This window comes from Parus major, chromosome 2 (genome assembly GCF_001522545.3).
Source record: "Parus major isolate Abel chromosome 2, Parus_major1.1, whole genome shotgun sequence".
Lineage (NCBI taxonomy): Eukaryota > Metazoa > Chordata > Aves > Passeriformes > Paridae > Parus > Parus major.
In genome coordinates, this window is record NC_031769.1 from 32,739,276 (window position 1) to 32,811,364 (window position 72,089).

Below are 72,089 nucleotides of genomic sequence, written 5' to 3' on the forward strand. Positions count from 1 at the left end.
CGGCTCGGGAGCCCTGGCCCAGCAGCCAGCCCTGTCGCCCGGCTGCCCTGGCGGCGGCGCTCGGCTCCTCCCGGCCCTTTGCAGTGTGTTGTCCCCCTTTGACAGAGGGCTCCGCCGCGGTTTACGGCGCGGTAAATGACTGCCCTTAGCAATGATTAACGCCGGGCAGAGAGATTTACTACTAATCCCGTTTTGGCCCACTCCTCTTTGTTTTGCTATAGCAAATCCATCGCCTTTGGCAACTAAAGATCACAAAGATGTGCAAAAGCTCTATATCTATCTATCTATATATACGTATACCTACATCTCTGTGTATAGATATGTATATATATATATTACTGTTGTGTATATACATTATATAACATTCAGTGTACATACACTATACAAATATATAATATCATAGCATGCTTTTTTGTTAGCTTGTTCTATTAGTCAGGAGACTGCCCTATGTTATTCTGAAATTCTGTGTTATCTGAGTTAGGCAGCATGAGAAATTTTTAGGTACGTATGAAGACAGCCTATGAAAACACAGCATGCAATTAAAACGAACTGATTTATAAAGCAAAGGAAGTTCCAATGCCTGAGGGTTGCTGGGTTTGCCATGGGTCATGCTCTGGAGTTGCCGTGGGTCATGTTCTGGAGTTGGGCTCAGAGGCACAGGGACAGCTGCCAGTGCTTTTCCTTGAGGCGCCTGTGTGCTGCTCATCTCACACTTTCTGGGGTCACACCAAGACACAGTCTTAGAGACACAGTCGCCGTCAGATCAGGACAACGGCCTGCATGTTCTCACAGCCCTTCAAGGGTATGGCAGTTCTGAGTAAATATTGCCTAATTCTGCTAGCAGTATCCAGGGGATACAGACAGACAGAATTGTGGGGCCGGGCTCTTGAGGATCAGGGTCTGGCCCAGCCGGGAGTGTTTGAGGCACCCACCTGGCATGTGTCCACATCAGCCATGACCCAAGGGAAACTGCAGCTGGAGTTTTCATTGCCCACTCTGCTTCTCACATTGACAGAAGTAGCTCAAGTAAAGGGAAAGGTTTTCCTATTTGTGCTAGGGACAACTGAAACTGAAAGTAATGCAAGGCAGGGTTTTCCTGAATTACGCAATACTGGACTTCCTTTAGAAAAATGGAAATACCAATGTTTTCTTTGTGTAAAAGATGCAAATAATTATTATGCTGACTCAGCCTAGGGTGTTATTTATGATGCTTGACTTGAAATACAGAAATGTCTTGTTTAGAAAGTATATTTTGTGTTGAATATAAGGAGTATTTGCCTTTTAATGAAGGCAAATATGAAGACCTTTTAAAGATCTTGCATTGGTACACCATGATTGTGTCCATGGAAATACTTGTACCTTTATTATAGATGATAATGATGATGACTATTTTAAATTCTATTAGAAAAATAATGATACGTAATTATTTTTTAAAAAGGAGGGAAATATTTTGAAAATATTACTACTAAGGCTTTGTGTTCTTCTACCATTGCAAAACAGCTGCTCTTTTCCACATTAACTCCTGAAGAACAGCTGTTCTGGAGGTTAGCCTGGTGTATCTGCTTGAGCTAATTCTGAGATCTCTGCATGCCCACAGTGATGAGATGCTTTTAGTGTAGGTGCAGTGTGCAGGTCAGCATGTGAGCAGTGCCCTGCTGTGCCAAGGCTCCTGATCATCCTGAGATTTCCCTTCCCAAGCTGTATGCCATACTGAGCAAAAGCTACTGAGGATGTGGGTCAAACTGAGCAATAAGAACAGTTTGACCCACTGTTCTTCAGGCGTAAGAACAAGCTTAGCATTGAATCAAACCATCAGTTGGCAAACATGAAGTGACCTTTTGGTGGATTGCCACCATTGAGCCAGGACTGGTGACATGACTGATCGAAGGCTGTTCTGTGCCATCCCTAAACAGGTGAGGAACAGAGGATACTAAAGGTGAAGGCTCTGTTCACAGAAATCTTATGTGCTGCTGCACATGGATCTCTTTCAGAATAGTTTTTCTAGACATAGGCAGGGCAGTCATCAGTTGAACACACCTAGCTAAGCAACCCTAGAACACCTTTCCTTGATGCTTCACTCCTTCCTTCCCCTGGCAGCTTATTGCCCCTGCCAGGGAACAGTGTTGCCTTTGGCCTGAGCCTGCAGATCAGGCACTTGCTTCATTGTGGTGTTCCCCTTCTCCTGGGGAATGAGAGATACTGCCAAGATTACCAATGCAGGAGCTGGGGCCTTTCTGACCATAAGGGGCTGAATCAGTCTTGTGGCCTCTCTTTAGTCAGTTTTTGCTAGGTATGTTTTGTAATTGCCGTCGTTTCAGCGGTGACTGCAACCTTCCCCGCTTGTTTATCATGCAATTTTGTAATTTCTCCATGTGAAAGAAGGAAGTAGTCCGCTGGCCGGTTGATTTAAAAAGAAAATGAAAACAAAACAACTAAAATCTCAAAAGAACAAAACCCATGCTGTGATAAATCACAAAGCAAAAAAAGTTGTGAACATTTACTCAGTAGCGTGGACTGCTGGGGCTGTTCCTTGCTTCCTGGGAGCAGGCAGGTAGTATAAGACAGGTGACAACTTCAGTGTATCATATCTCTGCAATGTGTCACACAGATCTTATTTCCATGTCTGTGATGTGCAGTATGCATAAGGTTTTAGTGAACAGAGAAGTAAAAGAGGTCTCGCTAATTTAGGATATTGTGTTTTTTTCTTTCTTCTCATTAAACATTTTGCATATTTTTATTATCAAAAAAAACCAAAAAAACAACCCAAAAACCAAACCCTCAGCTTTTTTGTTCTTCCAATAAAAATACAAAGAGAAAAGCACAGCTATGTATCCTACAGGAATTTTCCGACTTCTTGGCAAAATAAGTCTTGGAAAAGCAAATCATGCTTCATGTCTACAGGGAGCTACATGCACAAGTTTGCTGCGTAGTGTTTGGCTCTGGATCTTTGTTTCATTGCTTGCTAAACGTCTACACAGAACTTAAGCATTTTATAAGCATACTTCTTCCCCAGCTTGGAGGGGAAAAAAACACCAGAAGAATCCTTGATTAGTATGTTTACAAAACTTTCATGTTTTGTATATAGACATTGAAAGACAGAAAGGTGAAAATAAAAAGCTTGTCATGCCACTTCATTGGTGGCTGCAGGTGTGACCTCTCCACCCACAGAAAGCGGACTGCCATCATGATTTCCTTGTTGGCAGAAGCTCCAGCTGAATCACACGCTTGGTCAACAGCTCTCTGTGCTGTTAAAATCAAGCATCTGTGGGAGGGAAAGAAGAAGCAGAGAGACTGCAAAGACAGCTTGGAGTTGAAACCGCTTGAGGCAGCCCTGGCACAGACAAACCTTCATGGTGGGAGATGTTGCAGAAGGAGCAGGGTCTCCTGAGGAATCTGTCTACACTGCACATAGCACCGAAGTTGTGCCTGTGCAGCATCCAGCAGTTTGGGCACAGGTCAATGGCCTGATGTATGGGACTGTGCCTTTCAAGGTGACTGTCCAGAGGGATCCAAAACACTTGTATGAAGCTGGCACATGACCTGCAGTTGATGCACCCTCTTCTTGAGCAGGAGCTGAAAAGTAGGACACCTTGTGAGCATTCACAAAGACACTCAACATCTAAGTTTAGCTGTCTGAATCCTACTTGTCCAGACTTCTGTATGCCAGGTTGAACAGTGGGAGTTTTAATGGAACATAATCCAATGATGAAATCACAAATGGTTCCGCAGTTTGCTCAGTATTTATTCCTCCAGGGATTCTCTTTCAACTTGGAGAAATTCAAACCAGTATTTTTCTTCTTGAGGCCTAATTAGTGAAATGTTTTAACAGAACCCTTAAATGTCCTCAGGGCTGCTGGTTTCAGTTTCCTTTCTGATTTTGTTGGGCCTGTTCTTCACAGAGAAAGGAGAGCTGTCTCCCAGCCTTTGTGCTGTCCTTGACTTGCTCCCTGGTGCGCTAGCTCCTTCAGTACTTAGGGGACAGACAACCCATGTACTGTGTTCTTGTTTGTTTTCCTCTGCTTTGCTGAAAGTCTGCAGTTAAACAGGGTATGTCTCTGGATCGATGCTGTGCAGGTGTTGCTCAAGGTGTCCACAGTACAGCAGCACTGCACATTGCTCCACTGGTACCTCAGCATGACTTATGTCAAACTGTCTCCCAGTATGGTAAGTGAATTCATCAATAGATATGAACCTTGAAAAAGCTATTACAAAAAGCATCACTCAGTGGACCTGGTTCGAAAGGAAGTACTTGATCAGATTGATGGGAGTTTCTCTTTGCTCCAGCGTCTTCATGTGCCTGGTGTTACAGATTGTCACAGAGCTGAGGGGTAGGATGCACACCAGGGAGTTCCTTTTGTTTGAGAACAGGTAAACCAGCAATGATTTCATTATGGATCTTCTCTCTTGTTCACAAAAAGAGGAAGCAATTTACGCTCCATGCCTGCTCTTTTGTGGTGTGGAGGAATTCCTTTTTCCTGATATTGAAAGAATTTGTGGCTTGAGAAAATTACTTCTTCCTTTCCCTTTCTTCTCTACCAGAGATGTCTGGGAAGATGCACTCATAGCTAAAACTATGTTTCAAAGCCAGATGTTCTACTCCTATGATAAACCATCTATTTTACTGTGGAATTGACAATGAGTAATTTACCCTGACCTCTGTTTGTGTGCTGCCCACGCATTTTTCAAGTTCCTGCTCCTCCTTTCCCACAGGGAGGCCCTAGCTGCTCACCTACCTTGCTTCTTGCATACAGCAGCAGTCACCAGGTTGTAAGTTTTGCCTTCTGATAGTCTCATTGTTTTAATTGTGTAATGTATGATGTATGGATTTAAATTAGTCATAACTTTAGCTTCTGTTTTAATGACTTCAGTTGTCTTTCCAGAGGGGAAGGCTTTGTTTTCTCAAGAGCAGTGTGTCTTTTCCCAGAAGAAATTAATTTCTGCTAATGACATGTGAATAGGTGAGGTGGCAGTGGAGGTGTTGGGGAATGATTATGGGGAGAAGGGACATATCTGCAAGTCCCAGGCACTGAAGAACATCTTGATAATGCCAGAGCCTATGACGTGCCAGGCACTTGTGTATAAATAGTCACCTTGGCACGTAGTGTCATTGCGATCGTGCTTTGAGAACAGCTGAGTCTAACAGCCTTGTCTCTCATGCACAGTCCAAAGACACCCTCACATGTCTTCAGACATGTGAAATAATAAGACTGGTGTTTAATGGCTGAGGCACGAGTTGTTGTGCTCCCCAAGGATTTTGGACTACGTGGCATTTGCTGGATCTGTCTGGCCACTGGTTGCAGGTATGACTGTTTGGAGGTGGGGAGGCAGGAAGGCAAATCACTCATTCCAGATGAGATTTGAAAGCCCCTTGTCTCCCCCTCTCTGGGTAGATGAAGATGAATCACAGAATGTGCCAAGTTGGAAGATCTGTTTGACCCTCCAGCTGGGAAAAAGATGTCAACAGTAGGTATGTAATCCAGTGCTAAACCTTAGAGTAGAAATGCAAGATCCTCTCCCAGGTGAGGTCTTTTTTTGTGAGCTTCCCACACCTCAATCACAGGGGTTTAATGCAAATCATGGTAGGTTAGTGTTAATAGTCCAGGTCAGCTTGCAAAGAAAGCATCTTGATTTTCTCAGGAAAACTATCCATCAATATTTGCACTAAACCTTGTAACTAAGGCAGGATAACCATAAAGATAATTTGGAGTCCTGTGGACTGTCTTTAAAAAAACATAAGGCAGTCTTTAGGCTTCAGTCAGAAGTCAGTATCTTGTACTATGGCATATGTGCATAAGCAATGATTTTCTTTCAAAAAAGGATTCTTTCATTTTCTCCAGGATTTCCAGAGTCACAGATCCTTAGGACCAAGGCGAGTTGTACACATTAAATGTTTCTTCTTGGAGTAATAGGTTTGCTTGAAAAAATAAGTCTTTGGGACTTAAAGCATCTGAACAACACTGTAAATGCTAGTTAACACTCCAGAATTATTTTGACCACCTGAGCATCACTAGAGCTTCTGTCATTCCAACCTTGGGTGGTAATTGACTTGTCCTAGATATCTGAAATAGAGGTTTGTTAGCAGTGTGGAAAAATCATGAGTAGGATCATGTATCAAAGCTTAATTTCAAGGAGTGCTGTCTTTTCTCAGTAAGCGTGGCTAAGCTAGATAACTTTCCAGCCTTGAATAGCTTTATTCTCTCTTTAATGTAGATGAAATTCTGGATTTCAGTGGTCAGTTAATAACTGGCTTTTACAATTGCAAGAGTTGCGTTTTTTTAGTCTAGATGACTGAAACCTCTAACCATTCTCCATCCTGTTTTCCTGCAAGAACAATAATACAGACCCTGTCAAGGACAGTACTATCTTTACAGAGTGCTTTCTGAGTAAGTAAAACACTTGCTGTGCATAATGTGGTGCACAATTTGAAACTCAGGTATAAAAGGGAAATGCATCCTCAGTAATGGTTGTTTATATCTCCAGTGGCACTAAGTGACCTAATTGTGTCAGTTCTGCAGAAGAGTTACAGGGAGTGAGGAGTAGGCTTGATACCTGCAGTGGGACTTTTTTCAGTGGGCTTCCAGCTGCATGGGGGGTGTGGTAACTGGACCTTCTGCTTGGTCTGGGTTTGGTTTCATTGGGGTGCCGTGACTGCAGTTTCCTTCTGAGAGCTGCGCATATCCCTAGGCCAAAATGCCATTGTCCCTGCTGCATCACTGTGTTTCTACAAACCAGTAGAGCTGGAGAGGATCTGTTGGTGGTTATCAGAATCCTACCAGCTATGTGATGGACATTTAGTATGGATACACCTGTAGGACCACAAAGTCCATACGTAACGTGTAGGTTTCAAGTGGTTTAGTTAACCAGTGGTTAACTGGTGTGGTTATATGAATTGACACTTGTTTCTGTTTTAAGATTGGATTGTGGTGTTTTTTTGGCCTGAAGTAAATATATTTAAGGGAACTTGAAATAAGTGTTATTTAACACAAACCAGTTTCCTCTTGATCTACTGTTTTCCTGTAGGCTTGCCATACAGATCTGTGCATTCTGCTCACTTCGCAGCACCTGCTCTGAGAGTGTGAAATCTTTCTCCTACAGAAGGCAGAAGTTGTTCAGACCGCTTAGTGGTCTACTTGAATTCATTGTTGAAAGATATCACATGGATTTGGGCACTGTGAAAGCAGTGAGCTGTATTTGTCCTGCAAGCACTGTCTTCTACCTTTGCTTCTCTTATCTTATCTTGAACAATGTTCCAGGCTGACCAGCCATTTCTTTGACTTAGCTGTGATGGCAGAGCAGTCAAACCGAAGTGCTGCTTTTCTTCTCTCCTTCCCATTTTGGTGTATTTTCTGTGCCTCCTGCTGCTTTCTCACAACTTCATAAAGAAGTTTGTCACTTCACAGATGAGCTTCCTGTGCTGGGAGTTGGCCAAAAGCTGGTATCAGTCTTATAAAGTCAGGGTGCAGCAGTGGGGTGAAAGCAACCAAAATCACATCTTGTTGTTCAGTAGGCACAAAAATAAATGAGAAGTAGAAAATCCAAGTATATGGATGAATCACTGATTTTCAGCTTGCTTTTCTTACTGGTCAGTCTCAATTAAAGCCATTTTGTTTCTCAGAATTGCCTGCTTTAATAATAAATAACACTGTTTAGAAGCTATTTTCTTCCAAAATATTGTTTTCATGCCACTGGCACAGTCTAACATCTAGAAAGATAACAAAGCCTGTGGAACAAGTGAACTGCCCAGTCACATTCACTGTTAATACATTCTTAAATGGTTAATTTGATGATTGATAGACCCAGCCCACAATGTTTGCAATATGTGGATGCAGCTACACCAATGTGACAACAGTAAGATTTGGTGTCAGTGATGGGCCATCTGGTGCATTCTTCAGGGTAGGAGAGCCCAAAGAGTGAATTGCCATAGTGTGAAAGACTGGAGGTTTGATCCAGCTGCGCTGTTGTAATGGTTCATCATGGGCTTGATCAACTTAAAAGACACAGGGGACACAACAGTTTGAAGAGAGTTGATCCAAATGCTTTGTGGGCACACTGTATTGACTGCAGTATTTCCTATCTTAACCACTGTTTTGAGCTGCAGTTACACAGACTACTTAGGATCAATCTGTCTCAGGATGTTACTGCTTAGCTCTTCATTTTAATTTTTACTATATCTGTGCTGGGTCTTTCCCAGCCATCTCCCCAGACACATGTCATGAAACTGGGACTTCTAAATCTGTGGCTGCAACCAAAACTGTAACTTTTCCTTTACTTTCCTCTCTGAGCACAAGACCAAACACTAACACATCCTGGATTGGAGCAGGTAGCACATCAAAAAAAATAGATGTTCTGATAGCATAAGGAAATCTGCAGCAGGAAAAAAACCCGAGCTAAAACATGTAGTGCTAAGTAACAGCAATTCAAGCAGCAGACAAAAATTGTATCATAAATTAAAAGACTTCGAAATAGGCAAAAAAAAATGAGAAATTTCTGGCACATGAGATTCAAAGTGTTCCAGTGTGTGAGTGAGGAAGGGAAGGGTCAGGTGATGGCAGCCTCTGCATCTGAGAGAGAGAGAAGGAAGTGTAGCGATAAGACTGCATAGTATTTGCTGACTTTTGCTCTGCTTACTCAGCAGCAAAGATACAGCTTCCATCAACCCTTCTTGTCCTGTGTTAGGTGAAAAATAATTATTACAGACATGTCTTGAGAAAGATACTAGTTTTAAGGCAACTTAATTTGATTTAATGCAATGAAATATTTAATTCCTGAGAAAAACATGAATTTTGGAAAGAAAGCCGTATACATTCTCTGAACTTGCCTTTAGAAGCAGCATTTAATATTTTTATTAGGAATTTAATCTGTGTTCTGAAATGCTGAGACATTAATCTCTCTTTACAACCCCTACCTTGTTGATTTCTAAAAGTAACAGCTTTCTGATGTGTTGTTTGTAACTTGCATCATGTAAAAAATGCCCAGTGGTGGTTTATCTGTCTATGTTGGTGTATCTTGTCAGATCTGTGTATGGTTTATGAGTGCACAGTGTGCACATCCCCACTCATCACTTCTGCAACTGAACGGAACTGGCGCTTGCAAAGTTCACAGTGCAATCCAGTAAGTGGTTTACCCTGGACATTACTTGCTTCTTTCCCTTCTCAGTTTCAGTGCCACTGGTCTGCCTTTTCTGTGAAAGTATCAGCAAGAAGACTGGTGCCTGTCCACTGTTTTCCATGTTGAGTACAGCTGAAAAGATAGTTGAATTTGCCGGCTTGCCAAGGTTGCTGTTTCTTCTGAAATTGATTTCTTCTAGCTCAAGGGATCTGAAAAACTCTATGGAGCAAGCACACTTTCTGAAACTTTACCTTGAAGGTCACCAATGCTTCCTTCAAAGACTGCCTTATCTCTTTGTAAGCCTTCTGAAAATGTCCTAGCAACAAAACCTGTGATTATGTATGCCACAAAATATTTTTGTGTAGTTTAATCTACTTCTTATGCACCATAAGAATTGTAAAGAGTACCAAAGGCAGGCTCACATGGCAGACCAGCTTGACAGGCTGCCTGGAAAACACAGGAGCTGGAGCTGCAGGAAAGTTTTGAGTGGTCCCCTGGTTGTCTGCAGAAGCAGTGGCAAACACTAGCCCCTGAGTAATAAATAATTACCAAGACCAACTCTGACATGTACTGTTCTTTCAGTGACTTGACCCACAATTACTGTTCTGTAGTTATTGCCTAAAATCCAAAGATGCCAGTGTTAGCCTTACCAGTAGTTTCTATTATGAGAAAACCAAAGTAATTGTTTCTGATATCAGCAACGCACTGAAATTGCAGAATATCCATGAAGTCCTTTGGTTGTGCTTATGTCTGCAATTTGAACCTTAAAAACAAAAACCAAAACGAACAAAACCCCCTTCCCCCAAAAAACCCAACCCAACCAACAGCAAAAAGAGAATGGGGACACATCTGGCACTCTCTCCTACTCTGAACAGATTTCTTAGTACTTCTTCCTAGTTGATCTTTAGGTTTTTAGAGGTTTCAGAAAGGATTGGCATGTAAGTCATGCTGCTGTCCAGTAATATGGTATTAACTTGAAGCAGTTCAAAGCATGGTATAATACCACTGTAACTGGAAATCTGTGACCCACACCTGACACTAATCCTTATCATGTATTTATTTTGGAGGGTAGAGGGAAATTAGTATTTTTCATTAACTCTTTGATTCTCAAGTTCCTCTGAAACAAATGAAAATTTCTTATATACTATCTTTTTTTTTTTTTTTTCTTTTTTAATGATCCAGATTAATTCTTCTGGTAAAACAAATCTTAATAGTGAGGAAGATTGCAGGACAGGGGAGTGGCTGACTGGGGAGGAATGCTAATACAATGGTTAAGGAGAAGCTGTCTTACACCTTGTGGCCATAAACAGGTGTTTAGAAACCAAATGGAGTGAAATTCTGTAGGAAAAAGTAGTTAACTGAGCATCTGGGCAGCAGTGCCTGGGAATTTCAAGTGCAGCCACAAAGGCATGATATTTAGCAGTGCTTTTCTACATTGTATTGTGGTGGAAGGGAAGGTGTGTGAGTTCTGTCACTAGTTTGGAAAACTCTTCTTTAAAAAACAGTTTAGACAGTGCTTGTTTTTTGCTCAGCAGTGAAGTGATTCTGCTCCTACTCTGATACAGCACTGATACCTTTACCCTGTAAAGTAAGAAGGATTTGCTTAAGGGGTACTACATTTTGTTGACTTCAGTAAGCAGGCTGTGGACTCCTGACTGCTGATTAGAGTTTAGATGAACATGCTGATGTCTTTCATACTCTTTTCATTTCTGACCAACAGTCCCTTATAGTAATTTTCTGAGGGAGGGTGAGGCAAATAACCATCAGGATAGACAAAATGAGGAACATTCTCTGTGACCTGCACAGTTTCAGTCCTCACATGTGGTTCATGGACACTGAGGAGCAGAAGTGGTCTCACGACTCTGGTCGGTACAGTTGGCTTGACCCCAGGGGTTAAGGTGGAACGGGTGAAGTAGAAGGCATTAGCTTACACCGAATTTGAGTTATTCTGCATTGACTGAAAGTCCCTGATTGAGGAGCACCATTTGAATAAGACTTTTCCTATCAACAAGAGCAGTAATTCTGTGATAGCCATGTACCTGATTGCTGTAAATTCCAAGCTGTGTTAGGATGTGGTCAATTTGGCAACACAGAATAGTGTGTTTTTATAGGTTTAGGGGTTTTTTTAACTCTCCTGAGCTTCTCTTACTTATTTGTCATGTTCCTCCCCATTCCACCATCATCCCTGCATGTGTATTTTCCTTACAAATCCACACAGATCACTTGCCTTTCAGGAATATAGTGTGACCAGGTGCATATGGGCATGTTCTTTGACAGTGAACTCCATGTATGGTTGCAGCTGAACTTTCTACAGGCTGTAAATGAACATTATTATGACTTACTTTGAGTCTCAAGGTGAGCAAAACATAAAATGCAGGAAAGACTTGCAGGCTTTTAGAGATTCAATTTTTCTCTCTCTCTTGGTCATATTGAAGCCTTGAATGAAAGTATCACTTGATACTGATGGTGGGAACAACCTTGAAAGCACAGCTGAGGACTTTGCTTGTGACTGGGTAGTACTTTAAATCATCACCAAGGTCTAAAACTAAATCACACTTCCCCATTAAAGCCTGAAGGTGATAATTTAGTTATATGATTAGAAATAACCAAAGGTGGGTGGATGGATGGATGGATGGATGGGCTGACTACCAGCATATTTTCTTGAAACACTGACTACATGGAATGCATGAGCTCTCCCAGAGGAGATAAAGATATTGCGTAAGCCACTTCACAGTAATGAGTGAAATTGTAAAATTTCAGTGCGGCTAAATACAGCTGCTGGTGAGGCAGCCAGGAGGGCTTGCATTTGTTCATGCTGTTCTTAGATCAAATTGACATGGGTTTTGTCTGCACTGCTTGAATTTTTATTTTTCAGTTTGGGAACGCCTGGGAGAAATCACTTCCTCCTTTAGGAGCAGTCCATCTACATGATAAAAGGGTATTTCTCTAGTAATGTTAGATTATCTGTTCTAATTTAGATTTTAAAATAGAAACTAATCTCAAAAATATGAAATAAAATATAATACTTGATATTATTTATATGTTACCCTTAAGAAGAGCACTGCAGTTTATCTGCTTTCCCTAAGAACAGCACTACAGTACTCATGTTATTTCCTCCCTCTTCTTCCTGATTCTTTTTTAGGCACAGGAAGTATGGCAATTCATCCTATGTAATCTTTTTGCTTTTGAGTGGTTGTTGCTAGCAGTTGTGGAGCTGTTCCCTGGCAGTTTTGTTGGTTATGTAATTAAGAACCAGTAAAAAGATGTACTGCAAGAAGCAGTTCATATAGTAAGTATATGAAACAAATAAAAGAAAAAAGAAGTCTTTAGACTGAGAATGGATCAGAAGCAGAACAAAAACATACTCAAAGCAGTGTTGGGGGTGGAGGGAGGGTTTCCCAGTCTCAACAGAAGGTGTTTTATCAAAACTAAAGATTTACCACTGGCTTTTTTGATTCTGTTTCCCAGCACTTGTTCATTTCTCTGTCAGAGAAAATTTTGTTTAGAGTAAAAAGACCAAAATCCTTCTGTTTGTCTTCTGATGGCTGCTTTTCTCCATCACTGGTATTTTGGATAGTTTTTTCTCAAGAGAAAAAGATAACTTCTTAAGCAGAAGTTTCACTGGCTTCACTGTGCGTTCTGCTTCACTTGCTTCTCTATGTGTTAGAGAAGTCCCCAAACATATGTCTTGCTACCAGACAGAATTTTGCATTCAGTATATTTGCAAGTGGCTGCAGCATGACTGGGCAATCTCACTGAAATCAGTGAAAAAAGGCAGCTTTGCAGGGCTTGCGTTTCCATTATTGATTTTTTTAAAATATAAATTACTTGATGAAAATCTGATGTATTTTAAATACTTTAGGAAGCTTTTTGGTGTTGAAATATTAATTTTTTTGCCATGAAATATTTAAAATTGTGGTGGCTGTGTGGAGTTTAAACTGTTCTTGTTAACCTGCACCAACACATAACTCGGTCATTAGAAAAACAGATGACAAAACGAAACGTGCTATTTCAGCCTTGTCATTTGCAAACAGTGTTAGGAATGAGATATTTTGGGCTTGCATAATTTCTCACTTAAATCAGCTTATGCACAGCAGAGAAACACACTGCAGAATTTGATGGAATAAAGACACAGAACTGGAAAAAAATTTGAACTGCCACTTTGAAAAAAAACACAACACATTAAACCAGATCAGAATGGGGGGGTAAAATAACCTCAAACTATATAGGTTTACAACTATACTCAATTGGGAGAGATAGCAGAAAGAATCTTCTTCAAACAGCCCGAGCCAAACACAGTGGTTTTTTTTGTCTGTACTGAGCAGTGGGTTTTTTGTCTGTACTGTGAGGCTGCACCTCAAGTCCTGTGTCCAGTTCTGTGTCCCTCACTTGGAGAAGGATATCTTCAAGTTCTTCTTGGACAGAAAAGGGCAGCAGAGCTGGGGAAGGGTCTGGAGAGTGAGTCCTGCGAGGAGCAGCTGAGGGAGCTGTGGCTGTTCAGCCTGGAGAAGAGGAGGCTCAGGGGAGACCTTACTGCTCCCTACAGCTGGCTGAGAGGAGGAGGCTGTAGCTGGGTGGGGATCAGCCTGTTCTCCAGGCAACTGGTGACAGGAGAAGAGGACGTGGCCTCAAGCTGTGCCAGGGGAGGCTCAGGTTGGACTTCCGGAAGAATTTCTTCACTGAAAGGCTTGTTAAGTGTTGGAATGGAGCACCCAGGGTGGCAGTGGAGTCACCATGGAGATGTTCAGGGAACAACTGTATATGGGCCTTAGTGCCATGTTCTAGTGGACAAGGTAGTGGTCAGTCAAAGGTTGGACTTGACGATCTTGGAGGCTACCTAAATGATTATGCAATTCTATGAAAGATCTGTGATATGTGCTTACGCTCTCCTGTGAGGTAAAAACCATTTATCTCCCCAAAAGAAAAGTTCCTACTTTCTCATTAACAGCAGTTAGTACCAGTGAGTCAAATTTTTACCCTCACCTTGCAGAGATGCTTGACACTGCTGAGCCTGTGCAGCAAGCAGTGTTTGAGTGCTCTTCTATAACTTCAGCTCAGAACATACATACTAGTTAAGCATACATAAATGGAGTTAAAAAAACCCAACAAAACACGAAAATTTGAGTGTGTTTTTGATATTCCTATTTTGTCAGTACCATTCTAGCTATAGAAGTGAAATGATGGCCTTATCTTCATGGAGATGGGAACTATGTTGGAGTCTATACAAAACAATGACTGTATTGTATATATACAATGTATAGAGTGTATACTATACAAGGACACCCTTTAGGATGAAGTCTTATGTGTGGTCATTTTTATCTGGAAACAGAGTATCCTATTTTGATATGACTGACCCTATAGAAACTTGACAACAAAGTGTTTGTTTCAGAATAATTTCCTGGGCAAAGAAATGTATGTGTGCTTATCTTTGTGCCCTGTTTTATTAAAATGGGTGGAGTTTGTAATTTGAAACTGCTCCTAAGAGGCAGTGGGCAGGGGTGGGGTGTTCAACACTCCTTGGCTGGGCTTGACCTAAATATGTAGTTGTAACAAGAGCAGCTTCAAGCTCTCTTATCACTAAACAGGAGGTGGTGTGTATATAAGCTGGCAAGTAAAAAAAGCTGTCCTGCTCTTCCTGTGTGGGTACCTGTCCTGAGCAAACTGTCTGGTTTATTGGATTGGACTGCAGACACAGTTAAAAATGTACTGGGATTTTCAGTGTAAGAGTAGGTTTAAAATGTAAGTTAATGACAAGATGTTTCAATTTGGTGTAATTATACCTTTCCCTACATGGAGGTTTGAAAACAGGAGCACTGTGAAATTTAGCCTGAATTTTAGCTCTCCTGCAGGATCCAAGCAGTTTGTGTCTCCAGTTCGCTGAGTTTCAGGAAAATGTTTGAGATGGGCATTTGATTCTTTTGACTCAGATGTTTTAGAGTCTCTGGACCTCAGCTGCAGTGATGCAGACCTGTGCTTGGGCACCTGGGAGTGAGGCACAGGCAGCACTGCCTTGGCTGCATTTGTGTGCTGGGAATGCTGGCTGAGTGGAGATGTTGGAAGGTGGGTACAAGGATGAAACCCTGAGATGGCTCTTGGAACAGAGAAGAAAAGCACTGACTTCCAGAGATGAGCATGCATCACTGGACTGTCAAATATGACAAATATGCAGAGAAGGGGACTAGCCCAATGCTTCTAAAAAGGGATTATTTTTTAAAATTAATAAATTCTGAGATCCAGGTAATGCAAACATATTTTCTGCTATATATGGCACTAAGCCTGGCTTTTTCCACTATCTATTAAGAGCAAAAGTGGTACTGACCTTTAAATAATTACTAAATACCAATCTGATGTCTGTTCTGTTTTGGTTTTTTCAGGTTGATTTTTTTTACTACAAACCAGTGAAGATGACACCAAAACATGAAAAACAGGTAAGTCATATCTAAGCTTTAATAAAAAAGGATTCAAGTTTGGCAGCTGTGGATTGAATTTCATTAATGTTCACATGGATCAGGAAAGATTGGTTGTATTCTTCATACTTTTAGTTGCCAGGATACAGAATATTCTGGAATGATGCAGTGCCAGTTCCTTCTGTTAACGTCTGATAGAAGACTCAGATATTCATTCAGAGTAAGTGACTGTGCATAAGGGGCTCAGACAGGAGAGAAGGATTTTGATGGCGTCTTCTTTTTATCAATTTTAGATATTTTATAGGACTAATGGTTGGATCTGGGTCAGAACTCTGATTACCAGCTGCATGGACCACAAGAATCCCACTTACATGTTCTCCTCTGCTCAGTCCAATGAACATTAAAAGTTTCAATAAATTATTTTGTCTCAGCTCTTAGTCTCTTATCAACTTTACTGCACAGCATGTGTGGAGTGAATATGCCAACACCCACAACATGGAAAGTCTCATGTCCTTTGTGTCTGATCCTTTTACTAACAAGCAACCTGGTGGGATATGCTATTTTTCTTGGGAGCTTTGTGGAAAATTACTCTTCAGGGGTTATTGACTAATCAGATGTGTAATAGGACCACAAGCTCATCACCTGATACAATCCTGAGCATAGATATTTGAATTAAAATACAGCTGAAATGATTAATACAAATAATTAACCAATGTGAGATTGTTTTTTTATTCCTTTTTCCTGTGGTAGATTTTCCCCTCATATTAAAAATAGATATTTCCATGTCAGATTTCCTGTTTTCCTAGTAGGAAAATGTTAGCGATTTCCGAGAAAGGCACATTTTTTATAGTCAAATTCTATATAGTAAGGCTTCTGCTTTTTCTTGAGGAATCCATTGCATTGTGCAGAAATATATCCAACAAAAGAAAAGAGAGAAGGGGAAGAAAAAAGAAAGATTTCTTGTGTTTGCTTCAGCTGCCTTTATGGGTTGTTTTTCCTTTTGAGTCAGATCCAAAAGGACCATTTTCTTTTAACATGCTAGTATCTATGTGACCTCAGTGACAGCACCTTTTAGTCTGCTGTCAACACTCATGTTCTTTGCATAGATCTGTATCCATGAGGGAGTAGGTGTAATCCAGGTTTGGGTGTCACTTTGACCATTTTGTCATTTATGTGTGACTTTCTACTTGGACTGCTCCTGGCCTTGATGACAGGCTAGCAAAATACCACCAGTGCCCTGCTTCAACTGGCTGGTCTAGCCAAGAATTAAAAGGCACATCCAGACAGAGAAACTGCTCTGCAGTTCCTGCTTGTTAAGTAGTTATGACTACTTTTGGGGCAGATTTGAAGATTCTGAATATTTATGAAGATGTATAGGCCAGCGTGGCTGCTGGGATCCATATCAAAGTCATAGCTTCAGCAGTTTGGAAAGAAAATTATTTGCCTCTGAATTTAGCAGTTTCCAGAGAGAAGGAATAAATGGAGATGCCACATCTTTCAGTAGCTTTCTCTTGAGTATATACTGTTCCCAGTACAAGAGGCCTCCTTGCCTAAGCCTGGACATTTTTAACAGTCAGCAGCAAATTTTGGTTTTGAGAGAACTGTTGCTCTGAAGTGTTACAGGACACATTCTTGAATTCATTGATACAAATGCATGTATTGTGCCCCTCAATTAAAAAACCCCAACAACACAACCAAGGGAAAAACCCAAACAACAACAACAGAGACAAAAGCCCAAACTGAAAATACTTGTAATGTGACATAATAGCTAGATTTGCAGTTCTGGAAAAACCAAGCAGCACTTGGCAGGGCAGTAATACAACTTGTAGAGGATTTCAGCTGGCAAAAAAAAAGTCCCTGAAACCTTGATTGTCTTTGTACCAAGTCTCCCATGTTGTACAGCTGGATTGCAATACAGTTTTGTGACAAATGATTAAGTTAGTCTTCAAGTGGTGTGTGGGAGGGAGAGGTCAGCGTCACCTCCCCCAGGTGGACAGTGCATGACTTGAGAATAGACATGTCTATTTAAAGTGTCCTCATTTTTATAGCAAAATAGGGAGGGAGTGGAATGCATACAGAAGAGAAAGGCAGTTATTACCCAGTATTGCTGTAATCTGCTGATTGTTTGTGACCAATCAATGCAGGATGGACTGAGCATATGACAGCAATCTTGCAGAGGAGTATTCTGCCACCTAACTCTGCTTGGACAATAACATAGCCTGTGTGTGAATATTGGCCTTTACTCTAGGGATGCAAAAGCATAGGCATCTTTTCTGGCAGTGGATCATCACTTATACTGCGTGGTTAGCTCTGCTTTGATTAAAGCAGTGCTGCTTTGCCCAGTGGGATCTTGTGTTCTGGAGAAGACTTAAAGGCAAAAGGTCAAAAGAGAAGGAACAGTCTATATGTGCAATGCCACTGTTTCAGAGCAGAAAAATCTGTAATGGGAATGCACTTCCTGGATTCAAGAGATGAATAGGAGAAGTAACCCGAAATCTTGAGAAAGGCTGTACATTTTTATTTTTCATTTCTAGTTGCTTACTGTTTATCTTGCTTCATTCTAAGCTCGGTATTGTCTTTTTTTAGGTAAATAAGGGGGGGGAAAAGGGAACACCCAGTCTTCTGTTGAAATCCTAGTGTTTCAAATCAAAGCTGACAATGACTGTGTGTGAGGGCTGCATTTTGCTGAGGTGCTCTGCTGTTCTGCAGATCATTTTTCTTCTTGCCTCAGTTCTTTCCTGCTTAGACACTGCCTGCCACAGCATATACAGCAGGTCTGATTTCTTTGGTAGGTAGAGTCTGAAGGGTTTTAACTTCCTCCATGTTGAAACTCAGTGAATAGTTAATTACAAGTTAAAAGTGTACAGAAGTTTTCCAATGTAAATCTTGTGGTCTGGAATGATTTGCAGAGTAAGCCACAGCTGACAGACAGCATATCCAATAGCAACTTTAAGTCACAATACTTTGGTATTATAAAGGTTTGAAAGAGGTATACTTATTCAAAGACTGTTTTGATTCTGTACAAAGGAGAGGGTTATGGAAGGTTATTTGGAAATGGGGTAATGTGGGGAACTTGGACAAAAGGAAAGTCAACAAGAAGCTGATAGAGCAGTAGATGAGAGGAAGGAGACTGGGGTCAGGTTATAAGCAGGCTGCCTGAGGTTGTGACTCCTGTGCTGCAGTGGTTGAGGGGAGGAGGAGTGCAGTGTCCTGTTTAAGCTTCTTGGCATAATTTATCTTCTTCCACTTGCAGGACTGATGCATTTAGTGCTCAGCAAAGGAAAGAAAGTATGTTGAGAAGTGGTTGCAGCTTTGGAGAAGATTGGGACACAGGGAAATAGGAATTTCGAGAAGACAAAAACTTGTGATATAAAAAGATAGTACAGTGAGTCTGAAAGTCTACTTTACCTACTTACCTATGTATGGTAAATATTATAGACAGTGAGGCAGGTGGAGAAAAACAACCAAAAAAATTGTGTCCTCTCCTGTGTTCAGCACATTGCTGAATATCTTCTCTGGAGCAGAGATAACTTTCTCATATGTCTCACTAGTAATTTTGTAAAAGTAAAGGCATGATCCTCAGCTGGTTGAAATGATTAAAGCTCTGTTCATTTGTTCCCCTTGTGTCATGCTGTCATGGGGTTAAAAAGCTGCAGGGGAGACTTGGCCCTCTGATGCTCTTCAGTGAAGAAAGAAGCAGCAGAGGTGGCAGAAGCCTTTAAAATGTGCTTTCTTTGGCAAGCTGTTCATGATACTCACCAGAAGGGTAACCACCACTTATACAGGAAACACCCCTGGGACCAGTAGCTGGGCTAAGTGACATAAAACCAAAAGCTGTGTCCAGCCATCAGGTAACAGGCTCCCCATCTCTGAAGCAATAATACCTGGAAATCAGGGAGGAAAATGATTTAATCGAGACCTTGAATGTCTCACTGCTACGTACATAGTGGCATGGCTGTTCAGGAAAAAGTGTATCTTCACCTTTCACGGTTGTTATTGTTCTCCTGTCAGTCCTCTGGAGGTTTGCAGTGCTGGTACATGCAAGTGTGTGTTAGAGGAGATGACTTGGCTGAAGAGTAAAGCTTTTATTCTTGTATCTTTGGTTTGGGCATAGGAAGACCCATTTTGAGAGCTTTCTAGTTCAAGATTTCTTGATTTATGCAAATATGTACTAAAAAAAGCATGTTTTTTACCAGAGACGCTGTCATTCCTCCCACAGTCAATTCCTGTACCTGGAGATCTTGCGCAGTGCCTTCCTCTCAGGGGGACTATATCTACAGCTTAAAGTGATACACTTTTCCTTAAGTGGTTGGATTAGCTTTTGGGGTGAATAGCTTATTTAAGCAACTGGAGTAGGGTAGCCTGTGCATGTGCTCCAGAAGTAGCAGGTATTTAAGCACACTTCTGACCTTTGTATTTCAAATGAATGTTTTACATCCTAACATGAATATACAGATTTATCAGGATTTTGTGGTTTGGTTTGGTTTTGTTTTTTCTACAAGAAAATTTTGATCGTTAGCTGGGAGTATTGAGAAACATTTAATTCTTCAGTCTCTTCCAATTCACATTAGTGATGCCCAGTTACATTACAGTAACATCCACAGGCCCTCTCTCTTTTGGGATCCCTCTAGATTATTACATAGATACAATAAATTACAAGTAAGTAAGCTAGATATGATAGCTTCTACAACAAATACTCTATATGATTGTCCCCTCAAAATGGGGAATTTTGCTCTGTAGTGTAGCTGTGTTGCTTCCTTGGGCAGGTTGATGGGCAGATTGGAACAGAAATGCCCCAGTGCTGCATTTTCAGCTGTACTCTGTCAGTGTTGATTACAAATGTGGGAAAAGCCTAAAACACCTGCCTCATCCTCCTTTATGTGTGTGACTTTGAATGTTAGACTCTTAGTTTGTCACTACCAAGATCTCAGCTCCCATGTGTGAAACATGTATGAGTTTTGAGAGTGTTACTTCATCTGAAATACTCCTTTTCAGCTAGCGGTTTGGCAGGGACTTTCCCAGACATGTGGTGTAGCTCAGATGATTCATTGCTTTATGCTTCTCCATTTATAGGGTTGCAAAATTCAATAAAACAGCAGTTCATCTTTTAATCTGACTCAGTAGTTTGTGGAACAGCAGAACAATCAAGAGAGTCTTTAAGGCTGCCTTTGTCTTCTGAAATTAATTGCTTTTTATTATGCACTTACAGGAATTTGTAACTGTCTTGGTGCGAGACCCCAGGATACAGAAAGAAGACTCATGGCATTCCTACATAGACTACGAGATATTTATTCACGTAAGTATAAAAATATGAGAACAGATTCTTTGGGCTCTTATTGCCGTTTCTGTCCAAGCCAGGGTTGTCTTTGGGATAAAAATGGAATTTCTGGTTCTGGGATGCTGGAGGCTATTATTCTCTTTTAACAGCTGGGATGCAGTGGAACAGGTAAGGTGGGGTTTGCCGCTGGCCGTGTTGTAGGTCTGGCAGAGCTGGGGTTGAACCTAATGTGTTCACATGTGCATTCCACAATGTCTTACAACAGGCAATTCTTAGCTTTACTTATCAACTAGAGGACTGTTACGGTCAGTGATACCTTACCATTTTAAAAGAATGTTGATGTTCAGGTATTCATGGGAAAGCAACTTCCTTTTCAAGTTACTACCTGGATATTTGTGCTTTAAATTCTTCTCAGTTCTTTTTGCCACGTTACTTGGTTGATGCAATGTGGTTGTTTTCAGTGTACCTTGACATTCATATTATGCTAATTTAGTGGTGCTTGGATGTGTGAAGTAGTTGCATTTGGATTTGTGATTATAGTCCACCATACGTTAATGGGAATGCACTTGGCATTTTGGTGCTTTTGTGCCTCAAGTCTGTCCTGTACATAATTTTGTTTTATTGGTTGTTCTTTGGTGGATGACATATGGAAGGTGTTATCCTAATTTGCCAAATCTAGATCCAAGGATTTTAATTGCAGTGTAAAATAGAGGTATTTGAGAGCACCAAGTTACATGGTTAATGCTTGGTGTAAAACCAAAAGCATTTCCTTCCTGTGTGGAAGAGTTAAGCAGTTAGTGTATGACAGCAAGCAGTCAAATGATGACTTATTAAATGTCTGTGTGACAAGTACTTCTCTCCTGTGTGGCAATCAGAGTTGTGAAACTTAAATTTGCAATATGCTTCAAGTACTGCTTCCAAAGCAATTATATTTTTAATTTCTGGAAAATATAAATTGTGTAGATTTGGCAGGGTGGGTGCTGTATTAATGTTTCACAGACATCAGTGCCTCTGAATAGAAAGTGTATTAAGGCTTTCTCAGTGACTGCTGAGCTGGGGAGATGTTGTTTAGACCCTATGTGTCTTCATTCAAGTCCAGCCAGCAACTGAGCACCACACAATCTAATGCTCACATATCCTCTGCCCCACCAGCAGGATGGAGGGAAGAGAATTTGGGGGATGAAAGAGAAAACTCACGGGCTGAGATAAGAACAGTTTAATAATCGAGATGTAGTAATAAAATAATAATAATAACTAGTAATAACATAAATACTAATAAAGAAAAAAATAGATAAACTGTAGAAAGACAAGTGATGCAAATGAAAACATATGCTCAGCACCAAGTAACCAGTGCCCAGCCAGTCCCTCAGTGGCAGTCCCCAGCCAACCTCCACCCTAGTTTATTGCTGAGCATGATGCTGTATTGTATGGAATATCCCTTTGGTCAGTTTGGATCAGCTGTCCCAGCTGTGTTTCCCATGCACTCCCAGCCTGCTCACTGGTGGGGTGGGGTCGAGTGAGGAACAGAAAAGACCTTGGCTCTGTGCAAGCCAAGTTAGTGCTCAGCAGTAACTAAAACATCCCTGTGTTACCAGCACTGTTTTCAGCACAGATCCAAAACACAGCCCCAGCTACTGTGAAGAATATTACTTTTCCCCCAGCCAAACCCAAATATATGATCCATCATTGGGCATATCCGAAGCTATTAAGCATAAATCCAGCTTCCTGCCACCACAATCCCAGGGGTTTTGGAGACAAAGTCTGCCTGGTTTTTAGGACAGCTGAGTTCCCCTTCCACCCAGCTCTTAGAGCATTTATCTTCTTAAACTGTGTGATACCCTAGGTGTGCTCCTCTGTTCCAGAAGGCTGTCATCTTTGTGCTCTCTACAGTCTGCATCTTGTGGCTGTCTGGAGTTAGGGCTCCTGGCAGGCAGGGAGGGTGGGCTGGACTGTAGGCAGTTTTCTAATGGAGTCCCTGTCTGGTATGTGGGATTTCATCTAAATGTATGCTCCATGGGAAAATTTAGCAAAAATATTTAATTTTCATAGATTGTTTCTCTTTTGATGAATTGGCATTTTCCTAGTGAGGAATTGTCTTCTGTGGGAAAATTTCCAAATGCTGCTACTTGCAGAGAGCAGTCACATTGGTTTCTTTGGTTTGGCATAAATGGGACTGCACACTGGAAAAACTCTGTATAGCTGTTTGCAGGATTGCAACTATGCAAAAGATGAAGATCTTTTTCCCCTGCAAAGATTGGCATTATCTACTGAAACCTTTTTCTGAGGTCTATTTTTCCTGTTACTGTAAGTTGTACTGTAATCCAAATCTCTTGCTTTTAAAAAGAAAGCAATGAAAAATATTTCCCTGAGAAGCAGTAGAAACTGTCACCAGTCTTGCCTTGAGTTAAAGCACAGTCCTTAACATAAACTGAATTAATGTCAAGCTTTCCATTGGTATCTCGGGCATTAGTAAAACATCTTGGATGTGTTGTTAATACCATGCCTGCACTTTAGCTTAAGCTGATTTGCAAAGTAAATGTTTTTTATTTCCCAACAGACAAACAGTATATGCTTTACAAGGAAAACATCCTGTGTTAGACGACGCTATCGAGAATTTGTTTGGCTCCGGCAGAGGCTTCAGAGCAATGCAGTGCTTATGTGAGCAACTTTATATATGGCTATTTAATAATCAGTCAGGCATGGAGACAAGGACTGTTTCATTTTAATTCAGAGAACTGCAGAAATCAGATCTGGAAAGTATCCTGTGTTTCTTACACATTTATTCTGCAAAGTGCATTTTATGTGCTTTAAACCCAGCAGAATGTGGTTTGTACTTACAGCCTTTTTTTGGTGAGCCCCCCCCCCTCTAATTTGTAAGAGACTTGAACTATATTTTCTTCTGCTATGTACAGATAGCAGAAATAACAGTCTAGTGTAGGTGTTTGTACCTCCTCTTTGTCCTTCTTCAGTGTGCTTAGGTCTTGCAAGCACCATAAGAAATCTAGCAGACATGGATGCAGGCTTAACAACTCGACCAGAAAAATCAGATTAATTTATTTTCCCCTTTGAGGTGTGTGAGAAGCCCTTCAGTTTGTCAACCTTGTGTTCCTAAATCGATTTCTCAAACATAACCCATGATTTTCACATGCTTGAGGTTGGTATTTGCTTACTGCATTTTTCTCTGCTGTTTCACATTTGGTTTTAACTGTGAATTTTTTTTCCTGTTTATAAAGACAGCTACCTGAACTGCCATCCAGAACTCCCTTTTTCAATATGAACAATCCTAATCACGTGGACCATCGCCGTCAAGGTCTTCAAGAATTCCTGGAAAAGTGAGTACAGCCTATCCAGAGGTGTTGAGATTTTTATGAGGTCATCAATTCCTTGTTTAAAATAGCTCATCTCTGGTACTTGAGAGCCACCGTGTGGTCATCTGTACATGCTACACGTTTAGTTCTATTTTTTAACTTGCACTGTCATAATTCATACACGTGACTTCAGCTCTATTGATTACAAGGAGACTTCAACTGGAGCTTTTCCATTGTGTTTCATTGCACTGATTATAGATAATAAGCTTAGATTTAAATCACTTTGCAATTGCATACTTAGTTTGGGAGATCTTTCACTGTGATGTCTATTTGTAGCTTTCAATAAGGAGCTGGATATTCTTGTACAAAGAAGAAAACCACCCCCCTTTATGTTCATGGAAAATCAATGTTCCTGTGAGCCTGGGAAAATTCTCTAGTGAGATTTCCTGACACAGAGCTTTCCTATAATGCAAATTACTTTGTTGACCAGTCCCACTAACATAAGCAAGCTCTAGCAGTTGTGACTATTTTCAGTGTAGCTGCAATCTGTATAAAATCATTCATCAGGTTTAGCTAGACCCTGACCTGCATTACAAAGGAGTAGTGCATGAGTTTCAGTACTGCATCCCTCAGTCCCACTGCTGTGGCCACTTCACCTTCTGCAGTGGCTGAGCCCCTGTTGATGTAATTTTCTGGTTTTTCTCTGCCATTCTTGTTGTGCTCTGGCACTGCTGGTGTGAGAGCAGGCTGCTCACAGCTGCTGGGGCAGGAGCTGTGTGTACCTCTGCCGGCTGCCTTTAGCTGCTGCTCGGGGTAAGGGCATGGTGAAACACTGCAAGTACAGGCTATTCATCTTCTTTCCAGTCCATGTATTATATGCCTCCCTAACAGACAACAAATCATCGGTCCCGAGGTGTATTTGTTAGGCTTAGCAGCTGAAGGCAGGGACAGCTAACTGCTGCAGAAATAATATTCTGCATGCGGGTATATAGGATCTGTGGCCAAAAGGTCAGCCAATAAATACTGGCTGAAGGCATGTGAGACAGGGAAGAGAAAGCAGAAAAGGATTAGAGGGTATTTTTACGCCTCAGGAAAGAAAATCAGTGAAATGGAAGGGCTGTGCTCCTAGAAGCATGTCAGTGATAATATGAAGAGTGTGGTAGCTCAGGTTCCTGGCTCTGAGCAGTTCTGTCTTAGCTGTGCTGTCCCATGGAGTAGTGCATTTAAAAAAACACTGTCATTTTAAAATGGCAAAGAGGCCAGCCTGGTAACAAGGTATATCGACATCAGAAATGTTTACAACTGCTGTCTGCCCTTCAAAAGGCAAAAGAGAAAGGTAGATGATCTTAAGAGACATCCTCATGCTCCAATTTAGTGGATGACTGTAGCTTTAAATGAGTACTGTCAGCAGAAAATGACAGCACGTGGAGCATTTCACCATGCTGCTGTTAGTTCAGGAGTGGGAAAAGAAGCAACTCAATGGAAAGGTAACGATTTAAATGTTTGAACTTGAATGCAAGGAAAGTGTCAGCTTTCTCTCAGCCCTGGGGAGCAGTTGGAAGGAATTTTCAGAGGTTGTATTGAGATGCAGTGGCCTGGCACTTCACTATACCATTGCCCTCTGCTGGCTGGCCCTGCTGTGCTGCTGCTGCTGCTGCTGCTGCTGCTCCACACAGAAGGCATCTTCCTATTGGCTCAGCAATGCTGCCATGATGCTTTCCCCCCCCCATCCCCCCATTTTATGACTCTGAACCAAAGGTTATGATTCTTTTTCTGAAATTGAATTTGTGGAACTCCCTAACGACAGTTAGTACAATATATATAGACATGTGTATAACATATAGGTATAATATACTTAGGCATGTAAAATGCACACATATGTTCTGCATAAATGTATGTTCTATTTGTACAATATGCATATATGTACAATACACATATGTTACATACATATTGCATATAATACACACGCTTGACTTTAATGAAGCTCTGGGTCTGGATGTTGCATGTTCTGTGAGGTGGCAATGCCAGGTGGAGCAGTACCTTTCTGATACATTAGAAAGGGGCGACCCTAACCCAAAACTGCTAAGCTGAGGGCTCCATTCATCCCAGCAATGACAGCAGTCACTGTGCACAGTTCACAATCCTACTGGTGTTTCTTTGAGGCAGTGGGAAGAAATGAGATTCGAGCCTATATGGACCTGTCTGGGGAGAGGTTCGCAGGTAACATTTTTAAATGCCTGCCTGTGATGCTGGGATCCCAGGTGTTGTCAGGATCCAAGACACCTCTGAAAAGGGTGTTTAGATCTTCAGAAGTCTTGGTTTGTGCCTTGTGTCTGTATGACCAGATTGCTATAGAGCCTGCTTGTGCAGGAGCCACATGCCTGCGGAGCAGGATTGAGCAGCTGGAGGCTCTCTAGTGCTCATCTCCTGGCCCTGGGAACACTTCTATACTGCCTATATGTGGATGGCTACAGAGTTCTCTTGTCTGTCCTCACTTCCCACTCCAGGGTGAGTTAGCACAGGGCACAGTGTGTACTTAGAGCCTTTGTGGAGCCCCTCTGTGCTGAGCACAGTAGCGTAAGAATTAGGCCAACAGCTGGGAAGTTAAGCACTAGACTTTGGTGAAATCTGGGAACAGGTGTCCCATTTTGATTTGGTTTTACTGCACAAATGCAGGGTAAGATCTACTTGTCTTACAGGTTATTATCTCTGAGTGATGAAGAGCTGTAAAGCTCACTTCTTGTCTGGGCATAATTTAATATTTCAAGAGGCCATTTGCATTAACGGAAGTCAGCTAGCCCCTTTTCAATTATGAATTACTTTGTAAGAATAAGGAAAATTATGTGTTTTTCCTGCTAAGTATCCTCATCCTTTGAGGATGCCTGTAAATTCACAGGAAAAGTTTATTTTTAAACTAGAGGTCAAAATTAAAACACTACCTTATCATTTTAGTTTTTGTAAGATCCTCTGCATGTCTAACTTTGGGATTTAGATTACCCGCACAGAAGATGTATTGGGTTTGCTCATGAGAAAACTAATTAAAGCCATTTTAAATGAAGTTGAGTTCAATTGATGACTTTTTAAAAAATTGAATATAGTTGGATCCCAAAAAATTACGTGATTTAGGGAGAAGGATTACTCTTCAATCACTTTTCAAACATGCAGTTTATGATGGGGCGGAAGACACTGAGGGTTTTGAGAAAGGAAGTGCTTGGATCCACAGGGAACAGAGGGCATCCATAGTGTTGCTGTTGCAGAGGGCCATGCATTGGGCTTGATGTAGCAGTGAGCAAGCCACCCAAAATTCATCTGCCTAAGGAAGAGCCATTTTCTGAAGGTGTCTGGTGTTTTGTCCTTTTCCTCCCACCTCCTTGCCTTTTCCACTGCAGTCCCACAAGCTGCAGCTGGTGCAGGGCCAGAGGTCTCTTCTGGAGGTGTCTCCACTGGGTGCTGTCTCAGGGGTGTGGAAAGTGGGAGACTGGCTCCAAAAGGAATGGATGCCAGCTTGCTCCTGCCAGAGGCTCAGGCCAGGAGCATTGGCAGTTGTGGGGCAGGTGGAACCACCTTGGGCAAGATGCCTCTCTCCAATGGAGCCTTGCTGGTATTTCCTATCTGGTGAGGGAATAATGTGTAGCAGGCACATGTGGCTAAATCTCCTCCTAACCGCACGCATTATCACATACCCAACAGTTGCTTCACAGTTGCTTGATACCAGTAACATTTCCTCCCTTATAAAAGTGAAGGAGGAAAGACAGTCAGCTTTTTTTAAGAGGAAACTGGGTCTTTGTTTGGTGTGGGCTGGGGCTGAGGGGCTGGATGCTCAATAGAGGGCACCACAGCACAGGCTGTCATCCCCCGCCTCTCAGCTCCTTGGGTTTTTCCCTTGCTCTCCGTCATCTGATGTAAATGGGCAGAGTAAATTTGTCGAAAACAAAATCGGAGTGTTAACCTTCCACACACATTCAAGTGTGCATCTGTCATTGTATTAGGTTACAGTAGATACAGGAAATCTTTAGTTAGGATTAAGTTGTACTGTTCAGCCATATGTTGTTTTTCTCCAGCAGAACAGTGTATAATATACCTAATAAAATCATGTTGAAGAAAACCAGATTTTGGACCTTGTCCAAATAAGAAAAAACACATGTTTTTTCTTTTGTAAATATTTTTGCCATAACACAGGAAAAGATAAATATTCCTCCTATAGTTCCAGCATTTCCTCGAAAATGACATTATTTCTTCTGCTTGTGAAGTGATGTTTTTCAGTCCTGCTTCTTTAAAGGTCTAGAGATCACGAGCATTTACTGCAAGATTACAAACAAAGATGGTTGAGAATAAAAAAATTATTTTATTATCTCTAATTCTAATGTGTAGCCTTATCCTGCAGCCCCCTTAATCATGTAAGTAGTCATTATGCATGTGAGCAATCTGGCCAAGAGGAGTGAAATCTCTGACAAGTAATGACCACTGATGGGATCAAGACGTGCAGGGTTTAGCCTTTCGTTCTTCTTGCAGGCGTGCATAGAAGGTCTGTTGTTCTAAATATGCTCAGTCAGTTTATAGGAATTAATACCATGAGCCGTGACTCTTGCAGTAGCGCAAAGGCAGCGAGTGGTGATTTACATCACTGTAAGCACAGCCCTGCCTGGCACTGGCTGCAGGGAAAGTGTTGAAGAAGCACTGGGAGCGCTACCAGTTGTGTTGAGACCGCGCACGCGTCCAGCCTCCGCAAAGACATCCGAGTGTTAATGCTGTGACACTCCTCCCCTCCTCTTGCCTTTTTCATTTTTAGGTAGTGGTTTGTAATTTTCATTTTTTAAGTCCTTGAAGCCAAGTCTACTTTTTAAATGAACAGCCCTTCACACAGTCAGCCCCCAGGATAGCAAAAGCCCCAGAGAGCAACTGCTATACCAACACGTAATACTATTAGTACCATCTGGTGACAAATGTTGGGGTATTCCCTTGAAGAAAGAGTATTTTGAACAGGAAAGTGTAACACTTACGGGTAGTACAGAATTTATTGCTCATTTTGATTGCTTGAAGCATGCAATTAAAAAGCAGTCTAACCTGTTGGTTCAGAGGGGGCGGGAAAAGAAGCAGCTATTTTTTAATTAAGAGAGAACAGAAATTCTTCAAGGGTACAAGCAGTTAAAAGGTGTCTGTATATTTGCTTTCAGGGTGGTTTTAAATGACTTGCAAAATGCATTGAGTGTTTGGTCTCAATGTGAACACACATATATATACATATATATATATGAGTGTGGGTGTGATTAGCTCCATGAACATCTTTTCGTTGCTGTGCCTTGGTTTCTCTTCACTCCCTTCACCTCCAGATGGCACTATGAAGCAGAAAAGAAAATTACTGTGAAATAATGAGTCCAATGTAAAGTAAAATTGGAAATTGAATTATAGCTGCAGAAAAAGGACAGTAGCCTTGAGGTCCTGATCAGTCTGTACTCTTATCACTTTTGTTTGCTGTTCCATGTGTTAGGTTACTGCCGAGTTAATAACAGTGCTTTAGCAGTTCAAGGCTTAGCAGAATTGTACTGGACATGAAATAAAGCTAAAATGAATTTGTGTCCAATATCATTGACATTAGTGCTCATTACTTCTCTGGTGTAATGCCTCAAACCATCTAAAATCAATTTTAAAGATTACCCGTTATTTTATAAAGAAAATAAAATACATTTCAAACAGCAACAGAGCTGTAAGTGTAGTGTAATCTCATGAACAGTTAGTTACTCGTGTTTTCACTGGTTGGCAGGAAACTTTTGAAGGTACAGCAAGAGGAAAAACTGTGAAACTAAATGCCATTCACAGAATTTAATGACTTGGCTTTTTGCTGTGTTACTTGGCATTAGACACGCAAATGTTAGAATTGCAGAAATGTGCATCCCCTCACTGTGCCTGGGAAAAACAGTAACTGTAGTTACTCTACAGGAAACTCCAGCACATTATTTTTCTTTTCTTTTTCTTTTTTTTTTTTTTTTTTTTTTAAGAGAAGTAGAAGGAGAATATTTACTCTCACAATTCCATAAACTATAAAAGTGGATTTATTGTTTGGAATGATACCTCTGCTTTTTGTTGCAATGTTTGTCTTTGTTTGGAATGTGGGTTTATCAAGATTCAAGGCTGAAATCCTCTTCTAGTGGCTGCTGAATAATGGCTTTTCAAACTGTAATCATGAAGCTGTTGCTGTCAAGGTGTGTGGACCTGTAAATTCTGTTTTGAATCATTTTTACACAGCCTTTGCTGGATTTTAGACTACAAAGAAGTTTTTCTGTCTACTAATGCATTACGCACTTTGGTTTTACAGATGTCTATTTGCTGTTAAAATTGCGAGAATTCGGATTGGATTTAAAAGGCTTTCTCTGTGTATGAAAGTGTGCTTATTTTGAACTTGAGCAAAATCTGGTCTTTCTGAGACTCCATTTCACCCACACCCAGTAGATCATTAGGGTCATTGGAGACATTTCCTCATTGGAAGGTGTCAGAGTTGGAGTTGTTCGGTTGAGACTGCGTGTTCACCTAGGCAAGTGAAATGTGCATGCACACAAGTAACTCGTGGTTTCATGTAGGCATCTCCTGCTACTTACTTTAATTTGACAGATTTTTATGGGCTTGAATGAAGCCAGAAATCCTTTCGTGTGTTTATTAAATGTTATTGTAACGTTGGCCGCTTTAGAGAACAGTTTTCAGAATGTATTTGTGTTTAAAACGTTATGGTCCAAACACACCATTAATCTTATTCAAGAGAAGGAACTAATCAGTTACACTTTTCATTTTAGTCAGAGTACCTTTAAAATGCAATATTTCTTTCTGCTCTTAGTAGTTCTTACATTAATGTCATCTCTTGTTTCCTGCTGCACAGCAATGACTTTTTTTGGTAAAAACTGTAGCCTAAACGGGTGTAAATAGGTAAATATTGACTCTGAGTAGCTTGGAGTTGTTTAAAGATATTTTAATAATTTTCTCTGGAGCACTCTTTGGTGTAGTAATAGCCTCTGATGTCTTTATTACATGAGTAAAACGAGACACACAAATTGAAGAAGTTTCTTGTTAATCATTCTAGGATTTGTATAGTAAAAAACTCCCTTTTAAAGAATTCCCATTTAAAGAAATGTTGAAGAAAAGTTGCATATCTTTTCTTCAGAAATAGTGATGATGATCCACAATTCTCAGGCCTTGAAAAAGTCTCTCTACAACTTTCTGTGTTACTGAAATGTATTGTATTTTGTTTACTGTCATATGTTTCAAGTAAATACTCTGTGCTAAATTTATTTGGAGACTTAATTTAAAATACGTATGAACCAAACTTTAAAACTGATTTTTGAAAATTTAAGAGTCCCTGAAAACTATCTGCAAATAAATTAAAACCAATGTTCAGTATTAGCATTTTTGTTCTAGCTTAAATACTTCTGACAGTGTAAATAATTTTGGCTCGGGTTGGCTCAGTTGTTGACAGGTATTCCAAGGTCCTGATGTTGCACATGTATGAAGTCTGTTTTGCCTACACACTGTTTCTCTATGCCACCAAACAAATCGGTGACTTGTAATTTTTATAAAAGTTTGTCTATTTAAAAAAAAAGAGAGAGACCAAATTTTTTTAAGAGTATATGCCTCCAACTGCCTAAAAATCATTAATTGATCCATGTGGTAATAGCAGATGGTTAAATGGAAGAAATGTCCTTGAAGTTATTCTAATAGCAGATGTGCCTAACTATTAGCTTCATGTTTTTACTCACCTAAAATTCCAAATAATGCAATAAGAAAGTAACACGCACCTAATCATTTATTACGTTCATTGCCTTCTGTTACTGATTTAGGATTCATCTGAAAACTTTAAAAGCAGGACATCATTTAGAATTTGTTCTGGGAAAACACTTTAGAATATATCTGTGTGTGTCTGTGTGTGTGTGTGCAGGTTAAATATAAACATTTGCCTTTTTTTTTGCTTTTCCAGGGTGCTACAAGATGCATTATTGCTCTCAGATAGTAGGCTTCACCTCTTCTTACAGACTCAGCTAAGCCCAGAAGATATGGAGGCCTGTGTGTCTGGACAGACCAAATACTCTGTTGCTGATGCGATTCTCAGTTTTGCCTCTCTGAACAGACGTTTTCCTATAGAAGATGAAGAGAGAAAAAAAGAAAAAAATGATGCAGACTCTGATTCAGAGAGGTGATTTCTGTATATCCTTACTTTCTGAGATTATATATCCATACATACACACGCACATGCTTCACTTTTTTGTTGATGTAATACTAAGATAATGAAAAAATTAATTGACTGAGATTTTATTGAGCTGTGACAGCTCATCATAGAAGTCTTCACACACACCTCCACACTGAATTAATGAATGCAGTAGAAATTCAATTATCTGCATTCTGATTATGTGAATTTCATTTAGTCAGACTTGAATTATTCGCGTTTAAATTATCTTGCTAAAAAAATATCCAACTGCACTCCAAATGGCTAATTAAAAGTCCAAATTTCCTGTCTCTCTTTGTGACTGGAGATAATTAAAGTTCTCCTCTGTTACTCAGGCTTTGAGTGTGTTGTGAAAACCAATTTCCTCCTTTTATTTTTTTTTTCTCTCCCCCCCTCTCCCCTTTTCTGCAGTTCATCCTCCGGGCTCGGACCTAGTGATGACAGCATTTCATGTGGATGTAAAGCAAGCCCAGCTTCTGAAGAATCATGAAAAACCATTCCTGTATTGCTACCTTAAGGACAGTACAGAGCAATTTCTGCTTTGTTTACTGGTTATGTGTACCACACAAACAGGGCTGTCTGGTAACGTGTACCTCAAAGACCCATCATTAATGCAAACGTACGTCCTTACAGAATACTCAAAACAGATGCTGAGACTATCTTTCTGGTGATTTTTTTGGTTTTTTTAATGTATCTTGGTGTAGGTCTACATTGCTACCTATTTATGTTTTTGTGACTATTAAAATCTCAGTATTGGGTGAGTCATGCTCTTCTGACATATGTGGCAGTTAAAATAATTCCCTCAGTGAGTGCATGTCTCGGATTTGAAAAATAAAGATAATTTAATTCTTCATCTTATAAGTTGCTATATCATATCAAACATATTCAAAGCATCTTTTAGTCATTTGCATCAGAGAAGTTTCATCTTTAGAAGTCATTTGACATTGGTGATGAAATTACACACCCCACCAAGGTACTCACTTTTTAAAGTAGCTCAGCAACATCAGCAAAACAACTTTCGTACAAACTATATTCTGCTGACAATTTGAGATATAAATACATCTTACTCTGGTCCTTCTGTAATGTTTATGGAAAGACTGGTTTTATCATGCGTAAGTACTGAAGGCAAAAATTCTTGAGCATGGTTGCTTAGAAGTTTAGAAATATAAATAAAAATTACATCATTTCTAGGCTTGCTGGAGATTCTCAGCTCCCAGGGTATTATGGATACTCATTCCTGGAGAAAATCACAGATGAGGTCCATCAAAACCAGTAGCTGAATTTTGCATCGACCTCGCTAGGGCCGGGATTTCACCCAACATGTTTAACTATAAGCATTTATATTTGAAGGTGCTGGTAGAGGTGTTCAGCAGCTGAAATGGGGAGTATCTCCCTCTGAGAGGATGATAATCACGTAGCTGTTAACATCCTGCATGGATGTGGCTCTCTCCACTCTCTCTGAATAACAGGAGCCACCGATTTCATTGTGGCTGTAGTTACCACGCTGGAATATTGACTTTTTCACAAACAAAAGGCAGGCTTGAACACAACTTCTTAACCACCAACACTTATTTTGATTAAATGTCAGTTTTGCTCTTTATTGTTCACAGCAGCTGCGTAGTGTCTTGTCCCAGATCCTGTCAAAGGAATATGTTTCACTGTGGTGTTGTATTTATATTTGACATTTAACTGCTATTAAAAAGAGCTAGGGGGTCTGATCACCCTAGCAAAGCTCCCATTAACTTCAGTGCGGTAGTTACTGGCCTAGAAATGGATATAAATACATGCCTTTCTTTTTTTTTTTTCTTTTTTTCTTCCTTTTTAAAGAAAACTGTGGTTACTTTCAAAGGAGCATTTTAAACATGTGAATTACAGAAACAACAGATTATTAAATACACAGCTAGTAAGGGGTAGCATAAACATGTGTGGGCATGCTTTTTTAAAGCATCCAGCTGGGAATCTGTGTAATTTTAGAAACAGGTTTTAATAGCTTGAGAATAACATCTCTTAGGTAACTGCTTTAAGCCACTGTATTTTGTTGATGGTAGCACTTTGTAAGATAAATAACCTGGGTTTCTTTTTTGTTAGGTCTTACTGAATTGCACAAATGTATCTATTCACCGTTTCAGCTTGTATGTGACTTAGCAGTAAAGCTATTTTTAATGTAAAAGTGATAATGTTTAATTAAAGCAACAAGTTATCACTAAAAGTAGCTTAAAAATAGCTGTTACTGCCAGTCAGAGATTTTGATTACTTGGATATTTTTTTCCTATATTTTTTTAAGATCGACACATTAAAAAAAAAAAAAGTTTAGCAAATTTATTTAAAAGGTGGGAAGGATTAAAAACTGGAATAATGCTGGGAAGGATATTACCATTTTTATTTAAGACAGTGTAGGTTTTTGTTTTTTTTTTTTTTGAAAGATTGAGCTAAACTCTTGAAGCACTTTACAGTTCTGGCTTACTAACACATCCTCAGTACCTGACAAAATCTACAGAAACACAAGGTTTGTAGAGCGTTTGTGGCTGATTTTAATTCTGGTAGCTTATCAGTATGCCAGTGAGTGTTTTCCAAATGAAGATGTTTCTGAAATAAATATTTGTTTTCTAATAGCTTTATTGTTATTCTCTTATTTTCTTCATCATTCTGTTAAAAAAATCTGAGACTACTATAACTTTCTTTCCAGCTTTGACAGAAATTTGTTCAAATATTTATTTTTTGAATGTTGTTTGTGTAGGTAGTGTTACTGGAATTTTTCTTAATAATGGGGGAGGGAAAGTACCTCATGCTCTCTAGTATGTCTCCTTCGTGTATCAACTGTCTAGAATCACATACAAAGGTTTTAAGGCATTTTGTTTCATTGGAACATTAAATGTAACTTTTGCAAATGTAAATGTGAAACAAAAAATAATTTAAATGTCTTTTATTACTTCAATGATTTAGTAACTTTTCAGTACTATGACACACAGTTTGATCAGTTGGTCATTGGTATTTTGATTATAATTTTTTAGTTTTGAATAATGCTGACATTTCCTGCTAGCTATTTCTTAAAAAACAGAATAATACCTAATTTATAAATTAGAAGTAGTAATCAGATTACATTATATCTAATTGCAGTAATTCTGCATTCAAAATCTTTTCTTTATCTTTTGCTTATAGCTTTACATCCTCATTTTTATGATGATTTCTTAAAAGCTTTTAAGTAATTAAATAAAACAACTTACTACTTTCTAGCTCATGTTTAAACCTGACAGTGAGGTTTCCTTTATTTCAATATCAATATCCTAATCACTTTATGACTTACCATGTGTAATTTACTCTTCTGTTATTTTTTTAATATGTGTATATATACATAAATATACAGATACTATATACATATATAGTGTGTATATATATATATATATATATATATACACATATATACACAGTGTATGCACAGACACTGTTGTGTTTGGGTTTTCACTTCTTTACATTTCCTACAAAAAGAATAGCAGAGAAACTCCACAAAAATGGTGTATTTGGAGTGAAAATAGTTGTTTACATCTTACTTCTATAAGCACCGAGAGAAATTTATACTCTAAATCTCATGCTGTAGAACAGTGCAAACTTCAGTGTCCACATCTTTTTTTGACAGGTGACATACTGAATTTGTTTTCCAGATTAATATTTAAATTTTATATTACTGTGAATTATATAAAAAAAAAAATGTTTGTGACTTGCTCTGTTATACACGGAATGGATAAGAAGAATAAACCTGGTATGGTCCTGTGTCGTTTCCCTATAACTGCAGGACTGGGCTCAGGGCTAAGGACCGGGGTCTTTACTTTTCTTCCCTAGCTTTTATAAGGTGGCAAAAGTGTAGAAAATAATTTCCAGTCTCAGGCTGATTCTTTTCACGAAAGGCCTAAACGCTTTAGGAAATTATTAACACAATTATTCTCCGCTTCGCTGTTAAAAATGCGCCATAACGGGTTAAGTCGCTTCTTCGCCTTCTGGAACAAAACCTCCTTAGAAGTTAATTCAAGTGGCCTTGTAAAAGAGAAATGGAACTGTGGCCTTCGGGCTCGCTTTTGGCTTGCGGGGCGCCCGTGGATGCTCCGCGGCTGCGGGTGCGTGAGCGCCGGCCGGAGCGGTCCGGCAGCACCCCCCGTCCGCGGGGCTCCGCCGCCGCTACGAGCGGGCGGCAGGACTTAAAAACGGGGGAGAGGGGGAAAAAAAGAACAAAACAAACAACGGGGAAAAAAGGGAAAAGGATCCCAGATCGCGCTCCCCGCTGCGCCCCGGCCCGGCCCTTCCTCGCGCCCTGCCCTGCCTTGCCTTGCCCCGGGGCCGCGGAGCGGAGCGGGCGAGAGCCTTACCTGGGGCCGCCGCGCTCTCCGCCCCGCTCCGCCCCGCGCCCGCTACTCAGGGAGCGGGGCCGCCCAGCCTTCATCCGGTAACTCGTGGCAACCGCAGCCCATGGCAACGGCGGAGGGGGAGCCGGGGCGGGGGCGGCCGCCCGCGCTGCCGCAGCGCTCCCTCCCTCTCCCTCCCCTCCCTCCTTCCCTCCTGGCTCCCCTCCCTCCTCCCCTCCCCCCTGCCGCCCCGCCGAGGGAGGGGCCGTGCCCGCCCCGCTCCGCTCCGCGCTGCCCGCCAGGGGGCGCTGTGCGCCAGCGGGAGGCGCCGCCGGGCGGGGCCGGGGCGGAGCAGGCGCGGCCCCGCGCCGGGAGCGCGCTCCGCGGGCGCGGCTGAGCGCGGGAGCGGCCGAGTGTTTCTGGGATTTTTCTGGGATATTTCTGGGGTTTCCTGCTCCCCACCGGCTCCCCCCATCCCTAAGCCCTTCCCGCCGCCGCGCAGCTCCGCAGCCGGGCAGAAACAGGGAGGCGCCACCGCGCTGGGGATGGGCGCACCTGCCCCCCACGGGAAAGCCCCCGCCGCCCCTCACGCACCGACCCGCAGGGCTCCGCCGTATTCTGAGCGTGCCTGTTCCTGTTTCTCAATGGATTAATTTATATTTTTATACAAAAGCAGTTAGGGCCCAGGCATGACATTTGGCGGCCTCGGTGGCAAGCAGGCTGCCGTTAAATGGAGGCCTCTTTGCGGAACAGCAAGAGCCAAAAGGCCTTGTGTCACCCAGTTATGTAAGACACAATCTCGCCTGAAAATGCACAATGAATCGGGAAGGATTTATGTAATTAATTGACCAGTCTTAACCTGTTATCGTGATGTAAGGAATTTGGAACTCATTAATTTGGGCCCTGACAGATTTCATATTAGAGCTGGCAAATATGGATTGAGCCTCTTATTCTTGTAGCAGCTGGAATTTCCATGACAGTGAGGATTAGTGAAGAAGACCTATTGCTCAAGTCAAACTGCCTCTTTTGTAATCAGCAGCCCTGCTCTGCATTAAAGGGGTAATAGGAAAGAGGGAAAAAAAAATACAGAGAGAAAAAAAATGGAGAAATGTATTCATGTATGGAGCAGAGCAAGGGAGGGAGAAGAGCGATGTATCTGGACAGCACAGGCACCAGAGTGGGGTTTTCCCAGCTCCATGACAATGCAAATGGCACAAGGCAGCCCTGGGGTGATGGAAAGTGCCTGGAGGACAGGTCTGTGCCATCACCATGGGCCTTGCCTCTCGGGCCAGCCTTCAGATGGACCTTCCCAGGAGCCACTGAGCACTTGGGGCCGCAGTGTCAGAGGTTCTGGGAACAAGGTCTGGGCTGCCAAGAGCAGGAGGGACTTAGGAAAAGAAGGATTTGGGTCATGATCCTGGGGAAGGCAGGACTGAGAGATACCTGTCTTTCAGCTTGGACTGTGACACCCTCCCTAATGGGGAAAAGGATGCCCAGGTGGGTAAGAGTGAGATCCAAGGACAAGGACAGGCCTCCATGCAGCCATGGCAGGCGTGACTGCACATGATATGCCTCAACTTCCCCAGTACAAAGACAAGAAAGAGTAAGAAAAGTCCCTTTGTCTGCTGCTTTGTGACAGCCTCTCAGTTTGGTTTTTCATGGTGCCTGGCTGGGGAGTGCCCTTATCCCATTATCATTTCTTGGCATTGGTGTGGTAGTAATAACTCTGAGTGCAGTCTGTATGGAAACAGTCTAGGAGCTTGTATTTTCTCTCCTGGCAACCTGTTAATGACTGCCCTGGTAGTCAATACAGTTGTTAGCAATGACATTAAAAGGTTTTCATGAGGCCTCATCATAGTTCTACATGCTAAGCATTTACCTACTCTTGTAATAAATGCCATGCAGAAATGGAGGAGTGTTTTTCCTTTTCTCATTTTTTCCTTGCTTTATGCCATTTGGCATTTGAACATTTCCCCTTCACGATTTCTTAGGTCCACCATTTGCTGCTCTGAGGAGAAAAGTCGTAAAACAGGGGTATGGACAGTAAAACCACAATTGTTTGCAAAGACTGTGAAGTCAAATGCAGATTAAAAATAAAACACAGCTAATAATGCATACATGGCTCTTATCCTCTGGACATCTTTGACCATATACACATTTGCCTTGATGTCCATCATTGTGTAGAGATAATTAATGAAACCTGGCACTAAAATGTATTCAGTCCTAAATTTGGGCCAATACTCTGGGTCATAGCTTTGATCTTCTTGATGTAAAATAAATAAATATATATATATATAAAATAAATCAGACCAATAGATTGCAATTGGATTGTTCTCCTTCAAATAAGGCATTTTGTCTTACTGTCTCCTGATACATTAAAAAAATCTTCACACATGTCAGCTATCTCTTATTTTCCCAAAGGTAGGGAATAATTCATCGTTTATGACACCCAACTCAACTCAACCATTGTCTCACTCAGTTTATCTTTGCTTTTCTAATGATTAGGAGCAGTAAACCACCCAGGTTCTGCTGCAGCTATAAGTTTTATCCAAATGTTCCTCTTGTTAAAATGTTGATCAGGCACATCTAATTTCCATGGTAAAAGTGCCAGACATATGTCTGAGTTTAGAATTATTTCAAACAGCAGTAAAAAACATTTTGAAGTTGAAATGCACATTCTCTGATTTCTTCCCATGGTTATACTTAAAATGTTCATAAGTGGTAGAACTTTCCAGTGATACCCCTGATTTTGAGTGCTTGTAAAATTACTTCTAGCGTCTGCTCCTTTTTTTTTTTGGCTTGTAGATAAGAAAACAGTCATCAGATGAGATGAATATTTTGTCAGATCCTTACAGTATTTTTATCCTTTGATGGTTAATCAGAAAGCATGGAAAAAATGATAAAGAAAAGAGCCCACAGTTAAGTCTTCTGAACAAAAATATATTTGCTTCAGATATTTTGTTACTTAGAACAATACCAGAGGACTGGTTTAGTTTTTGTGGAAATACTAAATGCAAATTTCACAGTAAAAGTGGTTAAGATGTATCAAACACTGTTCCAGTTGAAGTCAATGGTAAAAAAACTTTGTGCTGCTTCTATGGGGGGGGGGTTAGAAAATTCTGTTTTCTGAATGACACTGAGATAAAAAATTATATCCTTATTGGAACCAATTTGTGGTCTTTTTGAATGTGCTGTAGTAAATTTTTTTTTCCTGAAAACAGAAAAATATTTGGTTTGAACCAAAAAAAGCCCAGTAGTTTTCAAATTCAATGATTTTTTTGTTGTTGTTGTTGTTTTGTTTCTGAAAGACAATATAAGGATGAACTTCTGAATTGATTTCCTGTTTTTGGTGTACGTATGCTAAATCATGGGTCTTAATAGGCTCATAGAATGGGTTGGGTTGGGTTGGAAGGGACACTGAAGTTCCAAACCCCCTGCCATAGGTAGGGACACCTCCCACTAGTCCAGGTTGCTCAAAGCCCCATCCAACCTGGCCTTGAAAATTCTCACAGATGGGTAGTCAACAACTTCTCTGGGCAACCTGTTCCAGTGTTTCACCAACCTCACAGTATAGAGTATCTTCTAATATCTAATCTTAACCCACACTCTTTCAGTTTAAAGCCATTTCCTTTGTCCTACAGGATCAATAATGTGATGATAAAGTGGACTACAAAATCTATCCTTTCCTTTTTCATGTTCATGCTTTCAAAATGCCATATATTCCAGTTTCTAAGACCTCTCATAAGTTCTTATTTCCTGTTATTTCACAGTTAATTAAAATGGTTTCAAAAGAACAGTATCTCCTTGTGCTTCAGAAAAAGAGTACTTGTGATTTTTCTGAAGTCATTCCTCTGTGCCAAGTGTCAGAAATCTTGATTCTGTTTTACTTCCTATATAAGCAATACATTCTTAAAATGTTTCTGCAAGGAAAAGGCAGTCAGCAGACATAGGTGCCCAAGCCTCTTAAAAGCCTGGGTCAAATGGGGGTGTTAAAAACCTGAAAATGCAGCCCTGAGTTATTCATAACACTCCTCACTTATGCCTGGATGAGGTATTTTAGCAGCTCATTCTTTGACCTATGCATTTCTGGACAAGTGATTATTTTGTGGAGTTGGTTGGTTTTTTGGTAAATTTTGGGCTTGTGTTTTTATCCCTGTGTGTGGATAAGAACAGCCAGTGTAAGTCTGAGAGCTGGGCAGATCTAGGAGAGAGGCACCACCCTATTCCTGTCTTGCCCCTGCATTCTACTTTCAGCATTTGGTGGCAGCGCCTTTCCAAGAGCAGATTCAGAGTCCCAGGACCTGGTGCTTTGACCCAGTTCTTACTTTTCTTGAAGGCAATGGCTGTCAGGCCATAATATAGAACTTGGTCTGGACCCAGCACTCATCCCATGAAATTGGGCTTTAATTGGAATCCTCAGTGTGGGACAGTTCACCCACCATGTTCATGGTTCCTGTGTTCCCATTTGTGTCTGCACGACACTTTTTACTTTTGATGGTCATTTGTGGGCTTTGTGTGTTGAGTTATGAGGCTGAGGTACTGAAAGTGTGGGGAGAGCTTTTCTTAGAAGCTAATACTGACCTAGGAAGTTTGGTTCCTAAACAAATTTAGTTACTCTGACTCCCTGAAGAAGTCCATCACTCCCCTGATGTGCAATAGCCTTGGGAGACCTGGTTCTAGGGCAGAATGTCTACCTTAGGACATTCTTGTAGCCCCAAGAAATAACTCTGTTGGAAGAGTAACCTCTTTATGTAAGATAGCTTCTTAATTTTTGGCAAGAAATGCTCTCAAGTGCTGTTTATATGAATCTTCCATTTTATTATGATTTCCTGCTTTCTAAGAGGCTCAAGACTTGCTGCTTCTAATGATCTAAGGCATTGGGAGAAGAGGTGGGATATGAGTGTCTGTCCATAACAATGCTGCCAATTTGGTTACATACAAAAAGAAGTCTGAAAGCCAGTTTGGCTCCTGGATGGTTTGAGTTTTGCTGGGAAATCTATGTCCACCTTGGCACCAGAGTCCACACATCATGGGCTGGATAAAGGAAGTTAATAATTTGTCTGTGTTTATGAGAAAGCTTTCCTGTCCAGAGTCTCAAAGTCTTTTGTGATGAAGAATTAATTCAACCTTCCAATAAACAGGATCTACTTTTTTACAGCTGAGGAAACTGAGGAGCAGTGAGGTGACCACGATGATGTACATGGTATCTCTCAGATGAGGGAGGAATGGTGTTCCTCCTTCTGCTGAGCTCCGCTGCATTATCTGCTGGGAGGGACAAAGTGCCACGCTCCTTGTGAAAAATCTCACCCCAGCTATCAGCACAAAGCACTCCAAAGAGGTAGCAGAGGGATCCTAGTTTTTGGTGTTTGACTTGAAACACCCAAAAAGGATTCGCTTTTTCCTCCCAGCACTGTGTACTCCAGCACTTGGAAACCAAACTCCCTCTGGAATCTATTGCATTTGTGAATTTTGGGCTAATTATCTTTTGGGTTTCAGCATTCATAACAGAGATTTATGTCTATTTTGGAAAAAAAGAGTTACTCACTCTTTTCACTAATTAAAAAAAAAAAACAAACCAGGAAGTGAGACAAGAGAGGTAATTAGGGTACCTTGTTTAGCTTGGTTAAATAAGTAGGACTGATAGGATTTTCTCAGAGGGACACTTGCAGAAGTGCTGCAGTCTTGTTGATACTACTAGATGGTGTTATCAATAGAACTGGACTGAAGAAAGCAGAGCTGATGTTGACTAAAAAGTATAGCAAAGACTGATTTTGGCCAGATCATTCAGTCTTTATTCATCCATCCATGACACTCCTTAAAACAACTTGGGACTGCTAGCATGAATAAAGACCGTTGGTGTATGTGAGAACTGCAAACTTCCTTTTCCAAAGTTGTGTTCCCTGTTCAGCTGATTTCAGCAGAACTCCTCTCCTCTCTTTATTTTGCTGATGGGATGTATGACCTGGCCTTTCATATGTAAAAACAATTCTCAAAAATTGACATAGGATGTAAGCACTATAGTTAAATACAATTTTCTAGATTACTACAACCCCTTTAATTAAATCCAGGCAGAATCTTTCAAGGTTCATATTTTGCTTTCTGGACAGATTTTTTTTCTTGGGGTAGTGACAGGACACTTCACCAGAAGACTCTGCAAGCTTATCCTTAATTCTGTATTGTTTGTAGAAAGTGATGATGACTTCTGAGCAGGAGATGAAGACTGTGCCAAGGACAGGGCATTGTGCTGTTCCTGGAGCTTGACTGGCTTTTCCCTCCTACTTTGTTCCTTACTAATCACAGTGGCTTCCTACAACACATTTATCAGGGCATGCCATTGCCTGTAAATAAGAGAGTTTTTGTCCTTTCCAAAAGCCAGAAGTACAATGTTATCTTTCCTCTTTCCCACAGAAGAGAGCCATTAGGAAGTTCCTTGTTTTAGTTTGTCCCTCCTTGTTCCTGGATGATGTTGGAGCCATTGTAAAAAGATGAGGCTTATGTTTCCTTCTGAAGATGGCCAACTCATTGATGCTTTGGATTGATGAGGTGAATGTTCCCTGATCCATTGCATTCTGTAAGAAGAGTATTCTGGGCTACTTCAGGGCTTAGGAGTCCAAAAGGAATTTTGCTGGTCTGAGAACTGAGTACTTGGTATTTTTCTGCGTGCAACACAAGAGATCTGAATGTTAAATTTGGTGAAACATGATTTGGGGACACAGATCATGGCAGTGGTGGTGATGTGCTTGCATTAATTCAAAACCATCAACCTAGCACCCCCTTATTTCTTAGAAGACAGGACCCAAATTCCCCTTGGGGAGCAACTCAAGAAGGAGACCTTAAAGGTTTGCCTTTGTAAAGGCACTTCTCAGTTTCTCTGTCTACTATAGCAGGGAGGACATGAAGGGGCCCCATGCTAAATCTCTCCTGACCCAACAGGGGCTATGGATAGTGTCAGGGATCTCAGCAGCAGGAGAGTCACCTCTCTTGCTCATTCCCTGTTCTTTTATGTGGTCTTATTTGGCCCTGCCCAAATCTCCTCCCAGAAAATGATGCTTTGGAGCCTGCTGAGAAATGTATGCTGAACTCTGTTACTTGAATGCATGATGGTTTGCAGCTCCCCTGATAGATCTGAGAAGTTCAAGCTTCCCTCTCAGTTATGCAGGTATCAATACTGTGCACATGCAGAAACTGTACAGACAGATAAAAGGTTTTACTTCTTGCCAGTCACAGATTAAAAACCAAACCATCCTCACTTACAGAAGTCATCCCCTGGGGTCAGAAGAACCATTTGTGTTAGCAAGAGAGGTGAGACCTCCCAAGATGTGCCAAAATCATCCTGAGATGAAATTGCTCCATTCTTCCCAGGAGGGCCCACAGCATCTCGCAGGGTCAGCTCCATAAATTGTATGTTCTTCAGGGCAAGGACCTTGCCCTCTGATTTGTCTGGGAAGAATGTGTTTGGTGTGCCATACCAGAAATAATAAATAACTGCTTTGGCCGCTGGCTGGGCTTGGGATTATGAGGCATTTCTCCCTCCTGATTCGTTTCTTGTTCTGAGATACCAGCAATGCAATTTTACTGGAGTATGTCAGCGCTGGTGTTAGTCCCCTGCTTTTCCCTTGCTCACTGTAAGGCAACTGTCATCTCCTGTCTGCAGCATACTTCACAGCACTGAGGAAGAATATTAATAAGATTTCCAAAAGGCATGCTGCCACTTTGGGTGGAAAGGTTTCCTGCAAAGAATGTGCAGCAAAACTCCCAGGAGACAGACAGAGAAAACCCTCCCACCAAGAAGAGCTGGTGTCATCCAATTTCATTGTCTCTGTGTCACTGCAACACCCCTGTGACTCTGACACACTGCTCTGTGCTGCCCTAGCTTGTGTAGTTCAATGTAATTTTCTTGGTTGAACATCTTTATTTTAAAATTGTAACAAGGTATTAACTAGTTTCCCTATGCCTAGCTGTTGGCTGTTTGCTGTTTAAATAACAGTCTCTTTTCCTGTTCAGGTCAGCTAGATTTTTCCTTTTACCATTTGATTTTGCATCATGTTTTTAAAAAAGAAACAACCTTATATGGCGTATTTCCATGCAGGTAAAGTGTTCAGGATCTCAAGAGTTCATGTGACAAGGAAACCAGAAATACCCCTCATTAGTGAGTAGCAAACATATACAGCCCAGCAGTCAAGAAAAGAAGGACATAGACATAGAGAAGCCAAATATTAGTCAATGAGGCCTGAGGTTTACTAGAAGTGTTTCTTTTGGGGAGCTGGCAGAAGTCAGTGAAATACTATGAAATTTCTAGGAGTGCCCTCTGAAAAGCAGGGGGCAGCCCTCTTGTGCTTGCTTAGCTGTGCTGCCATTGCACCTAAGCTTGTGCTGGGAGGTCCCGAGTGTGGCTGGCTCTGCCCTGCTCCAGTGGGACACTCTGTGGTCCCACTGCCCCTTGCCAGGGAACACCTTCCTCTCCATGAGCAGCTCTGGCAGGGTGCAGCTCTGCCAGAGGCACCTTGTCAGGGTGTGCCTGCTATCAGCAGTCAGGGGACAGGCTGCCTTTTCCAGATCTGCTCCTGAGAACACCCCTTAAATGCAATCTGGGAAACCTCAGTGAGTCTATGGACATAAGCAGGGCTGCTTTCTAAATTAAGTGATAAAGCGCAAAGAGAGAAGGCTTTTAATGTAGGAAACCCCATAATGTTAGTCTTTGAAGAGCTCCCATTAGATGTGGCATCCTCAAGCCAATCCAGCAGCTGCATTTGCAGGTCTTGACCTTTGTTATTTTTGGATTCAGGGAGACAACTCTTAAATGGAATTAGTAGTCTGTGAGCTGGCTCTGTATTTTTAAGCAGATGCTCATCGGCTTGACCAACAGATTGCCATACTTTGTATTGCTCATTTATGCTTCATGTAGATATATCTATATAGATAACTCTAATACTGTAGAATAAGTCTAATATTTTAGAAAGTTTGACTAATATATCAATTGCATCATCCAGACATAAATTTAACATCAAGCAGCGATACTGCTTTGTGTATTCAAATAATATATCCCTAACTGTGTAAGGCACAGTGAGGTTTTCTTTCATTTTGTTTTCAGATTGAAACCAGGAAGCTAATGTACATGAGTTGGCCTGTTCTGAATCTTTGTCATCTTAGACAGCCCTGCTTATTGCCAGCTCATTTCACAGAGATCTATTTCAAATCAACTCATAAATTATTAATAGTACATGTGTAGGTCAGAGAGATGCTAACCCTGACAATCACACCCTAATATTCTCTCTTTAGCATCAGAAATAAGAAAGGAGATGTGAATAATCAATATTCAACAACCATGGTACGTCTCATACAGATATGGTATATGCACTTAGGAAAAAAAAAAACCCACATCTTTGCAAAACCTGTCAGGCTGGCATTAATCTTGCATGATGAATAATGTGGCAATCTATGAATTTTTAACACCTTTAAAATGATAAAATTGTGGAATGTGATATCCAAAAGTAAATTTGTTCAAATTGGAGAATATTTTTGATCAAATGGAGATATTGAATAATGTGTAGAGAAATATTTAAACATCAATTTAAATTGCACAGCAGGCAAGACAGTTTGTATGGGTTTGTGACTGGGAGCAGCTTTCCGTCACAAATAATTCGCCTGCAGATTTAATTATAACTCAGAGCTTAAGCAGTAACTCTTGTGAGAAGAGCTCTAACTCTGGAGGCCCAGAGCAACTCCTTGGGCTGTCTGGCAGCCCAGGAAAGGCCACACAGTTCCATGCCTTGCCTGGTTCCTGTTGTGCAATGCCCTCTACAGAAAACCCCAGCAAATCTGGAGTAGGATGCTTCCAGAGAGGATGTAACACAGCAGCAGAAAAGGGCAGGAACAGAATTTCACCTTTTATTTGTAGCAGGGATCCCCAGTGAGCAGGATCAGGCCCTTGCTCATCTGATTGTGTTTGGTGGGAGAGGTCAAGCTCAGGTTTTCACTCTGGAAAAAAATGAAAAAAATATATAGGAAATAATGGGGTAGATGCTGTCCTGCTTGAAATTGAGTACAAATTTGTTGTTGACATTCATGGGGACAGGATCAGACTTTACATTTGAAGTCACCTCCCTCTGACAAAGTGCCTGACAAACACTAAACCAAAATGCTTCATTTAGAAACTGTCAAAAGGGAATTACTAACCTTTTATACTTATTAAAATTGCTATATGTGTTCCTGTAAAGGGACTAGAGAGCAGCTGGACATTTTAATTTTCACTCTATGCAAAATAAAAATGACACTCAAGAACTTTACCTATTTTTTTTAATCCTTCAATGAAAGCATTTTATTTTATTCCGTTTTTATTGAACAGAAAATAAAATGTGTTTGTTTGCCCAGATTTGAGGAGAATTAACATGTATCTGATTGTTAATATTTGATCCTTCTTTAATTATTTATGGTATCAAGGAATGAATCTGTCAAGTAAATAATGAAATGCGTACATGCAGCATATGTAATTAGGTTAGGTGCATAAATCCAAAGTGTTCACTTTATAGTTGTCAGTGCAAAATTTATTAATAATGAGAAATGCTAAGTGAAGAAAATTCCTAACAGTCTACTCATTAGTGTAGGTTAGAGCAGTTGCTGAAAAGGAAAGTTATCATCCCTCTCCTACTGTATTTCATCATTTCAGAGTGTTAGTAAATCGTTATATATTTTCCTCATCTCTGCTTTAAATGCATAATAAGGGCAGTGTTTAAGTTGTGCTGGGAAGGTGCACTTTTTCGTCACTCTGCAAACAGACAGCTATCATAGCGGGGTTTTGCAGCTTTGTGTAGTTTAAAGCCAATGTTATACCCCACTCTTGCTTCCCTTAGGACACAGGGGTTTCCCAAGTGATGAACTGCACTGTATGTATCCCCTGGTATTTTAGGACTGAAGGTGATGAATGAATGCTTATGCACAAACAAATATGACTGTACATTTGTCGGGGGTGGGTAGAACACAGGTGGTACAAATGGTGAGTGATGCAATCTGTGTTTGCTCGTGTTGTGTGTTGCCACACAGCTTTCTGCCTAGGGCATGCATGTATTAGAAAAGCTCAACTTTTAGAGGCCTAAGCCAGGTGTAACAACCACAAGACTTGTATTTTGAGTGGAGTGGTGCGTCTGAGTACTTCTTGGGCCATGGGTGAGTTGGTCCAGTTGAACACAAACCTTAATTTATTGTCAGGGTGGTGACCTGAGCGAGAAGTTGTGTGGCTGTGCCTGGACCCAGGAGTATATGAGCCACACTAATAGGCTTTAAAAGAGGGGCTATGTCCCATGTCACTCTTACCACTCCTTCACCTTAGCTTGCTATCAAGTTGTTTCTGCTTTTGGCAAGTTAAGGGAAAAATGGTTCTAGTTAATAAAAAACAAACCAAAATTACTCTGTGAGTTTACGCCTTCTGGGGTCTGAGAAGAATGTGTGAGAGAGATGAAACACCTGTTTGAGACAGAGAAGTGTTGTTGTGGGACCACAAAAAATCTTTCTCAGTCCCAAAAGGTATTTTTCAAAGCTCCCTCTCTGAAAGAAGATTTGATTGCTAAAAGCATATTTAAAACAATATTTCAATATCATTTTGAAGCTTACCATTATCACAAGCACTTCACAGGCTAATTCCCTATATCAAAGGATAGGCATTCACCCCAGCTCACTTTTGCTGTGGAAAATTAGATATCTAGTCTGAATTAGTCATCTGGGTTCCATTCACAGTCACTGAGATTCATCCCAGCCTGAAACTGGTGCTGGAGGCTGAGCCTAAGTTACAGGAGGTGAATTACTCTCTGGAGATGCCAGCTCTCTTGGGATGCAGAAAGCTGATACTGGAAGCCTAACTTTTAGTCTGCTAAATGAGATGAGCTGAATCCCAAACTAGGCATCTGGATCTGACTTCCACTGAGGATCTTTAGGGGAAGGTCATCAAATGATGACCCTAAAGTAACTGAAACTCTGGGAGACTGACCACACAACCACAGCAAAGTGCTTTTGCTGGCTGTGCCTTATATTTCCAAAACATTAAAATAAAGAGGACTGGATTTGCTGATCAGCAGAGGCTGACCTAAGCCTGGGCTGTCACTGAGAGCCCTCATCCTGAAGCTGCATAGCTATATCTGTATCCCTCACTTCTGCTGGCCTCAGCATCCACACAGCACAGCAGGCAGCTGCTTTGAGAGCTGATTTGGCTGAGCACAAGTCTTTGGGGGGTGTCACAATGTAACTTTTCATTTTTAGAGATCTAGCTGACCATGCAGCCCCACAAGTCATTCGTGCTGGCACAAGGGACAAAGATGGGAAGGCAGTGATTGCCAATGTTGTGAGGTGGCAGGGTTGCTGCTGGTGGTGGCAGTGCAAAATTAAACAGATTGTGAAACTGAACCCAGAGCAAAAGGATGCTGACACCCATTCATTAAATTTTGTATCCTGCTGTTAGATTTTAATCACAATATTTTGGATCAGAATCACTAATCCTCTTATTTGTCATAAGAACTTCTTTCAAGCTTAACATTTTTATGCTTCATGTAGGATGCAATAATATTCATCTCTGCTAGCCAAGCTTAGAAATGCATTAAACTGTCCAACCAGAAAATCAGGAACAGGCATTTAGTGATGCAAAATGGTCATTCTGTAACCTAATGCCTAAGGGACAGATCAGTCATCACAGACTCCCACTTCTGCCTGAAAAGACCAATTAGGTGACTCTGTCTATTCAACTATCAATACAGGATTGTTCCCAACAGTATATTCCCCTGTGCTTTACCCACTCTAATTTTAAATTACTCAAGTGCCAAGACTTCTATCACTTCCCTGGGGTGACCACTGCACAATTGAAAGCTTCACTGTGAGGAAATGTTTCCTTATATTCTGCCACAATTTTCCTATGCTTAGAGTCATGCCTTTTACATAGTTACATGTTCTAGAACAGCTCTACCTTCTTTTATAGCCACATCATTGCAAAACATAATGACAGTTACCACCCCCCTTGCTTTTTTTTTTTTTTTTTGTATAATGATTCCTAGGCAGTAAACACATAAAGGAAAAGTCAATTATTTCAGCCACTGGTTATCATTATTGGTGGTGTGCCAGTAGTGCTGTGACCTGATCATTCTGCATTGAACAAAGTTGCTCCAAGAGGAAAAGTTTTCTGCGCATTTCCTTTGAGAAAGGATGATAAAGGCTGAACAAAAGAAAGTCCAGAAAAAATACCCACCAACTTTTCAGGTGTTATGTACTACTGTGGAAAGAGGAGTTTGCTACTCACACCTGAGAATCCCCTAACAACAAATAATTAGGATAAAGCTCCTTACAAGGAGAGCTTAAGTCTTATTCTGTATTTCCAGGTTTTGGTAGGTAGGTAAACACTAGAGCCCAGTGGGTTGTGGCCAGTTCAGGCAAGAGGCAGAAGAACTGTCACAAACCAGTGCTCTCAGGCACTCTCAGGCACCCTTGCTTCAGGAAATAAGGTTTAGATACGTCTTGTACAGCAGGAAAAGACTTATCTCCAAATATCTTGGGCAGGTTAGACCCAAGATATTTGGAGATAAGACCCCCTCCTAAACAGTCTCTTCATGCTCAGTAAAGGGGCAATAGTATTATGTTCCAGCTTCTTTCATCTGAACCACCACCCTGAATTTTGGGTCAGGTCCATTCAGAATGAGCTTTCCCAAAGTCGTTGCAGGACACCTTTTGGCCTGCTTTAGGTAGGATTTCTTTTTGAATTTTTCCCCCACACAGTGAGTGTCGTATAGTCAAACCGTTCATCTGTTTTATCAGACAAGCAGAACTGGGAGTCTGATATCTTTTAAAAAAAGATACAGCTCTCTGATTAACTGAAGAGTAATAGCATGAAATTCTAGTCTCCAATAAGTAACATATTGATGCTTATGTCTAATTTAATCAGCATCAGGGGGGACAGGGGTGCCCATTCCTTCACCATCAGTTATACAGCAGTTCAAGGTGATAAATCCTATCTGCAGAATGATATTCTGTCGACATTTCTATAATATTAATTAGATCACCGTGTCAGGCTGTAGGAAATTTGCTTAACATTCATTAGAAATTTCTTATAGATAGATAGGCATCCCTCCCTCCTTCTCCCCTCGCTTTCTTTCTTCTGTGATTGACAGATGAGGTCAAGCCGGAGACAGCCCCCCTTCTCTCCCCGTGCCTGAAGAGCCAGGTCACCGGACTCCATAATGCATGGGGAGTGGGAGGGGAGGATTATGCCTTGAAGAGATATCCTATTAAATTGGACAAAAGCTCGTCTGCCTCCAGGCTCCATTGCCAGGCCTTTTCAGCTTGCAGCCAGCACGCAGAACGCAGGCGAGTGTACGACGCAAAAGCCATTTGCATTACCCTGCAGTCATTTTTATATGTGGAGGTAATGAAGTTGTCAGCGGAGCCTCGAGTGTGGCAGAGCCTGATATTCAAATAGACCTGCCAGCTCTCCCCTCTCCTCACCGCCGCCCTCTGCTCCCCGCTCTCCCCCCATCCCCACAGCTGATCTACTGACTCCCCGGATTACTGCTTCGCTGGTTCCCCGGCTCCGACTGCACTTGCACTCTTGCCCCTGTCAAGAGCTTTTGTTTGCAAGTGAGGGAGCGGGCAGCCTCAGCCTGGCTGCGCACCGCTGCCAGCCTCCCACCCTGCCCACGCACATGCCATGGGCTCACTGCGGTGATGGGCTCACTCCATGGCAATGCCTGCAGCCAGCCTGCAGCAACAGCGTGACAAGCTTGCGGGGAAAGCTCCCAACCACATTAATCCCAGGCCGAACGTCTGGGGCACATCCTCGTGAGAAGATGAGGTTTTCGCGTTTCTGTCGATTTTGGAAGTGAGGTGGCGTGTTCGTGCTTGGTGTGCCCACCGTGCCCTTTTGCTGTGGTGCAAATTGTGCATGCAGCTGGGAGAAAGGCAGCAGCTAAATGGTACCCAGCACTCGTGTTCACCAGTATCCAAGGGATGCTGGCAAACGGCATTGCAGAAATACCTTGTCCTCATAAAAGGAACCACAGGATCATAAATAACAAGGCAGTCAGAACTGGCCTTTGGTAAATTTTACATCCATTTTAGGAGGAAAAGAATTTAAAAATTCCCTGTGGCAAAGCTGCCTGGTAAGCAAAAGGTCTGAATCAACCCCATTAGCCTTGGAAACTAGCTTTTACTAAATATGGGGCTAGGCTGTCAGCTCGTGTTAATTGGCGCAAACCTACTGAAGTCAATGGAATGACAGTGATTTATACCAGGATGAAGACTTGGGGGATGGATTCTTAACATGAAGGCTGTCTTTTCTCTGTTTTCAGTAACTGGACCCACTTGTGGTCACAAATCATAGCTTCTAGGCTTGATGGGCAGATGTCATTAGGTAGATAGGCATCTGCAGGTTGTCAAGTACACATTGCAAAATGGAAAACCATTAAAAAAAATTCATCACCCTAGTAAATATTTATCTGCCTCAATAATTTCATTTTTGGATCAGCAACTCATTCATTATTTGCAGAAAAGGATACTTTCGGTGCTCTTATGAAAATGATCAATGATCCTTTAGCACAGAAAGCCCCTGGGATTAATTTATTTTGTAAGCAGCGTGCTAAAAAGACTGGTTCAAGCATTTTTTAAAAACTTACAGGAGGGTCAAAACCACAAAGGTTTCAACAGCAGCATTTTTTTGGCCTTTGTTCTTACACTGAGATTTTGAAGGATTCCCTGGAACTCCAGCAAGCTACAAATTTTCATGGCATGATACATCATTGTGCCACTGGAATTCATATGCCTTCAAGAGCTCCTTTTGGAGAACCCAAAATTTATTTAAGAAAGTGAACTTTATGTTTACAGTACCATAGTTAGCCCACAAGAATTTCCAGTATACAAGGCTACTCTAAATGCACCAACCTGCAGATTAAAGGCTCCCTGAGTATAAATTGGCATGATGCACTGTAAATGATTCACAAATGGAGGAGTCCCTAGGTGTGCATTGACTCGCTACACCATAACGTCTCCTACAGAGATTTTACAGCATCATATGCCAATGATCCATGGATTAAGGGCTCCCTAAGTGCACATTGACACGATAGACTGGAGCTGTTTTGGTCTATCGTGTCAATGATCCGGTGATAATGACAGTGTCTTGTGAAGATCCACTGAGACCAGAGTTGTTGTGGTTCCTAACGGAAAAGCTAAAATTGTCCCACTTAAGTCATATTGACTATTTTGGGTGCTACAGGAACATGGACAAAGTTTTTGCAATGTTCTTCTCCTTCATATCAGTTGAGGAACGTCTTCAGTGATGCAGTTTTGTAGTCTGTGTGGTTTCTGCTTGTGTATGTACATGCATATGCAAGCTCATAAAAAAAAATGTGGACAAATGCACTCTTATACATTTTATATGCATAAATCTTTCTTCATAGAGAGGCAGACTGTCACACTAAAATTTTGTCACTGTCATTGAGGGTACCAAGACCCAAACTGAGGGAGAGTCATTCTAGATACAGATTGACTTCCTATGCAAAAGAACATAGTTATCCCTACTATAGAGCAGAATATGGAGGGGAAATGAGAACCCAAACCATAATAATGCCTAGTTATTCAGTTTACTTGCATCTCAGAAAATGCCTCTCCAACAGCTGTAAACCTCCCCTTGCACAAATGGGAATACTGGTAAGTAACAAGTTTAATGTGGTAGACCTGTGACTGCAGTGCAACTAGGACCAAAATACAGCTTTTTCTCATGTGCCTCAAACCCAACAGCAATGGTTTAACACATGGAAAATAATATCCTTTAGTCCTTGTACTGTTTCTGTGGAGACAGGAGAGAAGAAGTCTGGAAGACAGAGGCAGGTAAGAAGGGAGTATTAGCAAGTGTTTGTCATCCAGAAATTGTCTGGGATTTGCAGCATCCTGGGTCAGCATTTTCACCTTCAGCTACTCAAGCTTTAGAATTGCTGTGATGGAGAAAAAGATGTCAAAAAATCAGATTGCAAATGAAACAGCAGGAGAGACAGAGTCAAAAACATTAAAAGCCCCAGTTTTGGAGGATTGAAACAAAAATATAAAATTTTAAACATACAATTAAAACTGTAATTCCATCAACCTCCACAGAGCTATCTCAGAAGAAACTCATAATACTTTGCATACATATAATTGAAAAAGGGAGAAAGTCTTTGACTGTGGTTACAATATAAACAAATAGATCATACATTGACAACTGGATGCTTTGATGAAATGCTACTTATAGATGCATTATATTGGCTTTTCAGGTCCACTGACATTCATTATAAAAATTTCCATTATAATATGCCATCTTCTGAAATGTTTAAATTCCTTGACTCCTGACAGTCAGGAGAAAAGGTACATATTAAGAGTATTTCTATCTTCTGCATAATTTTACCTTCACAGAAGGTGAAGTCTGACCTCCATTTTATCATCAGAGGTAAACTATGTGCTACTGAGAAAACTGAGAAAAAACACCTTAAGGAAACTGAGAAAAGTCCAGGGATCACCACTGATGTTTGGTAACTTCAATTCCAAATAGCTTTCACTGTTTATATTCCTGAAATTACAAATTTCATTAAATTTACCATTTAATGGAAGATACCACTTTATTTAGAGCATACATACAACTACTGTAATCATGTTTAAGAGGATGAATTGCTTTATTTCATAATGTATGAGATAAAAGTTCCCAGGATATTTCTAATTGATTTTCAGTAGTACTCTGGTCTCCCCATTCCTAGAAATTCTCTTTACATGAAGGTTTGACATGAAGGTTTTGATGACAGGTGTGGAGATTTTGAGAAACAGAAATTATTGCGAACATTCAGCTTGCTAATTGCTCATTTAAAGAAATACAAAACAGAAAAGGTTTTAAGCAGCTGTTCAACCAACCTCTCTCTCTGCTATAGAAAGTCAACTGGTAGATATTATTTAGTGCTAAGGTAGTGACAGCTGGGACCCAAGCTTGGACACCAAAGTAAAGATGCAGTAGGAAATCAGGTTATTGGGTGATCTGTTTTGGGCTGCAGGCTGGCATTCCACACTTTTCAACTTTGATGAAGGCAGAAGTAAAGGGGACACTGCCTAAAGAAGTACTGGGAATACAGAAGAATCATGTAGTCTTCAAAAATTGAAAGATAACTTTGGAAATGCACTTCATAAAGCCTGTCTTTGACTTCTTCCCAATCTACCTCCACACAGAGGCTTAATAAGCCCATCTCAGCTGACAGTTGATGATTAGGCTGATGTTCAGGGATCCCAGATACTGGGGTGATGTCTTGTTGCATTTAAGGAGAAACCATGGGACTTGATTCCAGGTGAGACAAACCATGACTTTCTTTATTACTAGCAAAGATCCCTAGCACAGTCTGTATATATACATACTGTAGATTCACCTGTTTTGATAATTATAAAGACTTTTTCTTCTCAATAACAATATTTCCACAAATTTGCTAGATTTTTTAGCCAATCTTCCTCTATACTCCTTTACTTGTAATTATGTTCATAGTTAAATTGCAGTATCAAAAAGAAAAAAGAAAAAAAGTACTGCCCACAGTGTTTACTACTTAAAAAGTAATTGTATAATGGTTTTGATAAGCTAACCAGAATAAGCCTTTTGCATGTCTTGCTCTGGGGCACTTTTGCCAGTCCCTGGTGTATATAGGAATGAACAGAAAATTTCACCCGAGCTGACTAAACTACAGGGCATCACTATATTTGGGGGGGCTGGGACAAAACACAACAAATGGTACCTGTTTCTGTTAAGAAGGATGAAGAGTGAAGGCAGAAGGAAAACATATGGCATCCCTAGATCTGCTTGCTTTCCACCCTGATCTGCTGTGACCCTAATCTTCTGCCACAGTCCAGGGAGCTTATTCCCAGTAAGAGATCCATGAATACACGCACACATAGAATTTTACAGCAAATTTCTCTTTTTCTGAAAATGGTCCAGGCAGAGATGCTTGGTATGCTTTCAGTAGCACCATATAATGTCTGAACAGGGCTGAATCTGTCCTCATCAGTAACAGCAGGATACCCTGGGGACAGCCACTATCTATCTCCTGCTGAGGTTGCTCCTAGATATACTGCACACTTCAGCCAATTTGAGAAAGAATACTGCTTTTCTTTGCAGTATGAATGGGAAACGATGCAAAAGTGTAAAACCTAACGTGGATCTGATGCATTTAAAAGTCGTAAGTCTGGAATAATAATTATATTATCTCTTCTTCATGAGAAACCTAACCAATATCAGTTACTACTGTGCTCAAAATCATGCTGCAAATTCGACCCCTGAATCTCAAGTTATTATAGAGTAGAAGAATATGGCCACTGTCCTGATAAATGCGGAGGAATGGAAAGTCCAAGTAGGAAATAGATGGAGAAATGAAGGGAAAAGAAAAAGTTCATGGTTGATTTCTGCTTGGCCATCAGGATGCAAGTGGATCTGAGAGACTCAGGTCAGGGAAGGATCTGAGACTCATTTTTCCACAGAAGTGAGGACGAAGAAAGGGGAAAGATTGGCCACTAAGGAAAGAATGCAAGAAATCCATCAGTGTCTCAGAAGTGTTGGTTTTTTTTAACTCAGATGGTAAGACCCACTTTTCAGTGGGTATCTGTAAAGAAGAGCTCGCTGGGGTCTGGGGACACCTTCTGACACACTCTGGGATAAAGGTGCATGAGATATGTGTGAAGACAGATGGGGTGAAACTCATATGGTTGCCTCCTCCCACTGGAGATGTCCTTAGCCACCTCAGGGGTCTGTTCAGGCTGGGTGGGATAACACAGGATCTGTGGGAGACCTGTACCCATCTATAGTGGCAGCTGAAGCCTATCCCAGCTGTCCAAGGGCATCTCAGGTGACATCAGCCCCTTGTCTAGGTAACAGATTCAGTCCTGTAAAAAAAAAAGCATATCTTGCTGCAAAACTGGTGCTTTGCATGTGCAATTTATAGCTGTCCTGAGAACCTTTAAGTCCTGTGCACATGCCTGAGATAAATATACCCTGAAAAATACCCTTCTTTTTTAAAAAAAATCTTCCAGATTTTGACATTTGTACCCTTAGTATTTAATTTTGAGATGAAAGAAACCTTGCTTCTTTATACAGATGAAAAGTACACTAAACTTTTCCTTTTTGAAAGATCTTTCAAACATGAGCTGAGTAATATTTGCCCATTTGACCATCTGAGTAATTACTTTAGAATGTCCTCTCCTGTACTGCTTTGCTAGCAGTCAGGCTTCTGTAATAAAATATTATGTTCAAAATATATTTTAGAAGAAAGGTATATAATCCTATTAATGGATTTCTTTAAATTCTCTATATGTGTTTTGCAATGAAATAAGCATATCTGTAGCAATATCTAAAGTTCTGCTTCAGGATTTATGCACTCTTAATGGATGGAGATTATTTCTTTGGATAATATAAATATTCCAAAGATTTAATGAAGCCATAAAGACATTCATTAGACTTCTGTAATTAGAATTATAGCTACAAAGGCTTCAGAGTGCTAAATATACATGTAGTATTTACTTGTTTCAAGCTTTCAGCAAACAGCTTTTATCCAGGGGAAGAACTCAGAGCTGTGGAGGAGGAATTTACCTCCAAACTGGTGAGAGAGCTCTGAGCGTCAAACTGGGAAAATAACCCATGAAACTACATTTTTGGAGACCAGCTCCTCTAGACTTCCTGCAACCTTCCAAGGTCCTCTCTTTGCGGGCTGCTGTGGACAATGCCTCAACTAAATGCCACCTCCAGCTTGCAACAGAGGCTCAGACAGATCCTTAATTTCTCAGCCTGGTGTTTTCATGTCAGATGAGGATCACAGGTGTGTTTCAGAAATTGCTTGGAAGCCTTGCACAAATGTGTGTAAATGTTTGGGCTGCATCTGGTCCTGACTTCTCACTGTAAGTGGAGCAAAGTAAGACTTTCTTAATGTCAGAAATCCAGTAATTTCTCCAATTCTGGGTTTGCTCAGGCCACTTGGCTCTGATGCAAATGTTTTCTCTGTTTTCTATGCAAAGAACAGCAAGACACAGAGCCCAGTGATGATGTCTCGGAATCCAATCAGAAAACCTGCATAAAGATGAAAGGTCTTACCAACGAGAAGTGAGCTTGCTAAACTACACCTTTCAATGAATTCAGACAAAACTGAAAAATGTTGTTGATATCAGATCCTTAGGCTGATTACTGAAGCGTTCGATTTTTCAGCATGTCAATTCATCACTGTCTACCTGGTTATATTTAACACTTTCTCCTGTTTCCATCCTGCCTGCTGAGATAGGCAATCTCTGTCACACAGTATCTGCTTCACCAGAAGGTCAATAGACCATTGTGGAGGCTCATGAGTCCTGTTCCCAAGTCACCTTGATTGTCTTCACGATATTGCTGACAGCAGGTGGAGCTTCCATGTCTTGTGGCATGTAAAATATTAATGAGATTAGAACTTGCATCCTTCAAACAGTTCAGTGCTTCCTTTTCGGTGCTTTGCAATAATGCATCCAGTCCACAGAATGCAAAACCTCTGCACCTATGGTTGCTGGCCTGTGCTGGTATTGCCAAAATTGGTTACAGCAGTGTTCATTTTCTTTGAGAAAGTGCCACTTTGCATTTTAAGCTAGCCATAAGTTCAAAACTTTTGTGGAAGATAGTAAGATTTGGGTAACTCAGCCTGGAGCTGAGAGGTTTGGATGTAAATATAGAGTTTATGTCTGGTTAGAGCATATTAGTCCTGACCAAACTATGCAAAATATACATAAGGAAATGGTGGGTTACAACTTCCATGTACATCAGTCTGCTTTTGGGGTTTTTGGGGAGGAGTTCTTAGGCTTCCTCAACTTAAACCTGACAGAGACTACCTGAGGTACCAGAACTGTGGTATGGGGCTGATGAGGATTAAACAAACTTCTCTTCTGCTACTTTGTTGTCAACGAGGGGACAGAGCAGCTGCACAACTTATAAATCAATTGTTGACTGATTAAAAGGTGTTTATTGTTAGAACTTGATGGTAGTTTAGCACAAAGTGGCTTTCTTGGTTTCTTGAACAGGGATTACTTTTCCAGTGCGAGTCCTAAACCAAACTCCAGATCTGAAACATTCTAGATGTTAGGGAAATCACTTTTTGATATTTGGCATCCCCCCTTTGTAAAATGATAATCACACAAATTGCATAGCTTTGTAAAGAGCTTTGAGATCTATGGGTGAGACACAGAATAGGCATTCTAAGCATGATTTATTTCCTTGCTGGGCCTATCCCTAAGTGGCTTATTGAAGAAACAACATTTACAAATATGCATAGCTTCCTGGTATAGAATTTTTCCTATTCTTTTCAGAATATACAGGCTAAGCTGTTATTATTCACTTTTCCATTTTTAGAATCAACGATTAAATTGCACCACACTGCTGTGTTGTAGCAATTAAAATAACTACTGTCTATTTGGCAGTCCTTTAATGGGAAATGAAATTCAGTTTTAGGCATATATCATGGTAATACATATATCATATGGTATACAGTTTAGATCATTTTCGAGCACAGTGGCAGGAGTAGTTCTTATTCCCTACCTAACCATCGTTGCAAGCATCAATTTTGTTAATTAAGAATTTTAAGTCCTGTGAATTTATAGTACAATTATGTTTTACTTCATAAGTAGGTCTTTACCCCACTACAACTATTAACAAAATGTCCACTTATATTATTTGCTGGTGGTTTCAAAGGGTTATGAAATTTCTGATGAAGATTTACCCTTTTGTCTAAGCTTTGCTCACTGCGTGTCAGCTGTTTGTCAGCAAAACATAACAGTGAAGACTTTTGACTTAAATCCTTTTCTTTTTTTTTTTAAAGAAAAGCCAATTCATCAGGTAAGAAAGACTGCTGCTCGCACTCTCAAGTCCTGCCAAAGACAAATGGCTGTAAAAATTTAAAATCAATCATTAACAGATTAGCTGTTGGTCCAAAGTAAATAGCAATCAGCTTATTAGGCATCAGGCAGAGTGAGATAAAGGGGAAGAGTTATTGAAAATGAGGATGTTTGCTGGGGCTGTGCTGATGGAGCAGAACAGGGAAAGGCTGTTTCTTTGTTGCTCTAATTACAAATGGAAAATAACCTACAGTGCTGAACAAGTTGAGCTCCCTAGCTGAATTGAATGGAGCATAGTGCTTATGTTCTACGTCATGGCTTGATTTATCTTGATTATCAGTAGTTTGCACTACTTCTTCCCTCCCCAAAAGGCTCTGTTTGGCATTCTCTTATATCAAAGTAAATCAATTTTTGGCTCTGCAAAGAATGGGATGTTGTGGGGAGAGTTGCCACAAGAGAAATGCCCTTCTCATCCAAAAATATAATTTCCATACAGGAAATTCCTCTCATATGATGGAATTTTGTTTGTGACAGGGTTTCATTATGGTTGAGTGACAGATTGCTGGTGACTAAATCACAGCAGGCTTTGTGCCATGCTTGTATTTGGACACCGTGAAATTCTGCAGAGCAGATAAATTCAGAAAAAGGCGGATGTTGTAAGAGGAAACGGAGAGAGAGAAGGAATGGAGGGTCAAAAAGGCTGAGAAAACAGAAACAATAGAAGGTGGGTAGGAAGCAAAGCTGAGGGGAAAGAAGACAAACAATAGTTGAGAGTAAAATTGCATGAGGAAGCAGAAAACTCAGAGTAGGAAGGAGAAGGAAATGGCTACAAGTTAAAGTCAATGACAAAAGCTCTCTTTCATCATATGAACACTGAAGTGTTTACATAGAGACAAACTGACCATTAGAATGATTGACCAGGAGTGGGGGCCATTTCCCCATGACCGAGCACATGAAATCCAGACTAAATTGTTTTTATAACAAAATAGGATACCTGAGAATTGTGTGTTCAGTGTTTTGAGCACAGTGAATTGAAAGGTCTGTTTGTGAAAAAATCTGGAAATGAATGGCATCTTTCTATTAATGATGTGATTCCATATGTTATACCTGTGAACCCTCAGACAGTACATGACTGAAGGTAACCTCAGCCAAATTGCTGCTCACTAGCCTGGTGTGAGCTGTAGTCCCTTGTACCTCGGGCAGGAGGTTACACACTGCTGCCTCCTCTCTGCCTCTGGACCGCATGGATGCAGTGCAGTGCCAGTGCCAGCTTCAGTCCCTGTCAGCTAAACTGGCAGCAACTCAGCCAGCTTCATTTCAGCAGCTGCCCCTTCATCCAAGCCCAGTACAGTTTTAACCTTCCCAGTTACATGTTTGGGGCCGCTGCTCAGCCCTGGAAGAGGAGGGAGGCTCCGCTCAACCGCGCTGGCGCTGGGATGGTTTCTCACCCTAGTGCAGGGCTGTAGTAGCACTACAGCGACACATCCTCAGCCAGGGCTCCTCTACCGTGCACAGTACAGAGACCAGACTCAAAAAAGGGGATTCTTTTTGCAGAAAAAGAAAATAAGACCAAATGAGTAAGTTTCCATATGTTCTTAGTTCTTTTTCCTTAGGAAAATACACATAGGGTTGACAGAGGAAAAACTATTCTGGTATTCTTTGAAATTTTCCGTTAAATAGCTGTGGAAAAACAGAAGAGGAGGTGTTTCTCTTCCACCTTTTATATTTATGTTTTTTGCTTTTTACGCTACTTCTCATGTATTAAAAACCAAAGGGTCTATCTTCTGCTCATTTCCTGCTGCTTTTGCTTTAATTTACTGTGAAGGATACCCAAGTAAAATTCATAAAATTACATAAGTAGGATTTCAACAGAAATAAAAAAGTGAAAAGTCTCAGGAAAATACATCCTAGCAATTATTTGCCAATGTTTCCACAGAGAAGACCAGTTATCTGGCAAAGTAGCAGAGGCCTAATTTTCATGTGCTGAACTGGCTGAATAAGTTACACAACAAAAAATTACTTTTCTGCCTGCAAATCATGGTGTCCTGGGATCAGCCCACACTTGGGGGTGACAGAGCTGTGGCAGTCTGTCATCCTTGAGCTGCTTCTCCGTGCACCAAGGAGCAGAGGGCTGCTGCTTTCTGTCTACAGCAGAAATTTTTTTTGCAGTGGACAGAAGGCCAGCATAGAGAGAGTACGAGAACACTGGTGCAATTCTCTAGACACTGATCCTGCCAGAAATAAGAGCAAACTGACTTGCAACATGCATGGTGGTGTTGCAAATGTAGAGGGAGGGACATTTTCCAGTGTCATCTTCAGCCTAAAAGAGGGCTGCGTGCATATTACTCAAGCGAAAGGAGATTGTAGTGTTGTCTAGGGGTTGAATATGTCAAGATAGATTCTTGTCTTCTTCCTTTTCCTACGTATTGGTGTCCTCCAGTCTGCTGGAAGCTGTGCAGTGAATTTTATGTGTTTGCAAAATTTATCTCCCTGAACTGCCAGGTTTTCACTCAATTGCTTGTAAGAGCAGATCAAAAGCAGAAGAAGGGTGGAAGGCTGACGGCTAGCCAGTCGCTGGGATGCCCTACAGAAAATTGAAGAAGGCAGCTGCAGGACTGGCTCTTAATAACAGAGAAAGACTAGAAGTAGTTGACATTAAGACTGTAAAGAAACAGTTACACTGGTGACACATATTATACAAGGACTGCCTTACTTATTTTTCCACCCGCATACTCCTTTTACACAATTTTTGCTTCTTTTAATTAAGTGTTTCAGGAGAAAATAATGGGATCTTAAAGTCTCCTGTATTTTGGAAAAGGTAGTAGTAAATTGTGCGGTTTTGACCTTTTCAGCTTTTTGTAATTTGATTGGCTGTCTGTTCCTCTCCCTCCACTATTTACAGCTGCAGTGAACTGTGCAGAAGGGGTAGGATGGCTAGCCAGCTGAAATACAGAATATTTAAAAGGTTAAAATGCTGCAACATACTCATGCCTTCCACACAGTATATGGGCATTATAAATTTTGCTGCATTGATCACATAAAGGATTGAGAAATTAAATGACTTCATGAATCACTTTTTGTGGAACAAATGTGACCAAAATGGGAAAAAATTGTTTCACTGTGACCCCAGATCTGGGAAATGTATTTTTTTTGGTGTTTATTATTTTTGCTGTAGTAATAGATGAAGACTCACTCCTTCTGAAGAGCAGGATCATTTTAGCAGGTGTTGAGTATCAATGAGTGACACAAAGAAAACCTGCCCCAGAAAGCCTGCAATCAAAGCATCTTGGATCCGTTCAACAGGTGACTAAATAGAGGTGGTGACCTTCTTAGGAACAAATATTTCTTTTTTAGCATACCAGAGGGAGATCTTAAGGAAAACACGGTGTACTTCAAAAGTAATTCCTTAGCAGATGGAGACAGTAATACAGAAAATACTATTAGCCATGTAATGAGTCCAGAGGGCGTCTGAGGGGCACTGCCAAATAATTTGGTACCCAGGCAGTGTGCTGAGGAATGTAGCAAGGCAACAAGAGATTGACAGAATCTCAGACCAGGATGACAGCTAAGACACTAATAACTAAAATAAATAAAATCTTCAGGATTTGATACTTCCCTTTGTTATTGATAATGAGTCTGGCAAATTTAGTTCTATGAAATCTTTTTTCAGTGGAAAAAGCTGCTAAAGGAAAATATGAAGAAAGTCTTCTCAGGAAAAAAAAAAGGGGGGGGGGAAGACAGAAAATCTTGGCTTTGCTGAAAAGAAAATTATGCAAAAATGTGTAATTTTTGTGCAAGACAAATCTGAAAAGTGATACCAAAGAGGTGTGGGGGTCTCATAAACTCCAGCAATGACATTTCTGGCACCATGAACACTGTTAAGGCAGATCAGCCATAGCTGGACCTCTTCACTGAGGCTGGAGGATTAAGGCTGAGTCTCATTTCCCTGCCCTGACCCCACACATGTCCACACGTGGCTGAGCAGAGCAGAGCAGGTGGAACACCACAGGAGAACCATAGGTGATCGAGTGGGAACCAGATACAGGCAGAAAGAAGCGATGAATCAACTGAGGTTGCAGACACAATTCAGAATTGTGAAAGTTTTCCTCTAGCTCCTCCATGTTCTTGGAAGTCAAACGTTTCAATTTATTCAAGTTTTATTGTATTATTCATTGTAGCTCTGGATTAAAGTCAGAAGTACAGGGGAAAAGACTGTTACCACACTGAGATACTGGGAAAATATCTTCAGAAGGAAATGGCAGTATTGCTTTTGATCCATCATTTGAAACAGATTCGTGATCTTCAGGGATTTATTTTCTGTGGTCATTAAAACTGAATGTTCTCATTGATTCAGATAGCTTCTTTCTGGAGGAACTGCAGCTGCCGGGACAAACAAGCCTCCATTCTGCTGTGCTGATCCCCCTGGGAGCCAGGAGTGATTGACAAGGGGCTCTGGTTAGGGCAGACTCTCACCCCAAGGTACAGGAATTGGTGCATGCATTTCAGCGAGAGCAGCCTTTGCAGCACTGAGCCAGGGGGATTTTCCTTCTTTCCACAAGCATCAAGAGGAAGAGAAAAGTGTTTCCAGCCTGCCTGTGATGGCAGGACATGCAGAGACGGTCTGTGAAGCTAATCCCAGCCTTTTCCTGTTGTCCAAGGTGGCCTTCGTAGGCTGTCCTTGGAAGCAGCAGCAGGAAATCCATGCAGGAAATGGGAGATCTCTGCAGTTAGCTGGTGCATATATTGCTTGAGGGACAGGAGGTCTGGAACAAACTGCATCACCTCCAAAATCGCTCAGGAGTGGAGATGGGTTGGACATGCTGAGGGACTTGTGCCCAGGCAACCTTGCATGTATCCGAGTGCAATCTCCTGATGCCTCACACACCCCTCCTGCTGCAGAAGAGGGTCCCAAACATTACAGCTGACTCAGAGGCTCGGGGACTTCACCAGCCCAGGGACCCAGCTGCTTACCTCCTCCTCCTCCCCCATCCACACCACTGCTGCCCTGGGACAGCCTGCTGCATTTACCCTGCTGTTCAGGGAAGACAGAGCAGAGGCAGACTGGGAAGCTTTGAAGGTGCTGAGCTCTGGGATCAGCTGCTGGGCCCGGTGGTGCCTTCATTTGCCTCGAGGGCTGAGGGAAGGCAGCGTCCTCTCCTGCTGAACGGCTGAAGCTGAGGAGCCCTCACCTCTTCCCCATCTTGGATCTACAACCAGACCATCCACAGCAAAGATACTGACATTAGAATACACATATAATACCTGGTTAGATGGAGATGCAGTTTATTGAAGCCACTGTTTAACCCCTTGGATGGCACTACAAGTGCCCAGCCATGAAACAGGCTGTCGGCATCTCATGAGAAGGGAGAGTATCCCCTGGAGGTGGTGGTGGCCTTCGGCAGGCTGGGAACTCAGACACCGACCATCCATGGGTGAAAGGGGGAAGCCTCTCCACGAGGCAGAGCTGGAGGTGGGCGAAGGCAGCTGCCGAGTCTGAGAGGGCACAGCCCCACGCCTAGAGGGCACTGACAGCCCCCACCCACAGCGCCGGGCTGCTTCATTTTCATCCGCTGATCAGATATATTTACTTCTCGGGTATTTCCCTAACCAGAATTGACTGCACTATAATTGCCTATTTCTTTGGTCCATTGGCTGTTAACCTTGAAGCGCGTCGGGTGGAGGCAGGGAGGCCCTCCCTGTCAGGCCTGACCCCGGCCCGCGCCATGGGCTGCCATGACAACCGCGACAGATGTCACCCATGCCGCCCGCGCCCCCCGGATGGGGAAAATCGATCTTGCGACGGCGCCGCCGCGCACAGCCACCGACCTGCCAAGTGTTCCCGGCTCAATCATTTGTTTCATCTAGCGAGGAGAGGAAAACATAAAAGAAATGAAATGAATTTGACCTCTGTCTTTTCAGTGACTCCGGCACTGCGCTGAATCCTAGCAAGCGCCTCTTATGAATTTGAAAAAATTACATTAGGAATAACATTTTGAAGTGAAATGACTCTTGTAATGTCAACCCTCCAGAAACATGTTATTTCAAATGTCAGATACCTAGCAATCATTTGCTATTTTCCAGATGTGTCCGGAGGTTATCTTCACCTCGGATATATTTCAGATAAATTATTTTAAAGAAACTACCTGTGAAGTACACAAAAAAGTATTGCCTGGTTTTTTGCACTGCCCCAGTGAGGAGACCTTCTTTGTGGCTGCATAAAGCCTCTCCATGATCGGAAGACGGTGAACAATGCCGTGACTGACAATTCTCTCCTTTATTAAAGCTGTGCCGAAGAGTAAGGACTTTCCAGTCTGGAGCAAGGTTTCTTGAAATGGTAGCAGGCACACCAATGAAGGCAGAGGATCCCAGGGGAACAGAAAAGCCAACCCCCATCCTCTCCCCAAGAGGGTTTGCTTGCTGCATGTGCAAATCGTTTAATGACCAAACTCTACAACACTGTGCTAACATTTGCCAATGCATCAATGTCACCCCAGCAATGTTACACATGTGTCCAACAAACAGGGAAAACCCCAAACCCCACAAGGCTTGGTTCATGCCTTCCACTGGATGGACCTGCTGGCAAATTTAGGAGGCAGCCTGTCACAAAAATATAGAGATGGAGAAATCTCTAAGATAACCTTGTCCTTAAAGAAAAAAAAGAGGAAAACAGCACGCCACTGAAGGTGATTATAGTAAAAAGGATGTCTTAAGATTTTGAATGCGATACGTCTGTCTCTCTGATGTGGGATATTTTATTGCATTTTTGCCCTCAAGTGAAGCTGACGGGAGCCAGACTTGCAATTTAAATCAATAAGAACCCTTTACCATGGCCATAAAATACTTGGTTAAACCTTTGAAGTGGCCACAGTTGAATGCGCAGTGAACACAGCATAAATGCTCCTTGAGATGTATTGTGTTAGACCACTGCTAAAGTGGCGTTCCGAGGAAGCGGTGCCTGAGCACCTTCTGGGGGCAGGGCAGAGCAGCCTGACTTCTCTGGGGCACTGGGAGGTTGCTGTAAGTCAGTGCTCATAACTGGTGTGCTGCCCCACACCACAGATGTCCAGAGCTGGCACTCCCAGCTCAGTGGGTTTCCTGGGGTGGGGACTCAGCCTTGAAAATCCCATCATGTGTTATTCTACCTCTTGGCAATGGCTGGGGAAACAGGAGGCATCCATGGCTGGATCAGCAGTGTTTTCAGGGCCAGGTCCTTGATTATGTAAATCAGCATTGTTGCAGGGAGGAGCAGGTCTGAATGATCCCAGCTGAGGCGTAGTCTGTGCAGGATGAACAGTGACTGCATGAATGTACGTCTGTCTAGCTTTTGGCATGTGCGTGCATGAATGCATCTCACAGATATCCAAGCAAAAGCCTGTGTAATAGCAGAAAGCTCTCCATGAATATCATGAAGATTTCACCATTCAATATTTAATACCTAATACTTAAAATTAAGATACCCAAAGTAAAGGTTGATACTTTGCCATTCCTGCAAATAAAACAGTAAGAAAACAAGTAAAGTTTAAATCTGGGCCCTGACTTTGCAGTTGTTTATGACAAGTCCTTAGGATTCTTTAAGGAGAAATCTGTTGTTTCTCCATTTATAAATAAGCTTTACCAAGGACCACGCACTATTTTATTATTGGATAAATCATACTGGTACAACCCCTGGCCCAGTGGCAGGGGACAAGTGCATGGGGTATATGTGTTTCAATGTTATTAAAGACTGGTTCTTCTAGACACATGGGGGTATGTTCAGAAGCAGCATTAATACTAGTTACATACTACTATTAATACACTAGTTACAGCACTGTATGCTCTCTGGGTGCAGGTCCCTGGTGTAGAGAGGGTCTTGCCCTGTGGGTACACCCTCAGGCTGACAAAACTTGCTTAGTTTGGGACAAACAGTCCAGCTGGTTGTGCTGTCTTTTCTGTTTCAGTTCTGTTTCTGTTCTGATCCAGTCCAGGGAGGTTCAGCACTTCAGCAAATATGCTAGGATGGCAAAGACAGTCTTCCTTTCTGTCCTGTACATTAAGAGTTTGCCTTCAGCTACTCCCAATGTACCTTAGTATTGCAGAGGTAGCAGCAGAAGGTGTAGAATATTATGTGCTCAGCAGATTGTAGGAAACTGGGCTTAAAAAATTTCAGTATGTATTGTCTACAGCAAACATTATTTGTAATAGATCCTATGTCTATTCAATTTTATTTTTTAGTATATAAACATTTGGGCTTTCCACATTTACAGCTGCCTGGTTAGGTTTGGAACTTGACTTTTTTTTCTGTTTTATAACCCATTTTACAGGAACATAGGTGTTTCTGCAGCCCCAGGAACATGTCAGGATTATCACAGGCGTATATTCACTGCCAAACATGACCTTCTGTGTCAGTTTGTATAAGTACTGCTCCATACACCCACACTGTGAAACACAGATTATTCACATTCCTTTGTTCATAGATGTTCATAGATGCCACATATTTCTTTTGCGCTGCATTGTATGTTGTTGTTCCACAGTATTTTCATCTAAAAATAGCTGAAATAAGTGGTTGCTGTTGTGTTTCACTGAGAAGTGCTCCTCAGATCTGGGTAGTTTGCTCCAGTGAACTTCCACTGGCCTCTCTTGCCTTTACTCAGGCTATGTCCTTCCATTCCTTTTAGCCAACACTGTTGGGAGCACAAGCTCCATGAATCACGCTTCACTGTCTCTTGCCCTGGATGAACTCAGCAGCAACATGCCCTCGGGTGCAAACGGACAAAGTAAAACCTACAAATTACCTAGATAGACTTAAAATCATTTCTCCTATTCCAGACAGTATCACCAAGAGCATATCCCAGCAAAGAGTCCAAAGGCGTGTGGCCTACAAGGATAAACAATATGATGGGGAAATAATCAGATGAAGAAGAGTGAAATGTGATTTGTTTCACTGTATTACATCTGACAGTACGTATTTGTCCTACCTCACATCTTGCTTATGAATTAGGAACAATTGGTTTGGATATGTGATTGTGGATTTAAAAAATATTCTTCCTATTTCATCCCATTGCTGGAGACTCCACATGACTGAGCACAGACACCTGAGAAATTTTCCAAAAAAATATACATCCAGACTTGTGGCAAGTTTAGCTGTTTATATTTCTCTCCCATCTTATTCCTATTTTTCCTTGGACTAGACTAGTGCTGAAAGGCATTTCTCTCTCAAGGGGCATCAGACAAGAAGACACACAGAGCTTTCTAACATGGTCACTGAATGCTTCCCTTCAGTCTCTAGCTTACATAGATAGGATTATCCAGAGAGACAGACTAAATAAAGGTCTTTAATTTAAAATTAAGGAAATTGCCATGACTGTGCTATTTCTTCCCAGGATTTTTTCTGTGAATCTGTCAAACCAGAATCAGACATGATAAAATAGAAGAACTCTCAGTCCCTGTTGTCTCTGATGGGTATGCTGCCTCAATACCACTTCCAGCTTGAGTTGCAGTTTTCTGTCTTCTTCCATAGAGGGAGAAAGGAAGTATGAAAATGGGTTTTTAAAACAGGGAAATTCTGACTCTAATCTCAACTCAATATTACAGATAGTGTCCAGGAGGCCTGTAAGAGGGGGGGAGACAAATCCTAGAGCAGAAGGGACCATTTCCCTTTATTTTTATGCAATTCAACAGTTTTTGAGCTGTCCCCCATAGATTTTGCTCAAAACCTCATTGTTTCTTAGAACAACTGGCAGAAGGATATTGCTGAGGAGCAGTCCCTATGAGTTGTCCTAGAGCATTTCACAGAAAGCTCTCCTAAGCAGTCATGACTTGCTATGAGCAGCACACAGCCTACAATCCCTTCCCCTGAATCAGGCAGCCCGTTTGTCTCTTTTGTTTGAACAGCACGTAAATGTCCTTTCCCTGCTCACACAAGCACAAGGCGAGGTTCTTGGTTCAACTTTGAAGCCATTGCTTTAAGTCTGGATTCACAGTCTGAGAAAAGAGCAGTGGACAGTCAGAGGGGCAATGGTCAGAACCACCTGCAGTGGGTAGTTACCCTCTCAGGAAATTTGTTGTAATCATTGTTTCCTCTAAATTTTCTACATATATCTCCAGAAATTGGTGGGTTTTTTCCAAATTGTAGGCCTTGTGGATATGATCCTCTGAGTGCAGATAACTCATCAGCACAATCTTTGCCCATCTAAATTAATCTCTCTGGTTTCCTGGTTCCTTGTCTGCTTAGACATTTTCCCTAGGCTCTACATGCAGGGAAGCTTCAGCAGGATCCCAGGAACAGTGAGTCAGAAGGGAAGGATGTTCTTGATCCCAAATATTTCACTGTCAACAAATCACTCTGAATTCTTGTGTGATAAACCTTGATACAGAGCGGGTCATATAAACGCAAGAGTTGGTGAGTTTTCTTCAAGCCTTCCTGCATTTGGGCTCTGCTTTATTTGCTCCATATACCTCTTCCAGGCTTTACCATCAACCTCTTCCATAGCTGTGGTTTATACTTTTATTCAAAGACCATTCAAAATCCAGTAAAATGCATTTGCTCCCACAGGAAAGAGCTTTTCATGTCTGATGGCTTGTTTGTTTCTGCAGTAAAATCTATGCTGTAATCTACAAATGAGTTTGCATTCTGACATGGGGTGACATTCTTCAGTGAAGGTCACAGCACTGTATAGAAGCATTGACATAAAACATGTTTCATAGAACAAAATGGAGTTCACAGTTTGACATAGATATATCCTCAATCTGTCATGCAGTTTTCTGCCTTAACTTGATGGTCAAAGTAGCTGGCCAGGTGTGAGCAGGGAGGTGATCTATGTCTCTTCAATAGCAGCAGTAATTTCCTTGTCCCTCCTCAAACTTGCCCCTGTTCCAAGATGATGGCAACACTGGTCTCTTGTGCGACCTTCTGATCGATGGAGTGACAAGCTATTTCTTTCTCAAGTGAGTCCTAATCTCCTATTATGCCACAAGTACACAGTCTACTGTGATAAAAGCTTGCAGTCTATGACACCTGGTCAAAACAATTATTTTGGTAGTTGTTCCCTATGGATTTGGGCTGTGACATGTGAGGTGACTATACTAATCCCTGGAGCAAAGGGATTCCTAAAGTGAAATATTATTTAGAGGGCATTGGCTGGAGTTTGGAATTCAGTACATGATTCTTAAGACTAGTCAGCTCTGAAGTTATCTGCCTTTCATTCTATTTTTGTACTTGACTTTTTGAGTTGCAGTTTTCTGAGTCCAGGAGCATTTGAGGGTGGGTGTCACCCATCAATTTGTTAGGCAGGTCCAGCACTTCCCAGGATTTGCTTCTCATAAATCAAAGTTATCTGATCTGTTGTCTTGGCACAAAAGGATAGTCTATAAGGTGCAAAAGTTTAATTTTCAAGCTGCTTGTAACAGCCTGTTGAGACAGGCTTCTCCTAGGTCATATTCTTTCTGTCTGGAAATAGCTCAAATGACAGGATTTCCACCACTACTCTTTTGGGTCAACTTTATACCTGAAGAAATCCTTCTGTCAAGCTGCCTTCAAGCAGAAGATCCTCTCTGCAGCACTATAATAATTTTTATCCCATAAAAAGAGGAAGTATTGATTTCCCAGTTTTGTGGAAGGAACATCGAGGACAGCTGGGTAGCTACCTTGCTCCAGGCTACACAAAAAGCTTGTGACAGGCCAGGAACCTGAAGACCTCATAAAATTTCTGGGCCAGCCATCATTTACACTGTTATATCCAGTTATGTTGCGCTGTATGTAGTGAAGGCTTCCTCTCTGGCCTTGGAGCTGACACCCTTCTGTGGTAAAAAGTGAGGGATATAAAAGTTTTGAATGATGCAGACCCTAATTCTTCATTCTGTTAAGCTCAGCTCAGCACCATAGAGTGTCGTTCCAGTTCCAAACTGGAATTTTATAGCAGCTGGATATCTAGCAAGGAAAAATGACTGTAGTGTATAACATAGTTACTTCTGTCCACCTCCTTCTCCTGAACCCCTCTTGGTTTGTTCCTTGTTATCCATGGAACTACAGGCGAAGCTGGTGCAGAAAGGTGTTGTGCTGTCTTGGCTGCCTGTGTGATAATGTCTCTGCACAGGTGGATTTCTCTGCTGTTCTGACCCGTAAACTTCAGGGTAACATAATATAAATCACACAAAATAACCTGTATGAGAATTTGGGCTCTTGAGTTCTTGTTTAGTGGTGATAAACCTTGATACAGAGCTGGTCATACCTGTGGAGCCAGGCTAAGTTTGTGACTCTGCTCTTTCCAGGAGATCCAGCAGATACCAGAGAAGAGCAATGCCATAAAGCCTAGGGGGTTTTTGATCCAGCTTCTGTTCAGGTACAGCAAGCTATGCCTAGAAAAATGATCTGTCAAAGGTCCCATGGACTCTGCAAACAGATTACCTTGACCACTCTATTTCCACAGTGGATACTGGCCTTACTAAAGTTGTCAGGCTTTGTTACTGGGTAAAACCATACAGCCTGCTCCAGATTCCTCTTGCTTCTTCAGTATCTGAATTCTTTTCATGTGGTAATCAGAACTATATCTATGTCAGTGGATCCAGGAGCATATCAAAGTTCATGAGTCTGGATTTGTGTTTCATTCATATCTG

At 41.3% G+C, this 72,089-nt stretch overlaps 1 protein-coding gene across 7 annotated transcripts; it reads left to right on the forward strand.

The window, feature by feature from the left end:
* The first annotated feature begins 4,439 nt into the window (after positions 1-4,439).
* On the forward strand, positions 4,440-34,919 carry SNX10 (sorting nexin 10). Of its 7 annotated transcripts, XM_033511885.1 has the most exons (9): positions 4,440-5,300; positions 5,391-5,467; positions 15,483-15,536; positions 15,651-15,735; positions 20,725-20,811; positions 23,351-23,451; positions 24,027-24,125; positions 32,062-32,277; positions 32,719-34,919. In XM_033511885.1, the coding sequence occupies exons 3-9, from the start codon at positions 15,526-15,528 to the stop codon at positions 32,795-32,797; spliced, it is 678 nt and encodes a 225-aa protein (XP_033367776.1). In that variant the 5' UTR covers positions 4,440-5,300; positions 5,391-5,467; positions 15,483-15,525; the 3' UTR covers positions 32,798-34,919. The 7 variants fall into 7 exon arrangements, with proteins under 7 accessions (XP_033367776.1, XP_015474284.1, XP_015474285.1 ...); XM_015618798.3 differs by lacking the exon at positions 15,651-15,735 and having other exon boundaries at positions 5,082-5,300; XM_015618799.3 differs by lacking the exon at positions 15,651-15,735 and having other exon boundaries at positions 5,082-5,467.
* Positions 34,920-72,089: the final 37,170 nt, after the last annotated feature.

Bases quoted from the DNA above. Each gene is read 5' to 3' on its own strand.
- SNX10 (XM_033511885.1), top strand. The intron at 15,736-20,724 runs GTAAGTGACTGT...ATGCACTTACAG, and splicing joins GACTCAGATATTCATTCAGA to GAATTTGTAACTGTCTTGGT. The intron at 20,812-23,350 runs GTAAGTATAAAA...ATTTCCCAACAG, and splicing joins ACTACGAGATATTTATTCAC to ACAAACAGTATATGCTTTAC.